Here is a 71494-nt window from a genome sequence, read left to right on the forward strand (position 1 = left end):
CCTGGAGAGGGCGTTCTGTGACCTGGAAGAATGTCAACATAGATCCCGTGATGGAATCACGCGCGATAACAAAGCACTAGCGTGCACATTCTGCTCTTCGTCTTTTCTCAAAAGGTGACCATAAGTTATCCAAAAGTGCAATGTGGTCAAGCGAACTTGTACGTGTATTGGGGGAAAGTGTCAAAAGCCGAGGTAAATTTGTTACCCAAGATAAAGAGTCATGTTCGCTATCACGGCCAATAGTTAGGCCAATAGCAACTCCTACAGTCCTACTACTAGTCGGGATGCACAACACCATCCTAGAGCTAGTGGAAATCCGCCTTTGCAACCAAATCTAATGCCTTCAATGGACAAGGCGCGGGTGCCTCATTTTGTCCCCGCTGGAATACCAAACACCAAGCATAACTGCACTTGGGACCAGTTGGTTATACATTGTCTTGGATAAACGCACTGTTATGCACAGGGACGAAACACGTGCACCCCACAGAGCGCAAACAGTTGCTAGTTCACGCTCTCTGTTCTGTGTGCTTCGTCCAGGTTTCTCCCTGCGCATAACAGCGTGCTTATCCTAGACAAATACCGAGAAAACCCCAATAAGGAGAAAGGAAACTGCTTGATTCGAACACCCGCACTAAAAAGTAAAGTGGCCCCATTTTCCGCAATATGAACCCTGAACGTCATAAAGGCCAGAGTAAGGCCGGAGCACCAGCGCTGGCCCGAATTTCTGGTGATGGCACATTGCACACACCTGTCCTATACACCGATGTTGTCCGGTACCCAAAGACGTGCTATGTGTCAACTCGTACTAGATAACACGGACACTTTGCGGACTTTGGGCACACTAAACACTGTGGACGGACATGGCGGAGGAGGCTGCTATCGCCCTTGCCATCATCCACGACTGAACCATACCGACATCGAACGGACCAATCAAAGTAGTCACTGATTCACGAACTGCCTGACGGACATTGGCAAAAGAAGCGATGACACCGCACACTACACAAGGCGTTTTCTCTCATCATTACCCTCCACTGCGCTACACAGAGCATGTAATGTCTGAACGCTACGCATTTCTTCATTGTAATGAACGCGCTAATGCTAACAGAGAGTTCACTGACGGAGCGCCATTGCAATATCTGTCCAGCCCATGCGACGCACCGACAAAACCACTTTAAGTTCAGTGGAATGCACTTCACTTCATCTGGGAATACCCGTACATTCTGGTCTACACCCACACTTCACCTACCCACAATTTCCTCATGAGCATCATCTTAAACCTGCTGGAGCAGCCACGCTGAACTACGGTGTAGCGTGAGCCAATGGAGCCTTCCACAAAAGGCTCCAACCTACGAGGAAAATATCCCACTTAATACATATAGCTGGGTACAAATATAGTGAATTTCTTGCTATATTGGTCGACATCAAGTGCGGATGCAGAGTCCCATCAAGTAAGGCGGAGAGAGGCGAGCTCTATACACGCTCAATATGTGAGACAAGAAATAGATTAGGTGTCCCCAATGTTACGAGTAAAGACAATTATTGTTACACGTTACACTCGTTTATGCATACTTCCACCGAATAAAGACAAATCCACACTGTTTACCAAATGCTCGGCTTGTACAAAGTATATTTCGTCAAATAACAAACAACCGAATACATACGTACACGCGGGAAAACCGTAGTTTATTAATTTTTCCTGTAAAATAACATGTCCAAACGCTGTACACAGTCGACGACAGTCGAGAATTGGCACAAGAAAGAAACATCCCGGATCTCTCACGGATGTCTCACGGAGCTCATAAACAAGACCACGTCGGACTTGCTCCTCAAAATGAACAACATGAACGGATGGTCAACCATGAACTCTGTTGTTTGCGTCACTCCTGGGCCGCTAGACCCGCACCCCATAGCAGCCGTGGCCGCTGCAGCCTCCGTGCCTTCTTCATCAACCTGCAGGTACACCTTGTGGACTATGTCGGACACGGAGGGATTTCCGGTCTTGAACATGCCCGAGAGATCGCACTTGGCCGAGAACAGGTCGCTGACTCCCATGGCCAGGAAGGTGTCTTTCAGAGAAAAACTCTGCTGGAGCAAGAGCTTGGGCATGCTCAACTGGACGTTCGGTGTCTCCTTGAAGTCCGCCAGGATCGCAGACAGCTTGGAATGCGACAGGTGATGCTCTAGATGCGACAGCCCATCGACTGCGTCGGGCAGTAGTATGACCATGGACGCTCTGCCGCCTTTGTAAGGCATCTCGATGGCCCTGGCCGAAAGCTCATCACTGTGAGCGATCGCAAAATCTTGCTTCTGGGACATCATGTCCACCTGCACTTTGGTATTGGCGTTGAAGTTGAAATCGCGGCGCGACGTGTTAGTGGCCGGAAACGGTGACTCCCAGAACCCGCGGAAGTAGATGGCGTTGACTAAGATCACGCTGGTCGAAGGGCCGACGGTTCCTGGAGCCAGGAGATCCGTTATCTTAGACTCCGTGACTTCCTTCACCCAGTCGTTGATCTGGGCTCTAATGTTTTCGCTGTTGTTCTGGAAGTCAACGGACACGATGGTGGAGGAGTACGTAGAGTTCAGGAAGGCCGCGCACTCATCAATGACTGGAAACTTCAGGTCACTGTAGATTCTGTTGGCGGCGTGGAACTGCAGCTTGTGGGAGTGGCTCGACAACTTCGGCAAGAACGACGCGAACTGATCGTGAACTTTTTCATCCCTTGCGTGTAGCACACTCAAGAGCTCTTCAGCGGTGTTGCCACGCGCTCCGAAGAGCATCATGGAGAGGCTTGTCGCAATGCTGTACGGCGAAGAGACGATGTTCTCGAGTTTGTCATGCCTAGACTTCAGCAGCTCCCGGTGCAGGTCCATCGAGAAGTGCACAATCATGCGACTAAGGTGCTTTGGCATGGCTGTGTAGTTCAAGTCCTGTGAAGAAGCCAAATACACAAAAACAAAAATGAGATGTAACACTAGCCCCAGCTCTGGAAAGCCGACGAGCGGAACGAAAGCTCGCATCCTCACAAGAGAATTTGCGGGCTTTATAGGGGGCAATGGGCAAACCGGGAGTTATGCATACGCGCTGAGAAATTGTAAACAAAATAAGTGGACCAATGGCGCGTTTTTTTCGGTGTGCGCGACTATACTAGAAGTGAGCAACTGCGAACACCATGCATGGATGGAGCTGTATCAAGGCATAACACAATCAAATGACGAGGATGTTAAATCCCTAGCTTCCGTTACTAAGTGAGCAATAAATCAATCAGCTGGTTATGATATCGCTCACCTATTCAAGCTGGCTGTAGTCCGCTGCTGTTGATCCGTTAATCAGGATGATTTTGATTTGCTATAGGGTTTTGATTATTGTGATGATGATGGTCCTTTAAAACTTGGAAAGTAGCCACATTGGGTGATGGGCGAGAAATCGGGTAGTTGTACACTCAATTATTAATTTAAAAAAAATAGAACATAGTAAGGTGCAACTTCGAATAAAAAGACTATGACATTCACTTCGTTTGCCTCGTTTTTCTGCACGTGCGCTAACACGCATGCTTTGTTGTTGTTGCCTCAAACATGGTTTTTTGTGCTTAATCGAGCATGTTCAAACTAATCATCTAATCCATATCGTGTAAGCCCATATTTAATAGCTGCATTATATTTAAACCACACACAGCACAACTGTTTCTGTGATTCGTGTAACAATTTGTCAATCCATCAGGGCAATATAGGTTCAAGACAGCAGAGCTTTGGGCTAGTTCGTCTAATTCTTTTATGGGGACCATATAGCGTGTATCCAACGAAGACAAGTACGGTCCTTTTCTTCGCGTCATTAAAGTGCTACGGTCCTGATATCAGCATATCAACCTATCAGCGATATTATAATGTGCTCAATTTCCAAACCAAGGTGGCGCCTCTTGATTGACGCTCGCCTGAGTTGAGCAAGCACGACTTGTCCACAGAAATTTTGCTACATTGAGGGAGATTGCAAAGCCCCTCCCCCGTCACTCACAGAAACTACAAAGATACTTATCGAACACTCAAGAAAATATCATTTCGCTCTTCTGCCAGTAAAAACAGGCTTCTCTTTCGAGGAGAGCGCTTACTTTGTCAACGAAGTCAGGAGCGAAGTGACGGTGCGAAGGATGTGGCGCCACGTCATGAGTGCATAAAATGAGCGCGTTGATGTAGTTCCGAGTTCTACAAACGGTATAATGCTTTCGCATTACCATACGCATTGACGTCACTGTCGGAACGGCGGCGACGGTTGTCGGCGGCGAGCGATGAAGGAGCGTGCGCGCTCTTGCGGTTCGCGAGGACGGCCGCGCAAGTACGCTACTACGGAAGAAGCGCGCGCCGTTACGGGGAGGTCACCTTAGTGCCACATGTGTACTTCCCATTGCGGCTCGCTGTGTCTTGCAAGAAGTCTAGCCCCGATTGTGTTACTTAATGCGTTACCAATATGTCTTACAAAGAAGTCTAATCCCGATTGTATAACTTCATGTATTACCAAATGTGCGGCAGGCTTTCGCCTTCTTGTGTTACGCCTACCGAACTTTTTTTTTTTTTACCACTCGAGTAGACGCCGCGTTTTTTTTTTTTTTTTTCAACGCCATCGCCCAACGAGTAACTTAAGGCTTTCGCCTTTGTAAAGGGAAGGATTGCATTGTATAGTAGAGTGAAAAGTGCGTGGCGTCGATGTTCCAGGTGCAGGTGCTTCATAAATGGTCGTCCATTGGGCTTCCGGGTCATCATGGTGGTGGCGATGGTGGTATACAACGGTAGCTGTTATCCTGATGTTCTTCTACAGTCACAACCCGTGGCGCGCCAAGAATGTACGACACCAGGTGTAATCACTCGACGGAGAGCATTCGCTCACTGTGTCACGGGATGGTAGCTGCAAGCTTCTGACTTTCGACGTGGTCCATTGCGCGAACTTACGTGCAATCATGGTGGGATGGGAAATTCGTTTGCTGCAGTGTTGCATAAGCGTTCGGGCTTGAGTGCATTCGCCTGCTGCACTGTTGCTGCAGGCATTTCTCAAAGCCGTCTTCGACGCGCTTTCACTGTTCTCTCAGTGTAGCCGACTGTTTTGCGTGGAGCTTTTTAATCGAAGCTGCGCTTTGAGATTCTAGATTTTGAGGCCAGACAATGGCATCTAGCAGGCGCATTTTCACTTCTGTTAAAAAAAGAACAATTACGCACTTCCTATCGCCCATGCATACGTCCCAATTTAAAGGGATGGTTGTTTGTTGGTGATGTGCCTAAAGTCAAGTGAGCAAACAATAAACAACAAACTAGTCGACCCTCTAAATTGTGACCTCTGGGCGATATGACTTCTTTGCCTGCTTTGGACAGCTACAAAACATAGACGCACGCGGACAATAAAATCAATTTCGCAACATAGTATGAGAAACGAGCTCTGGTGGAATCTCTACAGCCTAGTTGAAAAAGATCAGTGGATCCAGCTGCATTACTTTCTTTAATATAGGCGAGGTAGGGGGAGAGGGATAGGGGTTAATATAAAATTGGCATGAACTGGTTCCGATTGAGGCCCTCTCGGTTTGAACTGACTCCCATCAGAATTTCGCAATGCGGTGGAAGAAGTGGACCCACAAACTCTTTTTTTTTTTTTTTTCGTTTCTCGTTGCGAACGAGTCGTTGCCAAACTCTCTGTTTCAAGGAAAGTTCTTAGTCATTTGTAAATGTCCCGCATCACGGCCATTCCAGTGGCAATGATGCATCTCATCAGTTCGCAATTTACCCAGCATTTCAAGCTCCACACTCAAAAATTGGTTCATCCATCTTTCAGAGGAATTGGTCTTAACACAAAAGTGAAACGTGCATGCATTCTAAGAAGCAGTGGTAGCTTTGTTGCATATTCACAAATACAAGTCCATAATGTGCATAGTAATTAGTGCATTAATTAGTTTCCCTCGAAGAGTGAACCAAACACAGCGATAACAAGCACGTTAGGTATGTGCTACCGCGCAGCGTAAATAGTTCTCCGGAGGCTACCAGGTGTCATAGATACATCCGACGCGACGGTGAGTGCATGTGTGTCGAAACGGCACGTCGTTATAGCTCCGGCGGCATCGCGCGCACGCGCGCCCATACACTTGTTCAATGATGAGCAGATGAGCGTTCGGCAAGCGCGCTTATCGAATGGCATATCTGAGCTGTAGGCGAGCATGCGGTGAAAATGTGAAGAGTGAGCGACCTCGACGGGCGGGCGCGCCGTTTCTCTCCGCCCTCCCCTGTCGAACCACTCCTCCCGACCTCCCACCCTTGATGATGATGATGATGATGATGTTTATTGGCGTCCCCTTTGAAACGGAGCGGAGACAAATAGTCACCTAGCCTGTTTGATTTATTCAGCTATGTTTTATTACATCTATCACTATCTAGCCTTTTCCCTATCAGATCTCGATCTTAATTTTCGTTTTATTGCGATAGCAATTATATGGACACTCCAAAGCGGATTTCTGCCATCGGCGTCGCCGTCGTCATCGCCGTCGTCGTCGCCGTCGCCGTGAGGTTCCATATGTCGCCAACGGTGATGAAATCGTCGCTGCGCTCCGGACGCTGTTTAAAACATTTGTCACTATATTTCATTTCATTTTTCTCTCAAGGCCGATGCATTACAGAGAGGAGTGGGTGGTATCAACACAAAAGAAAAAGACGAAACACATTTCAGCGGCGTAGTAAGGTTACAAAAAGTGGTTAACAAGGGCTTGTTTAAATTCGTGCATATTTACAAGGGAAACAATGGAAGCGGGGAGGCGGTTCCCGTCGCTCCTTGTTGTGGGAATGAATGAATCGAAGGGGGTTATCGCGCGGCAACATGGCATGTCAACCTTAAACTGATGATCGTTTCTGGAAGAAATGTACAATGGTGGTGACAAAAGAGAGCCTCTTAAAGTAGGATTACAATGATAGATTTTATGAAATAAACATAAACGCGCAATTTTACGACGAAGTGACAGTTTAGGCAAATCGAGATTGTATTTCATTGAAGTGACACTTGCTGTACGTGAGTAGTTACATAAAATAAAACGTGCTGCCCGGTTCTGAATCGCTTCTATGCTGAGATTAAGTGAGCTGACATGGGTATCCCAAATGGAAGATGCATATTCAAGCTTGGGCCTACTAATGTTTTAAAAAGCCAAAGCTTTAAGTTGGTGGGAACTAGATTAAAATTACGTTTTATATAAACAAGAGTACGGCCAGCAATACTTGTTATATGGTTCAGATGAGTTGCCAGGAAAGGTTCGCAGAAATATAAATGCCAAGGTATTTGTAAGTGTAAACCTGAGTTAGGGGAACGCTATTAAGAGAATATGTACATGATCTGTCGTGAGAAGTACGTCGAATAACTCTCATTGCCTTACATTTATAAGTATTCAGTTTCATTAACCAGGCCTCACACCATGCATCTGCATTACTGAGGTCCGATTGAAGCGTTAGATGGTCGGCAACAGTTAATATTTCACGATAAATAACACAATCATCCGCGAACAGCTTTATGGACGAACAAATCTTGTTAGGCAGGTCATTAATGTATACAAGGAAGAGCAAGGGTCCTAGTACTGACCCATGTGGTACTACGGATGTCACAGGACAAGGGGCAGAGTTATGGTCATTAACTGTAACGAATTGCGTGCGTCCTGACAAGAAACACTCTATCCATTTAAGTACATTAGGGTCTAAATTCCGCGCGCGTAGTTTAAATAGTAGCAATTTATGACATACCGAATCGAATGCTTTCGCAAAATCTATGAAGATGCAGTCTATGAAAGAGGAACGATCCAGAGCGGAGAATAAGTCGTTAGTGAATAACAACAGTTGTGTCTCGCAGGAATAGTTTTTTCCTAAACCCGTGTTGCTGTGCAGTGAAGAAAGAGCTTGTTTCCAAGAATTCTACGAGGTGACAATAAATGGCATGCTCCATGAGTTTGCAAGGTATACTTGCCAATGAAATGAGTCTATAACTATCAGGATCATGTTTGCTACCGGTTTTGTGCAAGGGAACCACCTTCCCAATCTTCCAGTCGTTCGGGAGCACACCATGTTCGAGGGACTGCAAAAAAATCATAGATAGTATGATGGATGAGTAGGTTTCAGTATTCTTGTGAAACATTGAGTTTATATTGTCTGCACCAGGTGAAGAAAGCTTTATGTTAATGGATTAGGTGGCTTATTCCATCAAAATCTATAATCAGAGGGTCCATAGGAAAGAAATTATGTGTAGTAATTTCAGGAAATGAAATTGGTTCAGTATTAACAAATGACATCGAGAATACAGCGTTAAGTACAGAGCAACACTCATCCCTGGAGAAAGCAACATCGCTGGCAGTGGTTAATTCGACTGTTTGTTTAGCATCACTGTTTACCACTTGCCAGAATTTTCGTGGATTTTACATTAACAAAGACGGAAGCGTTGTTTGAAAAAAGTTAAGCTTGGCATATGACAGAGCATGCGTATACTCGCTCTCTGGGGCATGATATGCTGTCCAGCGTGCGGGCGCAGCTGATAACCTGCATGGCTTTTCTTACGAGACGCTGCTTCTTATTGCGCAAACGTTTCAGCGATGGTGTGAACCAAGGTGCGCGATTGTTTACCTTGATTCTGCGAAGCGGTACGTAGCGGTTAGTAAGCTCGAATACTTTTGATTTGTAAAGAAGCCAGTTCTCGTGTACAGACCTATCTGGAAAGCATGATACGAACTCATGCAGAAAAATTTCAAGCTCAGTATTTATCATACTGAAGTTTCCTCTCGCATAATCTCTGATAGATTCTACAGCTTTGTGCCCAATTGGTGAAGTGTTCAATAAATCGAACTGTATGGCAGCATGATCGCTTACACCTGGCAAAAGTGACACTGATTGCACCATTGACGGGTGAGAAGTTAATAATAAATCTAGGATAGCTGCACTTGAAGACGTCGTACGGGTAGGTTGCTTGACTAGTTGCGTAAGATTGAAATCAGCACAGGTGTTAATACAGGCTTCACATTCTGAGGAACCGCTATTCATTACAGGGTTAGGGTCATTCCATGATATAGTATAGAAATTGAAGTCTCCTACAAGGAAAGTGGGCGCTGCATGGTACCTTATTTGTAACTTGCGCAAAACAACGTAAAGCTCAAGGGAAAAGCCTGGTGGGGTGCTCGGAGGGCGATAGCAGGCACACAATATGACGTCTTTGTGGTTGACATGGATGCCCACACAGACCAATTCTAATGGTGATCACTGATGAAACGGCGGGAACATTGAAAGAAGTGAAGTCATCACTCACTGCAATTAATACACCGCCGCCTGCACGTGTACCGCGGTCACATCTGTAAAAATTGTACTTTTTTTTCGCAGTTTAAAAGTTCTGAGCTATCTATTTTTGCCGAGAGCCATGTTTCCGTTAAAATAACGATATCTGCTGAGCAGGTGTCAACCAGCGACGATAGCGCGTCACGTTTATTGATTATGCTACGTACATTGCATGACAAGACGGAAGTATTTCGAGAGGAAGCAATCTTTAGCTATTTCTGTGAAGGGCCAACCTGCGGCTCAGAAAGAGCACGGTTGGTCAAAGCCGCGTTGCCTGCCTCACGTTCGCAAATTCTGTCCGTAACGGGGCAATAGGTGTAAGTCGTTTTGTTTACAATCAACCTGTTGTGGTGCACCGTATATGGCCACCCACTTGCTTTCGCAAAGTCTAGCAGTTTTTTTCTTGTTGTGCGGGTGGCTTTTGAAAAATCCTCTCCAACAGATACGCCTGTGCCTCGAAGCTTTGATTTCTGGGACAAAATGTTTTCTTTAACTTTACACGAGGAAAACCGCACGATTATGGGCCTACACCTGTTTGGGATAAACCCAAACGAGCGATTCCCTTATCTGACTCCTGCATATTGAGCGTCTCAGAAAGCAGCTTGAGAATATTTACTTCCGCACTTGCCCACGTCTCTGCAGCTGAGTCTTTGATGCCGTAAAATATAAGATTGTCCCCTCGAGCGCGGTCTTCGTGATCGTCTAACCGAGCTTGTAGGGATGCATTCTCGTTCCTAACTGCTGTAGTCACCAACTGCACTAAATTTGAGTCAATATTGTAGCGGTAATGCGCGGAGGTTAGAAGAAGACAAAGAGGTGGCGTGGAGCGCGCGCTTGAACTGGGCGGTTGATCGTACCGGACTGGTTTTCGCCTTCGGCTGCTCCCTTCATGTGTTCTCATCTATCATCACCTGCAAATAAACCCATACCTTCGTAACAATTTGGTGGAGGTGCTGGGTACATCGCCCTGGACGGCCACGCAGCTCTACCAACTTCGCGACGGAGCAGACGCTTGGCTGGCTTGCCACCACAGGCAGCAGACATGGAAGATTCGAGAGAAGGCGCCATCGGCGGTGAGCCCCAAGACCATCACACAGGCCAGGCTGGCTGCGCGGCACCGGAGCGACATCCAAGCACCTTTTCGGGGAAGCCGGATGAAGACGTGGAAGACTGGTTGAAGCACTACCAAAGAGTAAGTCGCCACAACCGCTGGAGTACTACGAAGCAGCTCGAGAACGTGGTATTCTTTCTTGCCGGGACCACACTTCTCTGGTTCGATAACCATGAGAGCGTGTTGACAACCTGGGACGATTTCGTCGACGAATTTAAGAAGCGCTTTGGTGACTCGATGTCTAAAAAAAAAAAGGCTGAGCAGTCGCTTTCACGCAGGGCTCAATTACCTGGCGAGACATGCACAACTTACATTGAGGCTGTTTTAAAATTATGCGGAATAGTGAGTGCGACAATGTCTGATGAGGATAAAGTGGGGCATCTCCTGAAAGGAATCGCAGAAGATGTTTATAATTTTATGATAACGAAAGAAGACCTCAGAACTCCTTCCGATCTAAAGGCAGCACTTTCGGACGGTTGAAGCCCTTAAAATGCGGAGACTTTTACCAAAATTTGGGCGCTTAGACAATGTCACTACCGTTGAAAGTTTGACAGCCCCATCTGATGACGACATTTCCTCGGTAATACGGCAAGTAGTCAAAGAAGAGCTTGCTCTGCTTCGAGTTGCCAACAGCTCATGAGTGTCATCAATGCGCCTTTGACCAGCGACCTCATGCACCACAACCATCTTGGTCTCGCCAGAGTTATGCGGAACCTCGTGTGACCTATACCGAGTGGTTTGTAAGCCGGAACATGCGCCCTCTCGGAAATCAGGGACGTAGGCCACATCCCCCCCCCCCCTAAAGATTTCCTACTCGGGCTCCTTCTCCCGTCTACAACCAACCAGGCAGCCCGTTCTCATCAGGGACGACAAATCGCGACTCCCGCACTTGCTACCACTGTGGTCTACCTGAACACATCGCTAGGTACTGCCCTCACCGCCAGCAGCGAGCTCCGCGATTTAATGCCTACACCCCTCCTACGTCCGCAGTCGAGCCGTGGTCGTTCCCCAATTCCTTCCAACGACGGCAACAGGAACGCGCGACACGAGCTGACTCCCCGATGTCCGACCGCCCCCACCACCGACGCGACAACGGCGATCTCCGTCCCCGCGTCGTCGCTCTCGGTCGCCGCCACCGCTGGGAAACTAGCTGGTGCGACCGATGGGGGCGAGGCCGCAGTACGATCACCTTCATCAAGACCCCCTTGTGCAGTGATGTTAAAGAACAAAGTGTGTGCTTATGTAGACAATGTGAGTACGGTAGCGTTAGTTTATACCGGGACAGCAGTCTCGATAATGAGTCTGGCTTTCAAAAATCGTCTTGGACAAAAAGTATTGTTTCCTTGGCGGTATTGGTGGAGAAATGTTGCGTCCAATTGGTGTTTGTTGCGTATCGATCACCATAGGTATTCAAAAGTTTAGGACTGAACTTACTGTGCTCGCACGCGCTACCCATGACGTTATCCTAGGTATTGATTTCTTGCGTGAATGTGGGGCGACTTTGGATTGTGGTAGTGGCGCCATTTCTCTGCGCAGCGCCGTGCGTACTCCCGTGGCCGAATTAATTAATGATACCTCGGACGTTTTCTCGGTGTCGAAAGATGTTTGTGTGCCCCCACGGACAGCAATGTTCGTACCCGTACACTCTTCTAGTCCTCGTACGGGATCCTGCTATCGTTTAGTCGAGCCTAATTTCAACAACGCGCTCAACAAAAATGTGAAAGTGCCTCGTTGCCTCGTGCTCGCCGTCGACGGCTCTACCCACTTGTGGACCGTAAATGTCTCGACCGAACCGATATCTCTGCCGGCAGGACTTAAACCGGCAAGCTTTGACGAAGAAACTACGATGACTGTCCAAACCGTGGAACTGTCGTCTGCCGGAGCGAAATCCCATCCTGATTCCCACCCTGATTATTCCCTTGACTTTGAGCGCATGATCAACAAGTCACTGTCTTCTGCTGAGCGGCGCCTCCTTCAAGAGGTGCTGGCAAGTTACGCTTCAGTGTTTGATTTTGCGCAAGACCAAAAATCAACCAATACGCTGCCGCCGTCTCGTACGCAACATCGAATCAATACCGGGCAAGCGTCGCCAATTCGTCAGAAGCCTTACCACCCGCAAACTAATGGTCTCACTGAGCGGACGAATCGCACCCTTACCAACATGCTGTCCATGTATGTCGACGCTGACCACAAAAACTGGGACGCCGTCTTGCCTTTTGTTACGTACGCGTACAACACTGCCAAGCATGAAGTTACTGGATATGCGCCGTTCTTTTTGCTTTACGTACGCAATCCACGGAGCTTTCTGGACACTATCCTACCCTTCCAGCATCATGAAGACCTGTCCATCGCTCAGACTTTCTGTCGTGCAGAAGAATCCCGGCGACTCGCACGTCTGAGAACATTGTCCTCACAGGGCCACAGCAAGAGCCTCTACGATGCCCGGCATATTCCCGTGAGCTTTTCGCCCGGTGACTATGTTTGGCTGTGGACACCAGTTCGCAAAAAAGGGCTGTACCGCAAGTTTCTCGCCACCTACTCTGGACCCTTCGTCATTCTCGCTCGTCTAAGTGACGTAAGCTACGTTGTCGCCCAAGTGACTGCAAATAACCGGCGTTCGCGCGTGACACAAGTTGTTCATGTCGCTCGCCTCAAGCAGTATTATCACCGACCCATTTAACTCGCTCGGTGAGCTTCGTCTGCCCCCGGGGAAAATGTAGCGGTAATGCGCGGAGGTTAGAAGAAGACAAAGAGGTGGCGTGGAGCGCGCGCTTCAACTGGGCGGTTGATCGTACCGGACTGGTTTTCGCCTTCGGCTGCTCCCTTCATGTGTTCTCATCTATCATCACCTGTAAATAAACCCATACCTTCGTAACAATTTTGTGACATAACCTAAGCTTCAATGAGTCCGCTTCTATCAAACTCTTCCCTGCCTTGTTTCCACCAATACTCTAATCGTCTCTTACTTATCTAGACTGTTGACCAGTTAATTCCTCAATCTTTTTTTAATCCCAACGCTTCTGGAAGGTGGACACTCCCTAGAGGCCTGGGTGGGTGAGTATCTTGCCATTCCATTACGATGTGTCGAGTCGTTTCAGAGCTTTTCTTTTATTTTCAAGCGAAGCTTGTACTGCCTGACTCGTGCCGTCGGTGTGGCTGTCGTCGTACGCGAAAAACCTTCTCACCCACAGCTGGCGGCCGGAAACCCTCCACTCCCGCAAGTGGCACGCCGGATCACGGCACTCTCCCAGGCAAGCGCTCCCTCCGTCCGGAGAAGGGAAAGGAGGGTTCGCTCGCTCTCGCCAGTTCAAGGCCAGCTGCGCTATGGGTAGACCGCGCTTGGTCCGCTCCGCTTAAGAGACAGCCTTCAAAGAACGACAACGGTAGCGGGCCCGTTAACGAGCGCGTGCTCGCCGGGCGAATCCGCCGCTTCTCATCCACCAACAACCACGTCTCCTTTATGCTTCTCAAACGCTAAAAAAACTAACCAACCCCTCCCCAAGGGTAGGACAAGCTTCGCGTTTACCCCTGTTCCCGGTAGGGGAGGGGCTTTAAGTTCTTTTTTTTTCAGCACACACATGCCCTCATTTTGTGGCGCATATTTTCTCCGGTATGATTTTGTACTTAGGCAGCCAGCTCGGGCCTCAAATAGCAAGACACCCCCTTTCCGTTATCATACAGATTTTTCTCTACGGTTTTTTTACAGCGAAGCTGGTAAGGGCTCAGTCTTCGAGAGACACGTCCGGATGTAGAGAAAAAACTCTCATTGGCCGAGTGAAAGCGCACGAGGGACGCGCGCTTTCACGGGGAGCAAACGCATGGCGGAGAGCAAACGCGAACGCACGGCAGAGAGCAAAGGCCGTGGGGGGACCTGAGGGAGGGAGGGGAGGCGACGTTTAGCTGTGGCACCAAATGCGCATCTTGCGACCGGGTGCAAGGGGAACTGGCGACTCAATCTCCTACGCGAAAGGAGGACAGCGGGAAGGCAGCGCGGGAGGGAGGGGTTGCGGCTGCTGCTCTGCGAGCAACTTGTACTTTGCGCGGCGCCGGGCGGTCGCGCGCACCGTATCTTGAAAGCGATCTGCAACATGACTCCTACCTTTGTATGCACTGTGCTTTCGCCGCTCAGTTTCCGTTGAAACGATAGACCTCATGAACCTTCGCTCGGTGCTGCTGGCGCGCTTACTCACGCCAGCGTTTTGACATCGGTTGTGTGCGGTCACACAAACAATGCGCAGAACTGTTGTCGGCGGCGGCGGCGTTTTGCCCGCGTTCGCATCGAACGCGCGCGGCGTTGGTGACGTGTTTACGAAGAACGTGTCAACCTTTGCCGTACACTCTATGGCAGTGTGCCGTAGCGACCATAAGGCCATGGTCCCTATGGTCACTAAATAAATGAAAACCACTGGATCATATATATTTCGCATTTTTAATAGTTCAAATAACCAATTACACCATCACCTCTTAATACTCATAATTGGAAATACATAATTCCCACCATAGTACAGATTCGCTGCTTCCATCTCCACCCCAGTGGAAGGGCTGACAGTTTTTTCTTGCTGTTTTTGTAAATCATCATGGTATATTCTTTGTTTACACCCTTTGCATCCAATTTACCGTCTCCGTTTCTCTCACTTTCTTTTCACGATTCCTAGTTGTATATTTACATTTTCAATTACCCTGTAGCTGGTAACAACTTTCTTGTCCCCTTCCATTCCATTTCCACGCTTTTGAGGTACAGGTATTTCTGCATTTTAGCTGGCCATTTCTTTTCATCCATGTTCTTTAGTCCTTCCTCAAAACTAATCTTGCTCTGCGCTTCTCTAACTTCAAAAGAAGCCCAACCCATGTCACATTGCACTGCCTCATTTGTGGTTTTACCGTGGGTCCCCAAAGTCAAACGGGCCGCTGCCCTCTAGTTATTCTGCAATCCCGACAAGATTTCCTGATTCATAGCACAGAATTGCACAAAACGGCAAAGTGGCGCCATCTCGCGGGAATGCCTGGAAATGTGTGGGATGGTGATTGCGTGGCGTGCGTACGTAACATAGGACCGATTTACGCTGGAGCTCCGCAGAGAAAATACTTTTTCGCGTGACGGACAGATTTTGCTGGTGCACTTGGTGTACTCGTCAAAGAATGCTCACGCATTAAAACAACCCGGCAAAACCCATCTCGCAGTGGATGGCGACGTTTCATTCGATTAGCATTGAAGCAATGTAGCGGCGCACTGCATTGCCACCGCTGAAACGCGTCATATATGGCGTGTACTCAGCCGGGCTCCTCTCTCGCGCATTTCATCGGACACGCTGAGCCATCTGGCGACGCTGCCGCGAAGTCCGCGCGTGGCGCGTGTCTGAATATACTATATGACGCGGGTTCGATTCCAGCCAGCACCGACGAACTTTTAAAGGATCTTGTTTGTCATTGAAGAGCGGCTCATACCCAGTGTCACATACTCAGTGGCCCAAGTTGGCCGAACGGTTGGTTTCGGACACGGTTCCTCCAGCGAAGTGGTTCAACGCTCTACCCAGTAACCCTCTTTGGCGGGAAAACTGTTAGAACATTCAAACAAACAAACATAGGTACCGGAAAGTGCGTGAAGTATTCCAAGAATGCTAATCGCATTAAAAAGGTGCAGAACACTAAATGATACGATTGAGGCACTGCGTCATGCTGCACAAGAACATATGAGCCGCTTCTCTGTCCGAATTGAGCAGCTCCTGGAAAGGCGCGGAGTGCCGGGTCCTGCTCTGCTGAACGAGCTGCTCCGAAACAGTGTCTGAGATTGAATAAACTTTATTACGGAGACCAAGCAGCTAACGCCCGAAGGTAGGCGGCAACCCTATTCCAGGCAATTACCTCCACGGTACTCCACTACAGGCGATGTACACCCCTCAACATACACAAGAGACTGCCAATTCTGCAATACGCTAAACACCCTTTGCCACATGGTCTGGCATGCAAAAAGAACCCGCGGACAATGCCCACCCAAGCACCAACAGAAGACCAAATGGGAAGCCAATATGACAAACCAAAGACCTGAGGACCAGCCACGGGTGGTTAACAGGGCTTGGCTATCAGCACAGGGCCACGGCTACCTGGAATAGGGTGTCCGCATTGAGAAAAGAATGAAAAAAAAAAAAAAATAGCGTATATAGCTTGCACTGGAAGCGCAATGCTTAAAGTGACAGCGGAGCTGATGGGCACCTAGATAATCTTGGCTTTTGGCCTAACCCGGCTAGGCTAAGCACTACCAAGTCATCTCCAGCATTTACCGGAAATTTATTATTGATCGAGTATCGATTAGCTATTGATTTCCTATCAACTGGCAATTGCAAGGTATTGGCCACATATTTGGGCTAGGCTAAGCACTACCAAGTTATCCCCAGCATTTTCCGGTATTTTTTATTATTGATCGATTATCAATTGGCTATTGATTGGCTATCGCCAGGCATTGGCCACGTATTTGGGCTAGGGTAAGCACTACCAAGTCATCCCCAGGATTTTCAGGAATTTCTTGATTATTGATCGATTATCGATTAGCTATTGATTTGCTATCGCAAGGTATTGGCCACGTATTTGGGCTAGGCTAAGCACTACCAAGTCATCCCCAGCATTTTCCAGAATTTCTAGATTATTGATTGATTATCGATTAGCTATTGATTGGCTATCGATTGCCTGTCGATGATTGACTAAGCTGAAGTAGTCCCAACCATGCTTAGCTAGGCTTACCCAGGCTCAGCTTCGCTAGTTCACAGGGGTATGTGCCATTGCGCTTGGACCCTTTCTGCACTACCGCCAGGGTCGGCCCACATTTTCTGTTCGCGCGTCACGGACTTACGGCCGGCTTAAACAGCTCCGCTGTTAAAAATCATGCATTCGCTGCGAAAGACTACATTATCGACTATAGCAGCAACGCTGTCGTGAGGTCAATTAACGTCAGTCACCGAGCCCCCGAATATTCAGCCGCCGCATAATAAACCTCGTCGATGCACCGTTTGCCAACTGCGCGCCGCCCGCTCTCTTTACTGCGTGTGGGGAAGTGAAGGAGAAGGGACACGGGGAAGCGCGGGAGGAAAGGCGCTGCATCGAACGCGAAGAGGAGAGAAAAGGGAAAGCCAGGCGTGCTGCGCTGCTGCGGCGGCGCTTTCGGCGGCCACACTCCTCTTGGTCGAGAAGCCGCGGCTGCCGCTGCTGCCGGGCGTGAAAGCTGCTGCGACGGCGAGGTTGGGCGGCGGTGGCCGATGGGGCTGCATGGCGTTGGGCGGCACATGGACCGACTTCCAGAGACTGATTGCCGAGCCCCTGCAGGTGCGCCTCTCGCCGCGCCTCGACTCGCAGGTGGGTCCACGAAAGATCGATTCCTACGCTTCACGCGCAGCCGCCATCATCACCTGGAAGAGCGATCATATGCATGTGCGACCGCGAGGAAGTTGCCTTCGTTTTCCGCCAATCACTCTGCCGTCTTTGAGTAGGGCGATACAGCACCTTGGCCGGCCGTACGTGCACTTTCGGACGCGTCCCTGCGATCTGCGATCGAAGCACTACATGAGTGTTTTCGCGTGGCGCTGAGCACCGTTCCACGTTCAGATTCTCTATAGTCTGTGCTTATAGAGGCGCGATTGGTAATTCATGGAACAAAATATAATTCACTCCTACTTTTGACAGTGTGTATAGTTTCACGACGGAGGTTCCATTTTATTCGTGCGAGAGCAGTCGTTGCGGTCATAGTCAATATGCACATAGTCTTTTCGTAGCCGCATTGCCGCGAGACGCGCTTGTCCGACTGCTGTTCGCGCGCTCTGATCGTCCATGCGCTTCGTGACCGATCTACATATCATAGTGCGCTTGAGCGGACTGCTCTTGTGCGAGAAAAAGCCAGGGGACGACATCGCGCATTCGCAATCGGCTAAGTTGTTGCGCGTTCCCGCCACGTACCCGTGCCGCTGGCGGCCTCCCCATTGGCTGGAAAGTGAGTATCGCCCTTACGAGGAGAGAGCACCGAGAGAGTTCCGGCTGTGTGCGTCTGTCAGTACGCAACCAGCGAACGGCGGCGCGCGTATTCGAACGCCTCGCGCGTGAAATTCTTGAGGTGAACGCCGGTAGCTGCGTAGCTCGCCAATCTAGGGGGCAGCAATCTCGCTGGAGGACTGAGATTTTCGTGACGAAAGAGGCTTCGTTTCGGGGACGACTTGCAGAACATAACGTCGTATTCAGGCCTGGGCCCTCCGGACTCCGGCATGGTATGTAATACTTTGCTAACATGGCCGCTGACTGACGCGTCTCGTAAGCGATTTTAATGTCCCTATCGTCGTTGTGGTCTTTGTCGATGCTGTGTGTAGCATTAGAGCTGTTACGATATGCAGTTATCACGGATTGCCTTAAGTGTACGTTGGACCCTGTTCTCTAAAATGTATTCTAGCCTCTGTAACTCAAAGATTTAAACAGGTGTCGGCCGGTGACGCTGCGCTCGCCGGTTTATTTCGAATAACCGTTATCTTTTACTTCTGGCGCGCGTTATTCCAGCACGTCCAAACGGCTCCTGAACGGCGCCACTGTTACTTTATCGTCGCGTATGCAACGTTTATAGATACTTTTTCTATAAACGTTGCGCGTGTGGTCTTGAAGTGCGCCATAGCTAGTGCGAGATTAAGGGGGCGACAGCTGGAATGTGATGCCAAGTGTTTTTCTTTTCTTTTAAATGCGATTGATTGATAGCAAGGTGGCAGCACATTTCTTATATTTGCGAGGACATTGCTGCATTGGTATTGGTCGTTGCGCGCCTTTTTTCTTCGTGTGCGCACTTGTGTGAATTTGTGTGTGAAAGTTTCTGCCATGCTCATGCTTAGTACACTTGGTCTCCCTCGCCGCGTTAGGGCGCATTCATACTTGCGACCAGACGACGTCCCGCGATAGATTGTGACTGGCGACCAGAAAGCTACTCAAGACGAACGATGTTCACACCGGCCAATGCGATCGACGAGTTGCTAAGCCGAAATGTCTCGCGATATGCCGTTCACGTCTGCTTGCAATGTCATCGCCGCGTAAAACAAGCGTCAGCGTATACGGGCGCTCTGTTCCTTCGCATATGATTGGTTCAGCTGTTCTGCGACTGCGGTCGCGCGACTGAAAAATTGAGCAGCGAGTGACTGGCTCGAAACGGTCGCCTGTCGAGAAAAGCGGCCATTTGTGACTACTTGCGACTGGTCGCTTTGCGACTAAACCTCGCCTATTCGCAAGTGTGAATGGGCCCTTATTCCTAGGTATTCAAAAAACGTTCACGATTATGCATTCTGAGAACATACGTAATATTATATGTTGCATAAGTCGCCTTGCAAAAAAAAAAAAAAAAGTGCGGCTTATTTCTGATATACTTAAAACCTATTCTCATCTTTGTTTCACTATTTAAATATTTTTGTGGAAGTACATCTGAATTCAAAGAACACCAGGGGGCCTGACAATTGTCTTTCAGAGACAATGTTGTTTATGACCTCCTTTGTCTAGCAGCATGTCTGCTCTGCTTATGTGAAGCTTACAGAAGAGAACTATTCCAGAGGGAACACCTGATGTACATTCAAACTGCTCAACTGTCCTTGTTTTTGCACAAGAACTGAGCAAGTGCATTTAGACAGATTCTTTAGTCAAAGGGTGCCATGGCAACTATTAACAAGTAAGGTCTCTCATCACACTTGTGCTGTAATTGTTGGTTGACCTGGCAATACTGACCTGAAGTTCTTTTTTATGTAGAACTATCCTGTACTTAAAACAAGTAACAAGATGCAGCAGCAATGCACCTTCAGAGCATAATGTAGTATCCTCTTAGTTCCTGCAGCACCTATATATAGATATGGAGTACCTATGGTGGTATGCATGAAAGGAGCTGGCTGTGATATTTAGTTGTGGTTTAAAGGAGAGCATGCTAATGAAATCTGTGCAGTATACAAAAGAATAGATAACTACGGGAGGTATTGCGAATTCATTTTTTAAAGTTCCATGGGTCAAAAATGAAGAAAGAAATTATGTGTCTTCTCTTTTGACCTTCTTTTGGTTTGCACAGCTTCAGAAAATGCTAAACATATTAATGTTAATGTTATGTAATTACAGTGCTTGAAAAGTCAAGTAATTATAACTATTGTTGCATCCTCAAGCGTTCGCAAAAAAAAAAAAAAGGAGTATTCAGCTGACACGTGTATGCCCTTTGTACCTCAGTACTGCAGTGCACAAGGACTTGCCACTATGGCACTATGACCGATAGTACCATTTGCCACATTTTCATATTTTTTTTTTTAAGGTGTACATCTCATATTCAGACATGTGACCAAAACTTCATAAACGTACACTAATGCTAAAATAATGTTGTTTCTACTCCGACAGCTTTAAATATTCCTTTTTTCCACTTGCGATGATGGAATGGAATAATCTGCCTTTATCTTTAGATGAATTTCTGTAAATTTTCATCTTTACTTGAAAACCTTCGTCACCTTTGGTCACACAATGCATTCCTGTTTCTTTAGCGTGATAATTAGTGTTCATACTTTTTTTGTGTGCTGGATACCATCTATTGTGATAGAAAACATGTACTGCTATCATGTATGTGTTAAACAAATACTTTTTTTTTTTAACTTGTACAATATCGCCTTATCAACTTCTGTGTGTTGAAATATTGTTAGATTGGTTGGTCACAGTATTTCATTATAGACTCATAAGTTGGTGGACTACTACATACTACCTTGTAAGTTATGTTGTGCTCCTGGCATTTATTCGTTAGGCTAGTACTGCTTTTCTGCTCACTTGTACTACACTCATACTACTCCGCATTGTACTGTCTTTTATTGGTTTTGTTGTAACTTGTTCAATAATTCTTGTGCTCTTCCTGCAAAAATCCCGTATGCTATTGGCAGCTTGTTGAAATAATAAATAAAAAATATATTATTTTGACATCCTATGTACTGTGTACGTATAGGGATGTTTTATATTTTAGTTAATGTAACCATTAATTTTGAAGTTGCACGTTTTACAGTTTATGGTGAACATGCTAAACACTTCTTTGTGCTCTTTTCATGCCATGCTGACATACATTTAGCCACATATTGCGTACCCACTGAACCCTAGAGAAGCCAAAGCCGTGCAACACCTCTCTAGCATATTCTTCTCCATCCTGTCTCCTCTTCTAAAGGTAAAACAAACTTCACATCACTTACCTTATGATAAAGTTATGTCAGCAAAAGGTAGACGCACACTTCATACTAGTAGTGTGTTCTCTGTTCCTTCCTTTATTTCCATATAATGAACCTCTGATGATGGGGATAGTGGTCATGCCCTTTGCAACGGGTCGCCGAGTTTGTCCATGTGCCTTAACCAGTCTGACCACAAAAAAAGTAATAGAGAAAGAAAGAAAACAAACAAACAAAAGACTTGCTGTTATTTAAGCAAACTTTTTATTGGATTGTGGATGCTCATGCAGGTGTAATGCGTATTCACTGCTTATTGCATACGTAGGTCAGGGCAAAGGGATGCAGTGGTCACTTTACACCAGGCCAGTAAATTTGGGAACATGTGGTTGAGCTGCACATTGCCGAAATACCTGTACTGGTAAAGTGAAACACTATATTTTTCCTTGATACCTACAGGGTGATGAATGGTGCTCTGATGCCAAGCACTCCACAACGAGCTGGACTGAAACTTCAACATGCCGTAAGGGCTTCTCATCTCCGGTGGAGCCACTGCACTCACTCTCTTCCTACAATGCCTCGTTGGGGTGCCACCAGAGGGTTCCACTCAATCAAGTGAGTCACAGATGCAGAACAATGTCTCAAAACTTGATTTTGCTGCAGAGTCACTTTTTGCTTGTTTGTTTGTTTGTTCACTTGCTTGCTTGTGTGTATGTTTGCTTGTCTGGCCATCCATCAATCTTCTTTAACCCTCAGGATCAAAGGCATTTCATAGGCAAGTGGTTTATAAGATTACAAATAACAAAAAGTGCAGTTAAGGATCAGGAACAAAAAAACAACAACAAAGAATTAGAGCTCGAGTAGGTGCCAGAATATATGATGCTGGTTTACAAAAAACATCTCTCAGAGCTGCTGTGTTTGTGAAAAAAATGGCTCCACTCAATTGACGTACAAGCAAAGGAAAGAAAATGTCTTGTGTGACAGGGACACAATGTATTGATTGCAGTAGATTCAAATTGAATCTACAGTTTCTAAAATTCACCCTGTATTCAAACATTGTCCTATATCTGCCAAATTTTGCAATATTATAATAAATTGCCCGATTTTTAGAGCTCGTTTACGATTGTCATATAAAAATTAATTTTGCTTATTAGTATTTGCAGCAAGGTAAGTGCAAGACTGATTTCAAAAGAATACAGGCACAGTCACCAACAAATTTAGAGGGCCTGATTTTTTTGCTTACCTGCTCAATTATTCGCCACCTCCCTGTAGCACCATCACCTATACTCCAAGAACCATTGGATAATGGCTACCGAAAGTTTGGCCACCTCTACATGAACATTTCCTGAATGGTATTTTCTTGTTTGTGGCGCTCATCATTGTGACAGTAGAGCAAAGTGCCTGTTCACAATGCCCCTACGTAACAGAAACTGTGAATTGGTTCAATAAATATTTACTAATAAAACACTTTTAGTTGTTTTCAGTTGTCTCTCTCTCTTTTTTTTTTTTTTTTTTACCAGTATCTTACAGTTTTTGAAGTTGGCACGTCTGGCGTTAGCACCTTTCACTGAGCTCTCTTCATTGCCGTCCCGCTGTGGTGACAGGCGCAGCAGCAAAGTGAAGTTGGTGGCGGCCCGTGGTGGCTGTCGGAGCCAAATACAGGGCTGCTACCACCTCCCGACAGCCACCACTACACTCCACCAGGTGCTAACAACAATTCTGGCAGTGGCGATCAATTCTACTCTCCCTGGAACCTGCCCAGTCCATGCCAGCGCCCAAGCCACATGACCACGACTAATGGCATCACTCAGGTGAGTACTTCAGGCCCTTAAAGGAGTACTGCCACATATTCTCTAAGGTGAAGAAACTTTACCACTAGCTTCTCACACATAAAAGGATCACACTTAGCAAGTCTGAAGGCAGAGGAACAACGATAAGGTATTTTCATTTCATACTCAGTTTGGTCTCGAAATGCCGGACCTGGCATCGTCAACATTGCTTTGACATCGTGACAAGGAGCAAACTTTGCTGACTTCGTGTTGAAATGAGACTAGGTATAATGACGCTGCCCATTAAAAAAAATACATAATCTGCATACAAACAAGCATAATCTGCCTGGTCTGCTTATCGCTGTCATGAATCGCTGCAAGGCAAGCATGTCACTGGTGTAAATTGCACAGCCGTTGCCTGCATTGCTGCCCTGTCGCATATTAAGCGGCGGCACACATATCAAAGTGTGCTGTTTGTCCACACGTGACTCATTCGAGAGCACTGCAATTATTTCACGCAAGCAAACCCATCACAGGCGTTTTTTTTTTTTTTTTTTTTTTTTTTTTTTCAAGTTTCGCGAGCTTTTCTTACGACGCAGATAAAAAATCATTGCATAACAAGTAAAAAGTTAGAAGTTGCTGAATTAGATGTTTCCTAGAACGCTCTACGACTTTGTCATTGAAGTTTTTTTCCCTAAGTTAATACTTGCGAAGTTGGGGAATTAATCTTGACTAATTGTGCAATTAAGCAGAATACAAAAACTGGTCTGACTTGGCCCACAACATGCATTTGGTGGCATTTTCTTAGAGTGCTTTGGCATATGAATAAACCTTGGCTAAAGTTAACTAGGACACCCTGTATACGGTTGTCTTGTAATACAATATTGTTGTCTCTATGAGAGAAGGAAACTATAATGGGTGCTGAAATGTTTGCCTCGCCATATGGCTAGCATGCTACTCCAAGTGACGATAGTGACATGCTACTCCAAGTGACGACGGTGACATACAATGACGCAATCATAGATACATATTCATTGATGTAGTGCACACACGCACACACAGTAACAAGTAACTAAGGTGTCACTCGCTACTCCAAGTACATGGTGCAACTGTGAAGAGGTGCCACATAAATTTAATTCAGATTTTAGGAGTACTTGAGGCTGCATACCACATACAGATGCATAATTATATGTTCCATGTGTGCGATGACTTGACTGTTGTCTGCATATATAAGTACTGCTGTTCAACTTATTTTAGTATAATCCTTATGTATCTTATGTGTTCACTTTCTTTTTTAAAGACTATAGATAAGTGTATTATTAGTATGTGTATTGTCCAATGCTTTTCTCATTTGTTTTCCTCTGTATGCATTGTACCACTGCTCACGCTTCATATTTTTCCCTTCCTGCTTGGGTCAGTAAGGCTGTAGTATCCACAAAAACAATATTCCAGCCTAGTATTTGCAGAATGTTCACCGTGGTTGCAGCTGCAAAGAGCCAGCCATTCTTTGGCAGATACTAGTCGAACCTTGTTATAAGCATAGGTTTATTAGACTCGAACATCAGCAATATTTTTTTTTTATTATTTACTACTTTGTTGTGTTGTGTGATGCACCTAAGTCAAACCTCAAGGTTTGACTTAGGTGCATTTTGGCTATTTTCTGTGCTGTTACAGTTTGGGCGACAGCTGTCGGCGGGCGACAGCATGTCGTGCGTGGGAAGGCCACCCTCTGAAGGGGTTGTGGCACTCGACGACATGGTGGCACGCCTGGTGGATGATGACCAGGTGATGCCTCAGCATCAGCAGCAGATGGCGCGGGGCCTGCTCACCACAAGACATAGCAGTGGTGGTGGTGGAGGAGGACACTATGGAGCCTCCCCCGGACACGGATTCTCTTTGGCCGGCCTTGGCAATGGCAGCCTGTGAGTCGATTATTTCGTTGGTTATCGGATTGGTTTAGTTTACTGACGCACTAAAGAGGACAATAATTTGACTTCTGTTAGTAGATTTACACTTGAAGCTTTCTATAAGGCCAAAAAGAAAAATCTACTCTTACTGTGAGAAGAGGCTTGATGGCCCTGAAAGGGTGCAGAATGAAAGACAGGTGGTGGCAACGTCTGGAAGTTCACACACCAACTCCCCCCTGACTTCATGGATTTTGACAGCGCCTGCTTTGGGCCTTGTTAATTTTTTATCTGTAAAGGAGAACTGAACTGGGCATTCTAAAAGACCAAGAAACTGAACATGGCAAGTTTCAAGAACCTTTCCTGAGCCAAATTGGCCATGATACGAGAAAAGCTTTGAAATCCATGATGCCACACTGGCGTACTGGCTCTGGGATTCCAGTGTGAAATTCAGACACTCGTGTACCTTGCTTTGGGTGCGGATATAGCAACCCCAGGGGATCAGAATTATTCCGGAACCCTCCATTACAGCCCGCCTCCTAACCGACTCTGCAGTTACAGGTTATCAAACCCCCTAATTCGAAGTTCTTTTTTCCAGCCAAAGTACAGTTAAGAGGAAGCTTTAGCTTGGGCCCGATGTGGCCTATTCAAATACATGTAAAACACAAAAATGCTTTTCTGAGATAAAAACTGGACCAATATTAATGAAATTTGTTGCATTTGAGAGAGAAAGTTAAGTTCTAGTGACTGTTGGAAGCTTAATTTTGATTTAGAGCCTGAATTTATAAAAAAATTCAGAAGTTCGAAAAAAATAGAAGCACGAAGTTTGCAACTTAATAACTCTGAATCAAGAACAGCTATCGCGGTTCTGTAAACGGCATCCATTAGATCATTGAAAGCGGACAAATTCAATATGTCAATTTATATCTTGAGCAGCTTCGTTACATTGTGTACAAGGGTTCTGCAAAAGCTATATTTCCAAAATACTAAATTTTTTGAGATTCATGTGTAATATATCAATTTTGTCGGCTTTAGATGTACCATTAGATGCAATGCATAGAATTGTGATATAATTTTTCATTGCTGAGTTACAGAGTTGTAAACTTGATAGTTTCGTTTTCTGAAAATTTGCTATTTTTCCCATATTTAATAGAAAATTGATGACCTAACTCAAAAATACAAAACCAGCTGTCACCAGATTTTAAGTTTTTCTTTTAAATGCAGCATACCTCAGTGGTTGCCAAGAAAAACAAATTATCCTTTTACATGTATTTAGATAGGAGCACTCGAGCTAAAGCTTCCTCTTAAACCGCAATATAGCAAAGTCGGTAAAATCTGTCATTTGCTTCATTATATTGAAATGGGACCTTTCATGCAAATAAGTACAGTTCCCAATAGATTTTGCTTACACAGAAGGGGCTGCAGTATTTTCCGAATTATCAGACAATCGGAAAAAGCTAATTTTAAAGAAAAAAAAGGTTTAGATTGTTGAATTTGAGAGTCGGCGATAAAAGGTATGGTTTCATGCCGTGTCGACAATATCGTCATTAAGTGGCATGAAGCGAAGCCAGCCACGCCTTCACTTCTACTCCGCCCTTGCGGCTGATAGTGTCACCCGCAGTGGTACGATGCTATCATGAAAAGTGCCGGCAGCGGGGAGTGAATGCTTTGTCTGCCTCTCACCTCAACGCGTCTATGAAACAGGGTGCGTACAGGTCCTTGAAATCCTTGAAAACACTTGAAATTTAAGAGTGCTTTTTCAAGGCCCTTGAAAGTCCTGGAATTTTTTTCCTTCCTTGAAAATCCTTGAATTTCGTGAGCAGTGCACTCTGATATCGACATTGCGACCTCCTTTCTGTGGTAGATTGGCGTCGATCTGACAAACTCCCCATTTCAGAAACAATACACCACGCGAGCGCACATGGTTTTGCAGAACTGCGCGGAAAAAATAAAAGGCTTCACCGCGTCAAACCGTGAACAGAGCGAGAAACACAGGCCACTCTTCGGTGCTGGCATCTATTTGTTATAATACAATGGATGTGTAGCAAGACTTCACTGAATGTGTTGGAAATGTTCAGTAAACTTGCCCAGTTAACACTGGAGAAGTCAGATTTGCTGTTAGGAGCATTCATTGTGTTTTGTGAACTTTTTTCTCGGTATTGTGAACTTGCAAAGTGGTCAAGGCTAGACATTATTAACATCATTGTGATATACACTTATTTATGTTTATATTAGTGCAATAAGACTATACTGAATGTTTTGAATATGTTTGGCGAACTTTACCCAGCCTATACTGGAGCAATCGCAGTCGCTGTTGTAAGCATTCATTTTGTGTTGTGATCTTGAGAAGTTATCAAGACTAGACTTCTTTATTATAATTGTGATATACATTTATTTATTATAAGTGCAATGAAACTAGTCATTTTTGGAAATGTTAGTTGAAAAATCCTACTTTAGATGCTGCTTTGAGTCCTTGAAAAACCTGTGACAGGTCCTGGAAAGTTATTGAATATCCTTGAATTTTTGCCTTGTAAACCTGTACGAACCCTGATGAAAGTACAACAGCCAGTACAACAACATACAACAGCCAGTACTAAGCGCACAGGAAAACAGCGCGCATGATGTCACACCATCTTGACACGGCTGCGTATGCACTAAACCGCGCAGCCACGGCTGTGCTTGAAAAGGAGACATGCACCAAGTTGCCCTGCCACACCCCGCCATCCCTCGCATACTCTTGCTCATGTTATGGCGAGCTTGCTCCACTCCCAGCCTTTACCCTTGTTCGCAGAGGAAGAAAGCACTCATCAAATTGCCATCCTTCTCGGCTCACCCTCGCACGCTTTCACTCGCACCTAAAGCATACAGTGCGCAGGGGGCAATAGGATCTAATCGCATTTGTACTTTTATGTGGAACATGATGCTACATCACTTCGACTCTTGGTCACGCAGCGTGATTTGAGAGATGCGTTCGCAAGTAGCCGCTTGTAATTCGACCATCAGACAATCTGCGTCCGTGGAAGTTGCCATTATTTTCTCGGTATTCCCTTCCAGCAACAGTGAAATTTCGTTGTACAGTACACTTTCGTTAATTTGACTCCGGTTAACTTGAATTTTCAGTTAATTTGATCCCGACCAAAGGTCCTGGCTGGTGCCTATGCATTTCTATAGGCCCATGCTTGTGTTCTTTCAATCATAAAATTGAGCTTCGCCAGATAATTCAAACTTGACCAGTCAGCATCCATGTGCCTGACCCCTATGGGGACCCCATTAGCGACCTCTTTCACTGGCAGTGTCTGTCTCGGCAGGGCTTATGGAAACACACGTCATATGCCGTCGAAAACGCCCATTTCCAACCTGCCATAAGAGTATTTTAAAACAATAACGGTAGCGCACAATGTCTGATTGCGATATTTAATCGATTACAGCGCTCGCCTTTTTTTTTTTTTTTCAGGAAAATTGAACCAACCATGTTTATGGGATTCGTATGCTTTGCCGCACAACACATCTGTATTGCGGCGAAGCTAGCTCTTAAGAAAACTGCAGCAAAGCTGACATTAAGAAACCAGCCCCCATTGTGCACGATAGACTTGCTTAATTATATTGCGAGAACATCGGGTGCGCGATAGATTTCTACTTTGTTTAGAAGCATTAGTACTATCGAGTAGGGCCACTGTCTAATGTACATAGGCACTCGCCACTATTCTTGTCATCATCATCCATCCCAGTACTTTCACTCCCCTTCCCCAGTGCAAAGTAGCAGACTAGAGCACACTAGCTCAGGTCGACCTCTCTGTCTTTCCTATCAATAAAATCGATCTATCTAAGTACTATCTTTATGTGAATTTTCTACTTTGTACATATAGAAATGGGGCACGCATTTGATTCGGAGGTGTTAGAAATACTGCCAAATGAATCAGTGGTATGTTCTGACGTTTTTTTTTTTTTTCTGCGTCTCGCTTAATTCGACCCACCGAACAATGCGGTCACTTTTGTGAGTCCCGTCAGAGTCAAATTAACGGAAGTTTACTGTATTGAAATTGTGTATAACTACAGTTCGTTATATTGAGGTTTTGTATTGAGGTTTTAAATACACGGTGTTCTATGGGCAAGGAGTTATAAAAAGTTAAATACTTCGGTATATCGAGAATTTTGTTATATTGAAGTTTGTTACATCAAGGTTTGACTGCAGAATGCAATGCACCAATTCAGTTGTGAGGTCAGCATGTGTATCACATAAGTTGTCTTTGTATCCAAGGAAAAACAAAAACTGATCCACTTGATTCATATTCCCCTTCCAGTGCACAAAAAAAAACAGAAGGGCAGTACAAAAGAGACAGACTGTCCTTGTGTGTGTGTTTTGTTTTTTTGTTTTTTTTCTTTTTTGTGCACTAGCAGGTTAATATGGTATACTGACAAGCCCAAACATGCATTTGTTTCAAATTACTATAATTCATTGGCCCTTGCAGCTCCTGCAGCAGAGAAGGTAGCAACAGCGGAAGCAACGCAGACTTCAGCTCTCTGGCCCTGGCGTGTGCGTCAGAAGCATTTGCCCAAGATGCCCTGGGCTATCTCAGCAGCCTTGGAACAGGAGGGCACCATTCCAGTGGCAGCATTAGCAATACGAGCCAGCATCAGGTGCGCCTTCCGAACTTCGATTTACAGAAACACTAAAGAGAAAAACAAGATTAGTTTCACTAGGATAGTAAAACTGCCTAAAAAGCCACTCTTGCCATGCGAAGAGGCTCTGTTAATGAGAAAAGATGCAAGAACAAAAGACAGTAGGTGACACTGCCTTAGAATTCTCGTGCCAGCTCGCTGTGTTGTAATGGACTTTCATAGCATCTGTTCAGGCTTAGGTAATTTCTTTTTCTTTTTTTCTATTGGTAAAGAAGAGATGGACTGCGTTGCTTTCTAAAGAACTCCAAGACTGAAGTTAGCAAGTTCTAAGAACATTTACTGTGCCACAACATCTGAAACATTAAAAAAAAAAATTACGTTTGTGTGAATATTCTACCAATATTATGCTGTTCGATATTTGCTTCAGCTTGAATTTCAGTTTTCAAAATGAACAAAATATGTATTTTTCCACATGTAAGCTTCACCCCCAATCACAGCATACCGAAAAGAAAACAAACATCCGCGCGTATAACCCGTAGGAATAACTGCATACAGCACCTAAATGTTTGCAAAAAGTCTCAATTCACAGATGCACCAATTGTCCATGTCGTATCTTAGGCAAGCAGCTCTATTTCTCATCTCTGTGGTGACAGTGTTGGCGGAAAACTTTGCCCCTAAAGGTGGTTTCACGGCAGTGTAGGCAGCACCGCCATGAAACCGCACCTCAAGCTGAAATTCCCATATAACATGAATCGCAATCTTACTGTTGAATATTTATCATTTTTGGTGCGTGTTATACAAGCAAAAGTGTGGTAAATTTTAAAACATGTAAAATCGACAGCTTTGGTTTTGGTGAGCAAATCGCATCTGATAGCCAAGACAAGGCAAAGACGAATTCGTTTACCATCCCCTACGGATTTCTGCTCGATTATTCAAACATATTATTTACAGCAGCTCTACAGCTGCCTGAAAGCCGTACAGCCCCTGTGAATAGATTGTCGGCCACCATAACTGTGGTGGCCGACATCTGAGGAAACAGCGCTGGTTAGGCCTAACAGTCAAAGCAGGCACAACAGTGGACAGGAAATTGTTGCGGAAAGTTTGCCACGCATCGGGGATCGGGCCCGCCCTGTCAAAAAAAGCAATTGACTCCAATGGGGAAATTTCCAATCGTAAATTAGTACATAAATGGACCAATTGAACCAACTGGAACGTGACCAATTGGTTTTTGTTGGAGTGACCAATTGTACCCAATCATTACCAATTGTTTTTAAACCAATTGGTTGGAATGACCAATTGCACCAATGGGCAATACCTTGATACACATATATACCTAACAAAGCAAACTTAAATAGCAGTAGCGCACCCAGGATCTCTGCTAGGGGGGGGGGGGGGGGGGGTTGACAGTTTGCCAATACCATCTAAACAGCACTAATTTCGATTTCTTCACGGGAAATTGTCAAAAAAGTGCGCTTTTTGCGAGTGTGCAGACGATTGCGCGTCTTACATCTTAGTTGCAGCACTCAAATGCGTAAGGAAAGAAAATGGGTTAAACAAAAGGGGGGGTTAAGTCGGCCTCAGCGGGGGGAAGGGGGGGGGTTACAACCCCCGAATCCCCCCCCCCCCCCCCCCCCCCGTCGGTGCGCCACTGTTAAATAGGATTCCAGCTGTCAAGAACGGGTTTGCTATAGCCTTAGTAGTGCATGCATAGCTATAACTCATTCCAGTTTCCTTGAATGGGTTCATAAACTGAAAGTATGGTTTCCCAGTTGCTTACGTTCTAGCTAGTTTGTTCCTATTGGTAGTCCAATTAGACTCAGTTGGGAATGTAAGGTCGGCCTAGCTGGTTCAAACTGGCAAGTCCAATTGGACTCAATTGGTTGCAACCCTGACTCAATCGTAACGAATTGGAGGTAAGGATTTTCCAATGGGCCCAGTTGATTCCAATTGGCAAGTCCAATCGGACTCCATTGCTTTCACTTTGACACAATCATAACCAATTGGAACTAGGGATTTTCCAATCAGTTCCAATTGGGTGCAGTTCATTTCAATTGGCAACTCCAATTGGTTTCTCCTCTGATCCAATCGTAACTGGTTGGAAGTAAGTATTCTCCTATTGGTGCCTATTGGCCCCAGTTGATTCCTATTGGAAAAGCTAATTGGAGTCAATTGGTTTTTTTTTTTGACTGGGGCAGATTATGCGCACCACCTGACTGAGGACCACAAAAGCAGCGAGCGTGCCTACCAAATTCGTATGGGTGGTTGCAGAATAGAAAGGGTTAAGCTTGCGTGTAGACGGAAAGCATCTAGCTGAATTAGTGCAACACAGCATAAACTGCCAGCCTAGTGCAGTCAAGATCGCACTTCGCAGCGTCGCGACAGCTCACGACAGCTCACGACAAGCAAACCCAAAACGCTCCCGCGGCCTCAACCTCCACAAAATTTTAAGTAGACTGAAGCACAACAGTGAGCAAAAGTCAGTAAACAAATTTTATCCGCTGCTTGAGTTGTAAGAAATTTTGATCTACCAATTTTGCATGCAAATATCCGAATAACGGCATTTTCAAAATAAAGTGATATCAGAGATGAACGTGATTCCTTTTTATATATATATATATATATTTGTCAACATCTGGCTCTTATGTCAAGGTTCTATGCAAATCCCACAACTATTCGAACTATTCGCTTCGAAATTATTTGGCACTAATTACTGTTCTCTTTAACTTCACTTCAAACCAAAAAATTGATATTCGCAATGGGCTAAACAACTGTCTGTGATGTTGCACTGACATACCCTTGCTCAGTTTCCAATGCAAAATTCAAATAATGAAAGTTATGCTGTCATTTTCTTTTCTAGTAGTGAACCTCTTACCACGAAATTAACAAAAATAGACTTTTGGAAGAATGCCTTGTCAGTCTAGAACTGATTTAGTGCTTTTCTTTAGTGCTCCTCAGATGATCATGTTATGATGCACTTGCAGCAGGCATCCCTGCTAAACTCCGAGGAGTGCCAGCCTCTGCAAAGCAGTGATTCTCTGGGGCCTGCTTGGTCAACAGCTGCGGCTGGTGCTGGTGCGAAGCTGCCACTGCCTCCACTCAACCACCAAGGCATGCAGAGCTCAGAACTCGAGCCACCTTGTGGAAGCTATGGCCACGCGCAGTCATTGCAGCAGGTGAGGTGAAATTTCGTTAACAGTGCTTTTTGGAAGTAAAACTTGTGTGGGGGGGTAAAACAAGTGTTATAGTAAATTATTTAGGGCGCTGTGATGAAGCGTGTCGTTTGTACTTTGTTAAAAAGTGTCTTCCCCGATAGTGCCTTGCATGAGGCCCTTGTCTGGAGGTAAAAATGAACTGGCAGCACTTGCCAATTCCTTTCACCGTGTTGCTTCATGATGCATACCAACTAAGGCAAAACAAGTTAAATGATACTAGCAGCTGTTGGCTTTCAACAATTTGTCCCTGCTAAGAGTTCCAAAGATCTGGAAAAAAAAATTTTTCATACTGTAGACTTCCATTAATTAGACTCCAGTTAATTAGATCCCGACAAAGGTTCCAGCTGGCACCCATGCATTTCTGTGGGCTCAAACTCGTTATTTTGATCCTTAAATTGGCTTTTTCCGCATAATTTGAACTTGACCAGTCAGCATGCATGTGCCTGACCTCTATGGTGACCTCAATAGTGACCCCTTTGCTGGCAGCGTCTGTCTCGGCAGAGCTTTGGGGACAGTGAATGTGTTGAAAATATGTCGTCTCCCGTTGAAAAACCTTTTTTTGTTTTGGCCTGGCCCTAGGAAAATTTGCAAGCAATAACTGTAGCTGACATTGTTTCCATATGGTATTTACTCGATTGTAAAGCACACTTTTGTTTTTTTTTAAAGAAAATTCGCACAAAAACCACATTCACAGTGTATGCTTTGCCGCATAACACGGCTGTATTGCGGCGCACCTGATTTTAGAAAACCTTCTGCCACTGTACAACACATATTAGACCCTTGCCCATCTATATTATATAAAAAATGGGTGCGCGTTACATTAATACACTGTTTAGGGGCTTTAATCTTATCTTAACGTGAGTTTGCTGTGTTGCACACATAGAAAGCAGGCATGCAACGGATTCAGGCATGTGCTAGAATCCGGCAAATACTGCTAAATAAATCCGCGGTGTGTGTGATGTTCTTTCTTTCTTTTTTTTTTTTTTTTTTTTTGCATCTTGCTTAATTTGGCCCACCAGATAACTAGAGCTTTCGTCGGTCTCGTCGGGGTCGAATCGTTGGAAGTCGACTCTGCCAATAACTGCGCAGAAGCGTAGTTATCGACAGTCAAACATCCCCTACACAGTGCTTCCGCACCTTCTGCATTGACTTGCACTGCGAAAACTACGGTGGAGCGGGGCTGGCCCACAGCGCTGCACCTACTGAATGTCACCATGGCGTGCAGTTGAAGTTCGATTTTGAATGTTAACGCAGATGCCACTACTTCCGATTTTGTTGCCTATGACGTGCCAAACGCGCTTGTCCTCAGCGAGACGCAGTGCGCTCAGCCAGTGCACTCGTCCTGACACCTCGTGGTATCTACGCTGTGTAGCAGATCACAGCTACATGCAACTGTAGTGCATATGCGCAGCGTTTGCTTCATGCACAACAGGGCTTGAGTGCGCTCTCTCGCTCATATGCTCCAGTCTGGCCGTTCTACGTGATGGGAACCGGCTTTGTCCTTCACCAGCTTGACCGACGGACAGTAGCCACATCCAACTTGCACATTTTGAAGCACTGTCAATAGCTCAATACGAAGCTAAGTCTGCCAAGGCGTCTAATTGGGAGTGGCCAGGAGTGAGCGTGCACTGGCAAGCATGCGTGTGGTCTGACCTTAAATATTGCGTGGTTCGAGGCTAGTTGAGTGTTCAAAACTAGTCAAAATTTGTTAGACCCGACGGCTACGACACTAATAAACAGGGCGGCCAAAATTTAATTCCTACAAGGGTGGCCGCGGCCAAGTCAGAGCAGACGATAGTCGGCTTCTTTCGGAAGTACGTAGTTATTATCGAAATTCGAAAGCAGATTTTCGCTTACTTCAGCCTGTTTAATAGAGTGTCAATAAATATACGCAGTAACGGTATGAAAAAGCGCACTGATCTAAACATGTTTCTTCATTTATGTCATCTATTGGCCAATCGCATCCACGTATGGGAATCTGCTATATTATGAAACATAATTGTTATAAAGCATACTGCAGCACAGTTCTTTAAGCTCTTCACACATGATTGCCCTGGATAAGTAGGTCTTACAGGTAATTGCACAAGATGTAGGCAGCTTTACATTGTGCGCAACTCTGGAAACACTACAGCACCTGCAAGTCTTTTTTTTTTTTTTCCTCCTCTGACTGCTGCCTGCTTTTGCTGGATGTGCAGCACAATGTGCCACTAGACCTGAGCCCACGGGGGATGGGAGGTGGCACTGGCAACTGCAGCGGCCTGACAACAGCTGCAGTCCATGAGATGCGGCAACGGCAGCAGCTCCTGCAACACCTGCTAGCCACGGGAGGCTACCCCACCCTGCAGCAGCACATGGCTGCCATGGCAGCTGCGGCCAGGGAGCAGCAGTTTGCCTACTCCCCACCGGCTACCACTGACTCTCGGTAAGGCACATCCAGAGCTGTGAACCTCTAAACTTGAAGTGTACTACACTCGAAACCAAAAAAATATTAAATTTTCATAAAGATACCCAGAATGTTACCTGTAGTCTTTATTAAAATGAGCACGATATCTCGGGATCGAATCCCGGACGCGGCGGCCACATTTCGATGGAGGCGAAATGCAAAAACGCCCGTGTCCTTGCGTCGTAGTGCACGTTAAAGAACCCCAGGTGGTCAATATTAATCCGGAGCCCTCCACAACGGTGTGCCTCATAATCAGAACTGGTTTTGGCACGTAAAACCCCAGAAAGAAGAAGAAGTCTTTATTAAAAAAAGTGAAATTGGTTTTGCTGTAAACTTGACAAAAATAAAGAATCGTAAAGTTGTGAGTGTGTATATGACTGTCTTTAACAAGCTCTCCAAGTGTGTTTATACACGATTTCAATTCAATGAAATTTCACTGCCACTGCGAAGGAATACCGAGACAATAAATGGAAACTTCCACATACACAGATGGTCATATGGTCGAATTGCGAGTTGCTCTTGCGAACGCACCTCGCAAAGGGTGTGTTCGAAGATGAGCTGAGAAGGGTAGTGGTATGATTTGTACCGTGTTCATCATCATCAGCCTATATTTATGTCCACTGCAGGACGAAGGCCTCTCCCAGTGATGCTACCGCTGCACCAATTGCGCCAAACTGCGCCGAGAGGCTAACTCTGCTACATCCGGCTACATTTCAGCAAAATATGAGAAATCTGCGCCCACTTTGCACCGAAAGGGTTGCTCGGGCTTTCAAGAATGGAACTATGCCCTCAAGCGCCGTTTTACCCCACCATCTGAAGTGTCATTGCGTAGACCAGCGGCTGCATTAGCTCCGTGGTGTCAAGAGATCGTACTGCTGTTTCTTCCGTGGGTTGCTGTCTATATTCAGTACCTTCCACCCCGACGTGAGCCTGAGCAGCGAGCGATCGCGCTGGCGCCGAACCAGACCTCGCACTCCTGTAAGACCAATGTAAAACGCTGACCGAAGTTTCGGACGCTGTATAGCGTCAGAAATTTTCCGAACATAACGCGCACATTGACGCGGACATGGCGGTCGCAAACAATTTTTCGCAATCAATTTGTCACCCCCACTTTTCTTGGCGTGGCAATTTCACGCCGTAAGAATGGCACACGGCCAAGCTTTTGGTCAACTCGGCTACTTTCACTGCTGGATACTGAGGAAGCGCCGCTGGTTAAGCCTTGCTGCATGATACGCGTCCGTGACAAAAATTCGCTGCCAGCTGACCCAGTGGCGGGCATGGTCGTCGCGGCGAGATGGCCTCCAATATGTTCAGACCAATAAACCACTTCGGTGATAGGGCGTGAGTTCACGGGCCAGATTGATGGCTGGAAGCAGAGATTCGGTCCACGGGTGACATGCCGGCAACTACCGCGAACGCTTTCGCAAAGTTTGTTTTTGAACTTACTGGACGGAATGGTGAAAGCGCACGTGTAGGCAGAACGCTCCAAACTGCATTCGCTGATCACAGCCTAATCCGACAGCGCTACATGTACACAGTCAGAGGTCCCGTCCGTATATCTGCATTTTGTGACGGTGTGAGGCTCACATCGAGCTGCGAGATGAGGGAAAGCGAACTGCTACGGCAGTGTCGACCATCGCAGCATTTCAAGAACAGTCAACGAATGATTTTCCGGACGCCTTTGCGGCACTGCCACGTTCCCCATATAGTCCATGTATAAGAACGTCTAAAATTTCAGATGCAAAAACTCTTCGCCGTCCGATTTTCCTGACTTTTTTCCGTGACCGTGGGTCCAAAACGACTTTATCGAAGCCACCACTACCGCCATTTTCATTATCTAGCCGCCTCGAACAGGCGCTCTTGCACGCAGATCTGCTGGCAGCCGCAGCCACCACCACAGCAATGCTAGGCCTACCTGCTTCGATGTTCGCTACCAAAGCTCTTCCTTTTCGGTGCCGTGTTTTTTATTAAAAGAATTCGCCGCTGCCAGCAACGGTACCAACTCCACCTTTGTAATCATCGCCAGTGGCTTCCAAGTTCGGAAAGCATAACGCATTGTACAGTGCCTTGTCCCGAAAGTCAGCTTCGCCTCAATACAGTAGTGTTACGCGGTGAAGCATACCAAAAGTGGGTAAGGACAATTGTTACGGGACACAGTATGTATTCTTTAATTATACATGCGTGCATCTGCCGTCTCCTATCACAGTACCTGCACACCGATACGCCTTCAGAGCTATTTCCGATGCATCTGTGGTGATTTGAGCCCCTGAGGGCAGTAAAAGGCATACATTCATTTTTTTCGGGCTGCCTGATTTTTCTGATGTTTTCGCAGCCCCTAGAGTCCGAAAAATTGGACTTTGACTGTAGATGGTTATCATTGAATTGCAGTACAGGAAAAACTACTTAAGCTTTTCATACCGCTGGCAGTAACGTTTTACAACTTTTTACAAAGGAGTGCTCTATCTTAGAGGATATATTTGCGCGAGCAAAATCACGCTGACGGTTGCCAAACGCTTCCGAATTCTGCACGTAGCTCGTCTAAGTGCTTCTGTGCTTTTCATGCTTTTCAAGCACATCTTGGGATACCACCGCTTTGTCGCAGTCCACACTAAGGACTGCGATAAAGGGGGGGGGGGGGGTTATTTTAGTGTTTGGATTGAATTTATGAACCAGCGACCACTTACTGCTTTCACGTGCATTGCCCACTGTAAAAGCCCCATATAATAGTTTGCAGTCGCTTTCATAAACCTGCTCCGAAAGGGGATGGGCCAGTAGCATCACTCCTCTCACTGTGATCTCCAATTACCTCTGTCTTGCGCTAGCTGATTCCAACTCGCTCCTGCAAATTTCCTCATTTTATCACCCCACCTAGTTTTCTGCCGTCCTCGACTGTGCTTCCCTTCTCTCGGTATCCATTCTGTAACTCTAATGGTCCACCAGTTATCCATCCTACGCATTACATGGCCTGCCCAGCTCCATTTCTTCCGGTTAATGTCATTTAGAATATCGGCTATCCCTGTTTGTTCTCTGATCCACACCACTCTCTTCCTGTCTCTTAATGTTACCTAGTCAAAAAAAGCAATTGACTCCAATTGGGATATTTCCAATTGGAATATTTCCAATCGTAAATTAGTACATAACTGGACCAATTGAACCAACTGGAACGTGACCAATTGTACCCAATGGGTGCCAATTGGTTTGAAACCAATTGGTTGGAATGGCCAATTGCACCAGTGGGCAATACCAATACACATATATATACCCCACAAAGAAAACCTAAATAAGATTCCAGCTGTCAAAAATCAGATTTGCTATAGCCTTAGTACTGCATGCATATGTAGCTATAACTCATTCCAGTTTCCTTGAATGGGTTCATAAACTGAAAGTATGATTTCCCAGTTGGTTAGATTCTAGCTAGTTTGTTCCTATTGGTATAGTCCGATTAGACTCAGTTGGGGATGTAAGGTGGGCCTAGCTGGTTCAAACTGGCAAGTCCAATTAGACTCGATTGGTTCCATCCCTGACTCAGTCGTAACCAAGTGGAGGTAAGGATTTCCCAATGGGCCCAGTTGATTCCAATTGGCAAGTCTAATCAGACTTAAATGGTTTCACTTTGACTCAATTGTAACCAGTTGGAACTAGGGAATTTCCAATCGGTTCTAATTTGGTCCAGTTCATTTCAATTGGCAACTCCAATTGGTTTCTCCTCTGATCCAATCGTAACCGGTTGGAAGTAAGCATTTTTCAATTGGTTCATATTGGTCCCAGTTGATTCCTATTGGAAAAGCTAATTGGAGTCAGTTGATTTTTTTTTTTTTTTTTGGCTGGGGTAGGCCTAACATTTTTGGTTCTATCGCTCTTTGTCAGCCTCTAGAGTCTGTAAAGGAGTACATTTACCTAGGTCAACTACTCACAGGGGACCCTGATTGTGAGAAAGAAATTTACAGCAGAATAAAATTGGGCTGGACTGCATACGGCAGGCATTGCCAAATCCTGACTGGGAGCTTACCACTGACGTTAATTGAAAAGAAAAGTGTACAATCATTGCATTCTACTGGTGCTAACATATGGGGCAGAAACTTGGAGGTTAACAAAGAAGCTCGAGAACAAGTACCGTGTTCACGTGCAGTCAAATGGAAAGGGAGGGAGGGAAGGGGGGTGGAGCGAGCTCACGGTAATGCTTTGAAGTGAGGGTGAGGGGGTGATGCACATGGCCAGGCTGGCATGCGTCTCCTTTTCTAGTGTGGACATAGCTGCACATGGCTGTCAGTGCAGCTGAGAGCATACACAGCCAGCACGTCCTGTTTTAAGAGGAATCTGCCATGTCTGCAAAGAGTGGGCAAGCCGAGATGGCCTGGTATCATGTGCTCTGTCTTCCGAATCCTTTAGTACTGGAGATTGTGCAATCGCGAGTTTCGGAGACACGTTGACGTGAGAGGCAGACAAAGCATATGCTCCCAGTTGCTGGCACTTTTTACGATAGTGTCTTAGTTCCCACTGCAGCTGATACTATCAGCCGCCGGGGCAGAGTGGATGCAAAAGCCTGGCTGGCCTCGCTTTGTATCGCCGATATGGAAATATCATCGACACAACATGAAACAGTATATTTCGTTGCCAATTCTCAAATTCAACAAAATGAAATTTTTTCTCATTCAAATTTGCTTTTCCCGACTGCCCAATGATTTGGAAAATCTCGTGGCCCCTTGCACATAAAGAAAATCCATTGGTGACTGTACTTATTTGCATAAAATGTCGACTTTCAATATAACGAAATTTCGTTATAAGGAAGCAAATTGACGATTTTACCAACATTGTTGTATCGAGGTACTATAACTGTTGTACTGAAGGCGATTGACCGCACTTCGATGTAGCTTGTAAACGTCTCCTCCCTGTGTTGGACTCGACTGCGCAAGCGCTGTTCCGCGCGAAGCCGGCGCACGGCGGGACGACCGAAGACCTCTGCGACGGCTGCCGTGAAGGTCGACCAGTTCGTGATTTCGGTTTCATGGTTTTTGAACCAGAGGCCGGCTACATTAGTGATGTAAAAGGGAACGTTCGTGAGCTTGGCGCGGTCATCCCATTTGTTACTAGAGCTCACACAACATGAAACAGTATATTTCGTTGCCAATTCTCAAATTCAACAAAATGAAATTTTTTCTCATTCAAATTTGCTTTTCCCGACTGCCCAATGATTTGGAAAATCTCGTGGCCCCTTGCACATAAAGAAAATCCATTGGTGACTGTACTTATTTGCATAAAATGTCGACTTTCAATATAACGAAATTTCGTTATAAGGAAGCAAATTGACGATTTTACCAACATTGTTGTATCGAGGTACTATAACTGTTGTACTGAAGGCGATTGACCGCACTTCGATGTAGCTTGTAAACGTCTCCTCCCTGCGTTGGACTCGACTGCGCAAGCGCTGTTCCGCGCGAAGCCGGCGCACGGCGGGACGACCGAAGACCTCCGCGACGGCTGCCGTGAAGGTCGACCAGTTCGTGATTTCGGTTTCATGGTTTTTGAACCAGAGGCCGGCTACATTAGTGATGTAAAAGTGAACGGTCTTGAGCTTGGCGCGGTCATCCCATTTGTTAATAGAGCTCACTCGTTCGTACTCGGCGATCCAATCCTCGACGTCCTGGTCGTCGGTGCCGCTAAATACAGGTGGGTCGCGTTGTCGGGGCACGCCAGCACAGTGGATTGTCGTTGGCACGGGAGCAGCTTGCAATGGGCCAGGATCAGTCATGATGAAAGCTGATGGTAGCGTACGGCTGCGAAGTTCCAGGATGAACAGTACCCCGCTACCTCCACCACTTAAAATGGGGGTGTTGGTCTTCAAGCAGGCCTCGATGTGGCGTTACAGAAGGCTATCCGAAAGGCAGGTCTGGTTACCGGCGAGCGCGAGCTAGAGCGTCAACAACAACCACCCTCATCGTCGCCTTCTTTTCCCAGACATCGAAGCGCGGTCAATCGCCTTCAGTACCTCACACGGTATGCCGAAACTTCACCTCTTCCGTCGTCCACAGCAAAAGACGTTGCCACTTTCATTCTTCACAATCTCGTCCTTCGTCATGGAGCTCCTCGAGAGTTGCTGAGTGACCGTGGTCGTGTGTTCCTCTCCGACGTTATCGCAGAATTGCTTCGTGAATGCCGCGTCGTTCACCGCACCACCAGTGCCTATCACCCACAGACCAACGGGATGACAGAACATTTTAACCGCACCCTGGGCGACATGCTTGCTATGTACGTCTCGTCAGATCACTCCGATTGGGACCGAGTGCTACCTTTTGTTATGTACGCTTATAACACCGCCATTCAAAGCACAACTGGATTCTCCCCTTTCTTTCTCCTTCACGGACGCGAACCTTCTTGCACCATGGACACTATTCTTTTATACCGACCCGACGCCTCCGAGTCCACGACTCTATCTCAAGCAGCTACATACGCTGAAGAATGCCGCCAACTTGCACGTTCATTCACATCACAAGACCAGTGGCGCCAGAAGGAACACCATGATGCCTCCGCTACTCCTACGTGCTATGCTCCTGGCTCGCTAGTCTGGCTGCGTGTCCCGTCCACTACACCTGGCCTTTCAACGAAGCTGGTCTCCAAGTACCAGGGACCATATCGTGTACTTCAACAAACATCTCCGGTGAACTATCTCATCGAGCCATTACAACCGTCTTCTGACCATCGTCGTCGTGGCCAAGAAATTGTCCACGTGTCCAGACTCAAGTAGTGCTACGATCCCCCTGTGTTTTCTTGCCCCTAGGTCGCCAGGATGGCTCCTTATTTCGCGGGGGGTAATTGTACTGAAGGCGATTGACCGCGCTTCGATGTCTGGGAAAAGAAGGCGACGATGAGGGTGGTTGTTGTTGACGCTCTAGTTCGCGCTCGCCGGTAACCAGACCTGCCTTTCGGATAGCCTTCTGTAACGCCACATCGAGGCCTGCTTGAAGACCAACACCCCCATTTTACTGTATTTGTTACACGCTGATATCGGGAATAAACATTTCAGATTTACTTTGCTGTAGCAGGTAATTTGTTATGTTCATGTTCGTTCAACTGCAGTTTTGAAAGAGTACTCTGCCAGTCTGTGCTTATTCTGTACGTGTTGCTCTTTGATGTCTCATCAAAGTGAATTGTTTGGTGCCTGCAGTGTAGCACCTGGCTGCGGGGCTCGCTCCACGGCAGGACTACTCCGGCCTAGTGGCAGCGGCGGCAGCGGCATGTGGAATGGCTACAGCGGCAGTGGCAGCAATGGCCCATACGAGCCAGCAGGCCTCACTAACGGCCTAGCCATTGGAGGGGACCGGCTGGTCAGTGCCACCGAGTGCCGAGCGGCCTGCTGACATGTCAGCTAGCTATCACAACTTCCCGCGCAACCTGAGCAGCACGAGTGGAGCGGCTCGACACCACTCGCGCCAACCACCGCCGCCGTGCTGGCCTCCTGCTGAGCATCCCTCCTCGTTGGGATGGTCTTGTGGAAACGGCAACGTGGCGGCCTGGGAACACCTGACTGCCTCTAGGGGACGCCTCCTGACGACCCTGCCTGCCGCCGCAGCCGTTGCTGCTGCTGCTCAGCAGGCCGGCTGCTTCGGACCCAGACTACTACGGTGAGGACTTCTATCTGTAGTTTTAAACTTGACGCACCACCAGGTTGTGCCCATAGGGTTTCAAACAAATATTACCAACTAGAAGGAAACTCGCACTGCGATCATTCAGTTACCGACGCGGGAATGATATTGGGAATGTTTGTCGCTTCATGCATTCTTGTGACATTATACTTATTGTGCTTTATTTTTTTTAATGTCCACTCAATCGGATTATCCTGAACGCACCAAGGCAAGAAGTCTCTGTGCAACTGCGTAGTAATAGCTAATTATTGCACTTGTAATGCAATATTTGTTTGGAAATTATAACGTCTAATGTCACAGAGCCACGGAGCCAATAGGATGAAGTTTAGGTAACTTCGTGGATTACTAACCATCATTCCCATGCTTGTTGAACCATCATACTTTCAGCTCCCATAAGCAGTAGTGCCAGAGTTCGCTCTAGTAATTTTGGTAGGGAACTCTGTGATAGTCACCTCCTACCATGTTGTCATTGTCGGTAACATTTTTCGGGACAAATTTGCCAGGTTGTGGCCGAAAACGCTCAATTTTTAAGCAAAAAGTGATGATGATAACCTGTTCAGAATTTTGTCTTTTGTTGTCTACCGTTCGAATGTGAAAAGGGAAACAAAATATTTTTTAATGGGATCGTCTCTCGTGTCTTTAACCTGGAAAAACAGCTCCTACGCACCCAGATGGCTCACTAATAAGCTCTTCAGTTATGTCTTCAGAAGTTTTGCAGCACCAGCAATGAAAGTGCATAGTACATTTCCCTCGAGATAAAATGGGAGTGAGGCATAGAATTTGGCCGAAGCCCCTTGAGGAATTTTACCAGGGCAATTTTCTGGCCGTTCACACGACTAAGAAAGTCGCCAAAAGACTTCAAAAAGGCCAAGTTGGCTAAAAGCTTGCTAAATTTAGAAATTTTCTTGCTAAGTTATCAACACTGCAAATTGTACAGTACATGAGGACTTGTACTGTCGCTGACAAATGAAATGCAGAAAGTGTGAAGTGTAGAACATATCTTACAAGCATTGACTCTAGAGTATAAATTTGCACTGTTACATATCTGATCACAAGGATTTAGCTAGGTCCAGATCTAAGAGTGTAAACCAAAATCATGCCATTTTTGCACAAAGTGGGCAGAGGGGACATGAAAGGAGGAGTAAAAATACAGGAAAAGACAGGGAGGTTAGCTATTGTAAATACTGGCTGGCTACTCTGTGCTGATGAAAGGGGTGAAGGGAATAAAAGGTAATACAAGATCAAAAAAAGAGAGAGATAAAAAGGCGTGTACACAAACACTATCAATGTGCTACAACTATTTGAGTCGGTCACGCAGTCCGCATGTCCTTGAGTTCTGGAGCAATGTGTTTAAAGTAGCAGTGTTCGAATATTCGAAAAGTTTGAATGTTATTGAATATTCGAACCCACTTATAACAGTACCGGTTTTAACAATATATTGGTTATAACAATGAGAAGCTGCTGCACCGTCAGCTTTTTATGTTTTCTATGGTAAAATCACCCGCTTACTACAATGCCCCCATGCCGCATTATCCGTTATAACGATGAAGTCTGACTGCTGGGTGTCCGTGCCGAGAGGGAATGGAATCCGAACTCCTTGAAAAGATAAAAGAAAAAAAGAAATTCGAGCCGTGCTCAACGGCTTCATCCTTCTCTGCATCGCCAGCCTCGCATGTCTCTCTCCTGTCACCCTTCCACCCCTCCGAACACGAATGGGCTGCGCCCATAGCTCTACGCCGCGCCAGCCTCCAAAACAGATGGACTGCACCAACTGCGCTGGGCTGGCTGAAGCGCCGAAAATATGCGACGCAATAGAGCCTCTATCGCGTCATAGCTTCTATCGAAACAAAGTGACGGAGTTCGCAACGCCGTAGTCATCATTGAAAATCGTACTGCAATGACAGCAACGCCGGAACGCTTCGTGACTATTTGTGCCTTTAATGCCTTTATTGTTGCGTTTACTGCCGCGCATAGCACCGCGTTGGCCGCGTGCCTTTATGACTGCGTAGTCGCCATCCATGATTGTGTCGATAGCAGCCGCGATTTAGTTTGCAGCGGTTGCGGCAAACAGTAGTTTCTTTTTCACTCCGTACGCGCGTTGGCCGCGTGCCTTCATAGCTGAGTAGACGCCATCCATGATCGCATCGATAGTGGCCGCGGATTCGTCCGCAGTTGCAGCAAGAGAGAGAGAGAGAATAAACTTTAATAAAAAGAGCACGCGAGCGCAGTTGCAGCAAACAGTAGTTTCGTTTTGACTCAGTGCGTGCGTCGGCCGTGCCCCTTCAGAACTGCGAGGTCGCCGTTCATGATCGCACCGACAGCGGTCGCAGTAAACAATAGTTTCGTTTTTACTAAGTGGGCACCAAAACTGTCGAGGAGGAAGAGCACCGTCTACATCGTGATGGGTGGCGACCTGGCGAAAAAATTATCGGGTTGTGCGCACAGTAGTGAAAAGCATGTCTCAGATGAAGACGCGTGCCGCGGCCGTGCTTTGAAAGAAGTCGCGAGGCCTTCGCCGCTGCGAGCGCCAATCAGTCACGAGATGACGAGAATTGCAGCTTCCGCACTGCCTTTGTGCAACATAGAAACAGAATTCTGCTGATTCATTTAGTAAATAAAAGTGTGTTGACGTAGAAAGCATTTGTTTATTGTTTTCTTCATACCCGCGATAATTCAACATTCAATTAATTCGCTCCCGCGAAATCTGAATTAACAAGGTTTTACTACAGCAGTGCCATTCTTGAACGCCGACAGCCACTGACTTTTTACACGCGATCAGAGTGTGCAGCAAGCAGAGTTAAACAGTTAAATGAGTCAACACAATCAGCGGCAGCCAGGTGGAGGAAGGTGGTGTGGAGCCTCCCCGCCATTATAGTTTTCTCACAACAGCTCTGCCATCCCCCTTGTTTTGACTTTCTTTTTATGCAATACGGTTATAACAATGGAATTTCCCTGCCACTTGAATATTGTTATAAGTGGGTTCAACGGTATTTTTAATATTTGTATTGAATTAAAAAAATAAATATTCGAATCAAATCGAATGTATTGCTGGCTGTGTTGGAGCAAACACAGTTCTTAACATTTGTTTCTATCTAATCCAAGAATATTGGGGCGATTTTGTGCTGAATTTTGTGATGATATTGTGCTGCTAGCGGAATTTTGCCTGTTAAGCACACTTAGCTACTAAACGTCTAAACTTTGCGGGAAAGCCAGCCTCTCACTAGCAAGGGGCATGGGTTTGTGGACAGCGAGGGTGCACTTTTTTATTTTTTTTTGCAGCGCCACCCCCAATTCTGAGCTTATCACTTGACAGCAAGTGCAGTGAGTGACGACTGCACAGGGTCGAATGCCTCTGAGTTTGCGGACAGTTGAGGCAGTATAATAAGGCATAGGATACAGAGGCTCCCTCTATAACTAGCGATGAAGTTAGAAAGGCCTTGCAAAACATGACCAGGGAAAAAGCGGCTGGAGAAGATGGAATAACAGTCAATTTAATCAAAGACGGAGGAGATATCATGCTTGAAAAGCTTGTGTCCTTTTATACGCAATGCCTCACATCTTCAAGTGTACCAGAGAACTGGAAGAATGCCAACATCATATGTACTAATCCATAAGAAGGGAGCCGTTAAAGAAGTGAAAAATTATAGGCCCATTAGCTTGCTTTCAGTATTGTACAAAATATTCACCATGATAATTTCCTATAGAAGCAGGGCAACACTTGACTTCAATTAACCAAGAGAACCACCGGCTGGCTTCAGAAAGGGATATGCTATGATGGATCACATTCATGTCATCAATCAGGTAATCGAGAAATCTGCGGAGTACAATAAACCTCTCTATATGGCTTTCATAGATTATGAAAAGGCATTCGATTCAGTAGAGATACCAGCAGTCATAGAGGCTTTGCATAATCAAGCGGTACAGGAGGCATACGTGAATATCAAATCAAACATGTTTATTTTGCAGGAAGAATACAAAATTTATCTGTGGGAGGCGAAGACTAAAGGCGAGAAAGCCTGACGAGGTCTTGGCCCCCTGATCAACAACACAGTCTGCTGTCCTTAACTTGCTCTCGAGCTTCTTTGTTAAATTCCAAGTTTCTGCCCCATATGTTAGCACCAGTAGAATGCAATGATTGTACACTTTTCTTTTCAACGACAGTGGTAAGCTGTCGCTGAAATTGTCATCAGGATTTGGCAGTGCCTGCTGTATGCACTCCAACTCAATTTTATTTTTCTGTAAATTTCCTTCTCATGATCAGGGTTCTTTGTGAGTAATTGACCTAGATAAACTTACTGCTTTACAGACTGTAGAGGCTGACTGGCGATTTTGAATTCTTGTTTCCTTGCCAGGCTATTGAACATTATCTTTGTCTTCTGCATATTAATCATCAACCCCACTGTTATACTTTCTTTGTTAAGGTCCTCAATCATTTGTTGTAATTTGTCCCCATTTTTGCTGAACAGGACAATGTCATCTGCAAAACCAAAGGTTGCTGAGATATTCGCCATTGATCCTCACTCCTAAGCCTTCTTAGTCTAATAGCTTGAATACTTCTTCTAAGCATGCAGTTAACAGCATTGGAGAGATTGTGTCTCCTTGCCTGACCCCTTTCTTGATAGGTAACTTCCTGCTTTTCTTGTGGAGAACCAAGGTAGCTGTTGAATCTTTGTAAATATTTGCCAAGATATTCACGTATGCCTCCTGTACTCCTTGATTACGCAATGCCTCTATGACTGCTGGAGGGCTTGGCCCTTCGTTTAACATCGGGAAATGACAAACTAAAAATATCATTTCAGTACTTATTCAACATATGTTGTCTGTAGTTTTTTTAATGAATGACTGCAAAAAAAGAACTGGCACTCCCGCTAGGAATCTTAAGGGGATTTACTACTCAGGATTGACAGAAATGTGTCACCTTGAAGTAGCATGATCTGGAACCGCTTTGACTGGGACTGGTCATGTGACTGGGACTGGAAAGATGTTTTTTGCTGTTGGCACAGGCGCAGCGGCCCTTCCAACGAGCTACACCTGCATCTGGAGATGTGCTACGACCAGTTTCACAGCCTCGAGAAGGAGCGCAAAAAAGTGAGTAGTGAAATTACTGTACTTGGGGCTAGAATTTCCCTCCATTAAAGTGCCACAGTAGTAAAATGCAGCCGACTTCTATTTATTCTGAATTGTAGACACCACAGTTTCTATATAGCATTATCCTATGCTTGTATAAAATGTCGAGTGTCTCAATTATATATTCAGTTAGAAGTAAACCCGCTTAGTGGCTATGGTGTTGAGCTGCTGAGATCGAGGTCGCTGTTTCAATCCCAACTGCGGCAGGCCACATTTCGATGGAAGCAAAATGCTAAAACAGTTGTGTACTTAGAGTTATGGGTATGTGAAAGAACCCCGGGTGATCACAATTAATCTCGAGTCCCCCACTATGGCATGCCTCATAATCGGATTGTGGTTATGGCACGTAAGACACCAGAATGTAATTATTTTTTTAATTAGAAGCAATCAACAGTGGCTCAGCAGTGGATGTATGGACCCGTTTTGAAAAGGGGACATTTGTCTTCGTCAGGGCAACAACTGACAAAGACAAAACTCCTGCAAAAACTGATTCCCTTATTGAAATGCTTATTTAACCACTATCGATCGCTTCTAATTAAAGGCATAATTGGAGTCATTGAGATGAGGCCCATACAGAGATAATGCCTTGTTTTTTTTTTTTTTGTTTTTTTCTGGGGTAATTTTGTTGATCTTATATATGCAATCGCTACCCTGCAACTTCGTTAGAGCTTGTTATAGAGCACCTTTTGAGACACCTAACAAAGGTCATATGTCACACAACTTGCTTGCCTTTTTTGGCGCCTGACTTTGTGATCCAGACGGAAGCAGAGCTGGCCCGGCAAAATCCCGGAAAACGTGTGTCGAGTGCCAACAACATCCCCGTGCCGCGGCTGCCCCCGAATCCGTCCCGTGTGGATCGCCTGATTGTCGACCAGCTTCGAGAACATGCTAAGGTGAGCAGGACCTTGCCGTGCACTTCTCGCAACAGCCATTTTTAACCTAAAGGGTCCCTGAACCACTTTTTATGAAAAGTCGAGAAATGCATTTGAAGTTAAAATAGACTATTTCAGAAATACTTTGCCACAACAAGTACTTTAATGCTTTCAGCAGAAGCAGAGTTATTGGCATTCAAAGGTCACCTATGATCTCCTTCACAGTGCTCCTGCGCCTTCTTCAATGCCTTGCACTGCAAAAGCTACAGCAGATCGAGGCATGCCCACAACGCTTCGCCTACTAAACTTCACGGTGGCACGCCGTTCAAATTTGATTTTGGATATTCACGTAGACACCACTGGTACCGATCTTGGCGCTTATGGCGCGCTAAACACGATTGTCCTCAGCGAGCCGCAGTGCGCTCAATGAGCATACTCGTCGTGGCCGAAATATCTACACTACGTAGAAGACCACAGCTACATGCAACTGCAGCGTGCGCTTTGTGCACGACAGGGCTAGAGTGCATGCTCGCGCTCATATGCTCCTGTCTTGCTGTGCTACGTGGTGCGAACCAGCTTTGTCCTGAACCAGCTTGAGCGATAGATAGTAGCCACTTCCAACTTGTGCATCTTGAAAAGCATCAATAGCTCAATATGAAACGAAGTCTGCCAAGGCGACTAGCCAGGAGCGGTCAGGAGTGAGCACGCACTGGCAAGCATGCGTGTGGTCTGACCTTTAAGTTTCGCATGGTTCGAGACTAGTTGAGTGCTCAGAACTAACCGAAATTAGCAAGACAGTTTACTTCCTACGCTGGTGGCCACGGCCGTAGCGTGAGCAGATGATACTCGGCTTCTTTTGGAAATACGTAATTTTCATCGAAATTTGAAAGCAAATTTTTGCTTACTTCAGCTTGTTTATTAAATTGCATCAATAAATATAGGCAGGAACAGTAGGAAGAAGCGCGTTGATCCAAACACCCTTCTTGATTGGTGTCAGCTATTGGCCAATAGCAGCTGCACATGGGAATATGCTATATGACGAAATGTAGTGCCTGAAAACAGTGAAGAGTAGGCTTCTGTTGAAAAGATAGTGTTTGAGGAAAAGGTGACTTTGCACTCCGCTTGCGAGCTCCATGCGCTGCGCATGATTGCAATATTTGGTTGGGATGTTCACAGCAGCGTATGCTACCTGTGGACTGTGTTTTTTCACCACGCTCAAGGGGTAGTTCAGGACCCTTTTAAGCTGCTGAATAGAATTCTCGTAAGAAAAACATGTCACCACTGAATGGAGCACAGTCGAACAACGTTACAACAAAATCGCAAGCAAATTTGGCAAACCAAACAAATATTCACACATTGTTCTTCATATCAGAAAATTCTGTTTAACTGTGTTCATCTTAAAGGCCAACTGCAAAAAAATTTTGGGTTATGTAAGAAATCCCAGTTTCAGATTATGTAGGTATAGAGCAGAGCCTCCTTGCAAAAGCTTACGTTTAAAACACAAGTGAATGTGCCGCAAAAGGCTTTAAAAGATAGACGTTTTTGATGCCGAAACCGAACAAAAAAAAGAAAAAAGCCACCTTTACCGCTCGCTGAAAGTGGCACATTACTTGAAATACGGGACTCCTCGGCATGACCTTTGAGGTTAGGACACCGCCCATGATTGCTTGCAGCGCGCAGAGAAATCTTGGAGATGATTTGCTTACCACAAGGTGCACATGGTCTGCTTAGGTGCTGCTAATAGGCTGCTAATAAGAAAATTAAATTTGTATTTAAACTTGGAGTGTAAGTAGCGCTTTGTGTGTCCTGTACCTCCTTTATATGTCCTTGTCTGCTAATGTGAAAACCATTTCGCAATGCCTTACCAACTCACACAAATCAACACATTGACTGGTTAAACTGCTAGCTCTGCCAAGATTGCTTCTGTAGTACTATATACTGCTCATCTATTACCAATTTAGGCAAAGTGAATTTTCGTAGCGGTTAGCCTTTGTTACTAGTCTATTGCATATACAGTTCATGCAAGCTGTTACATTACCTGACACAAGCAAGTCTCATGTGGTAGAGGACGCTCTTCCATATCGCACATGCAGGTGCTGACACTGGTGGCCAAGATGGAGCAGTTGCGAGGTGCAGAAGTGCACCCTGATGTGCATGTCAGCATGGAGCAATGGCTAGAGGCTCTACGAGGTGTGCAGACCTGTAGGCGTGAAGAGATGTTGCATCAGGCGCACCGACACCACCGCCACCTGCTCAACCCGCCTACCCGCTTCCAAGAAGAGGCTGGTGAGTCTGCACCGTAGCAGTTCAATTTGATTGTAGGTAGGCCTGACGGAAAAGTTTTTTGAGCATGTGATTTATGAAAAGAGCCAAATGATGACACTTATCGTTGTGATAACAATTGTACGGACACTTTCGTGCTGTCACGGTATGAATGGCGCATGCGTGGCATGTGCATGACGGGTTAGAATTGTCTCAGGAGACTTGAAATACGTACAGTGTGCTTGGCTGCAAAAATGACAAAGCCTAACGGGTGCACCGTCACGCTCCACTCAACTGGCTTTGTAGCAGAGCCAGGGCAGCATTCTGCCTTCCACTGCTGGCTTGAGCATTGCGCAGACAAGCACTGGCATTCCTGCTGAGCGGCTGTGTGGCAGCAGTGGTAGCCTTGTGTGCTATGACCACGAAGCGATCAAGCTGGCACTGAGACTCTCCGTCTTAGATGGCAAACAGTTCCTCATGGACATGGGATGCCACAACACTGTCACCAAAGTCATTGTCATCTACTGCAATATTCAGGAGCTATGCCTGCAACAAACAGAACAACATCGCAACATCTTATGTATTGAACGGCTGCAATCATTTGCAATGGCCCCTACAGATACACTGTCACCCTCTCCGCAAGCTACCGTATTTTCGCACGTATAGCCCACACCAAAAAGTCAAAAAAGTTAGTGGTAAAGTTGGGGTGCAGGTTATATGCGAATTTTACTTGGAGGTGTGGCTTCACGGCACCGTGGTGCGCACTGCCGTGTAGCCACACCTTGAGGCAAAGTTCTCTGCCATTTAGTTTCGTTATCTCTTGAGGAATCCTACCCTCTCCCCACCACTGCGTGTTGAAGATCCCTTCTCCCCTCCATCATGGTCGTCCATTTCCCTCCTTTTTACAGATCGGCATTTTGCGTATAGCGAATAACGCACGCGGCGCCGGCGAACTCGTACGTCACCCATTCCCGCGGCGCTCCCTCGGTTGACGCGAAGCGCTTTGCGATACGGCTGATAGCCAAATCACCGTTGCCCATGCGAGTGCTGCTCCGTCCACACTATCATCCTCTGTCGCATGAATGCTAGCTGCGCCTGCGAAGTGATCCGATTTGCGGCAGATGTCACGTGACTGATTTGTTCGCGATGGCGTCCGTCGTGTAAATCTAGCTTTATCAGCATTGCCGAAGGGAGGGGGAAAAAGCCGCTGGCCGATAATACGATGATGTGGACGAGTCATGTATCCGTGAATGGACTGTTTTTGCAAAGATTTGAGCGTTGTTGCATGCAGTTATTACCGCAGGTTATACGCGCGGATATTTTTTTTTTTTTCTTTCCCGGCTGTCGTAATTGGGGGTGCGGGTTATACGCGGTGGCGGGTTATATGCGGAAAAATACGGTATATCCCTACTACAGACAGCACTTCTTTCATGACATATGAGCCCGGAAAATAAGAATGAACGTTGGCAAGAAGCTTAATTAGCATACTGCACCAGGCACACCGCTTATAACCCCCATGGCACATACAGTATACTTCTGTTAATTCAACTCCGGATAATTGTGATTGTTCGGTTAGTTTGTCCTCAGCCAAAAGTCCTGGCTGGTGCCCATACATTTCTATGGGCCCCTACTTTTGTTATTTCAATCTTAAGATTACCCTTCGCCAGTTAATTCGAACTTGAACAGCCAGCACAGCACGTGCCCTGACCCCTATGGTGACCCTAATAGCGACCTCTTTAGTGGCAGTATCTGTCTGGGTGGAGCTCAAGAGACAATGCATTGTACACACGTCATCTTCCGTCGAAAATTCCTATTTTCGGCCTGCCCTAGAAAGATTTTCGAGCAATAACTGTAGCTCACAATGTCTGGGTACAGTACTTACCTGATCCTAACGCTTTTTTTTTTTTTTTAGGAGAATTGGGCCAAAATTTGCCGGCGGGTGCAATCGAATACGAAAACAAAACCGCCTTCACAGTGTTCGCTTGCTTTTCTGCTTAACACGAATATATTGCGGCGAAGCTGACTTTATAAACCGTGCGGAAAAGCTGACTTTACAAAACCAGCCGCCATTATGCAACACATATTATGCCATTGCCCATTTTTCTTGTTAAAAAATCAGGTGCATGTCAGATTTCTACTTTGTTTACGAGCTTTAGTGTCCTTTCTACACTAGTTTTCTACTTTGGACACATTTCTACTTCAAGCTGGTTGAGGAATGGCTGAGAGTTGAAATGTTTGACTGGCACACTGTGAGTCTGGAGATCAACTCCTTGCTGAGCACTGTGGCTTTCTTTCTTTCTTTCTTTCTTTTTTTTTTCGTTACTTCTGTATATTCTCGCAAAGCACTTTATGATTCCTGCAAAGCTCATTGGCAGACATCAAATGACTAGGTGTGTTTGCCTTAACAGCTATCACAGTAATAATTCTATAGTAGTTGGAAGTCAGCGTTTTGTGCATGTCCATCTTTGTCTCAAGTTGCACTGTTCAATGCTAAAGTTCACTGAACCTTTTTTTTTTTTTTTTCTGAGTCTCACATGTCAATCTCAAAATTTGCTGCTTTGACTGGACGCAGATGTGCTTGCCCTGGCACACAGCATCCGACAACTGAGCCAAGCATCGCGGCGTGCCCGCACAGCCCTGTGGTGCGCCCTTATCACTACGCTGCTCGTTCCCCCAAATTCAACACCACTGCCTGCGACCGTTCCTTCCTCTTCCACCTAGTCGGCTTGCCTACTTCGTCTTTTCTCCTTTCATCATGTGGAAAAGGCCGCGGTTGATGCTGTTGCGGTTATGTCGGGTGTTGTTCGTCAAGATGTAGCCGGTTTTCTTGTGGTTTTCTGGGGGAAGTATGCGCCATGGTTAGAGTGAGTGGAAGAAAAATTGGAACCAACCTGGCAGGCTTGTTTGCAAGCTAACCAAAGGTTGGATGCAACTGAGCCTGAAGGCAAATGTTGGCATGATCAGGAGAAGCATACGCTTAAGGCAAAAAGGAGTGCTTGTTTCTGTACATTACGGCTCACTCGTGCATGCCTACAAGCCAAAATGAAGTCTTCCTAAAGGCATGTAATGGCAATACAAAATAATTATAAAAAAAATAATACAGAAAACAAACTATTTGGCACGTTCAGTTCTAAACACGCTAGCAGTGTGTTGCTGCAAAGACCATTAAGATAACTTTGTTTCCCGATTCTGTACTTCTTAGAAATTTACGCTGCTCTTTGTTAAACATGACACATTTTTAGGCACTTGTTATTGTTTGAACGTTGGCAAAATTTAAGAGTGGAAGCTGACCAAGTTGCCAAGAAAGCAAAGGAATGTAAAGCACTAAGGGTGAGCAGACTTAGCTCGGTTGACTGCTTTGCGAGACTTTTCCTGTGCTCACCCTTTGTTCTCTGCCAACACTGAGCGATGCTGTTGCCACTATTGGCTGTAGCAGTCGAAAATTGATGTAAATTTCTTCTGGATGGGAAAGAGCAATGCTGGTTTAAGTGAAAGTAGAGAGGTGCTGGCTACTTTTGAAACACCTGATGCCAGTTAGCGAGCTCAGTAGTGCATTTAGTGTGATGTGGTGCAGCTTGTTTTGCTGACAAAATGAATTCTTCCACTGACTCATGCAGCTGCTGCTTTCCCCCATCAAGTTGTCTGCTCAGTGCCTACAAGATGCCTGTCGTTGATTTCCAGCACTAATATCCCTGCTGCCAAAAGTAAAAAAGGTTAAAGGAAGTTTAGTTTCCTTTCAGTACAACTATTTTTCTTCACTTCTGCCACCGTGATAATTACTCGACTTGTGTTTGTCGGTCAAAGAGTGTTTGGACAGCTGTGGCTAACACTTTGTCACTCTTTCAAAGCACTTCGTGTCACCATTTTTTTATCTCTGTACAAAGTGCGCTGTCAAATTGTCCTGAATTCGTGGCTGCTGGCTTCCAAAGGCATTTGTGAGCCAGTTTCAAGTTGAGCAAAAAAAAAAATTCTCACCCTACTTAGGTGGGCAAAAGCGTTCACAGTTTCTCTTGAAGTGCAGTACACCTGGGCATCTTGTAGGCATTTGAGCAGGAAGCATTTTATTGACTGTGCCTCTCTATGTGAGCACGTTTGTATGTGTGCTTGTGGGACTGTTGTGTGGTTGCGCGTGAGCGCTCTGCTAGGGGCCCAATGTTTGAAGTTTACCTTTTGTTGTTACTTTTTTTGACACAAGCAGAGGCAGGCTGTTCAGTCTGCCGAAACGCTTACGAAGACAGAGCACTCTGTGCGGCCCTTGTTTGTGACAGCAACCACATTACTGGTTGAGCTACCTTGTTTTTGACTGCATTGGGAAGCCAGCTGCTAAGTTACTGTGAACAACAGCGAATGGCAGGCTACTTTTTGCTACTTAAGATATTGTTTCCTTTTTTGTTTGTTTGTTTGGTGCAGTGCAACATTTTGCATGCTTGGCTTGTTTGAGGGTGTGTTTTGGGAACCATAGGGATTTCTCGTCTTCCTTCTTTTTTACTTTTATGACAGAAACTGGAAAATGAAATTTAAGCACAGTGCTTTTAACTTTTGCATGCCGTGCGGACGGTGGAAATTAATTTAGCTGTGGAATCTTCACTCTGTGAGCCTGAGAGTGAGTTGATTGCCAGAAGAATGATTGCGCGACCAGTGCATCGCATTGGGTTCTCTGCGAAGCCTCTATTTTTGAGTGGTTGATGGGACTCTGGTTGTGAATGTAGCAGCCCTGCCGGTTGCTCCTTTGACCCACACCCAATGGCGGCACTGTTTTAATGTCAGCTTGTAAGCAGCACTCAGTGCAGCGGGCTAGCTGTAGCAGATGCTCAACATAAGTCGGAATCTTTCAGCTTGGTTCGAGCAGCAGAAGTTTCCTAATGTCAGGGCACTATTTCTCTTCGGTGGCTGTCAGGGCTTTGGTGACTCAGTTTTGCAAACCTTTCTAGTTATTGGAAATTTCTGCTGTATTATCAGTGGTCTTCAATCTGTACAGTTGAGAATATGGGCTGAACCTTCAAGCTTGTGAGCATGGTTTCATTAGCACTGGGACTATGTTCAAAGAGAATTTCCTGCCGACAGCAGCACGGAGTAAAAGTAACGATTCATTAACATTCAAGTTTGATTCATGGCATAAATTTTTGTGGCCAACTGCCAGCATGCGCTTAGTTGAAATCCTCAAGGAAAATAATTAGCTGAGCTTTTTAATTTTTAACAATAGTCCTGCAATGTCTACACTGAAGATGCAACTTGGCATTCCAGCTACAAGCAGCTGCTGCATTTAAGCTGACCCAAAACAGTAGCCAACTGAACGATACTCATGTTGACAAATTTTGGGTAGACCGGCACGGTGTCGTAGCTTTTTTGTTCCGTGTCAAGCCTACATGTGTTAGCACATTGGTAGTCCTCACTAGACGCATTCTAGTCAACTCCACGAGGAGCTTCCCTCTTTTAATATGCCAACTGTACACATTGCTGCTCCTTGTTGTCACCTTGTGCATCTGTCTGTTAGGCCGTAGGTCATCAGGCCTAGTGGCTTTGCCTGTTGAAGTTTTTTTGGTGTTTGCCTAATGATATCCTGAAGCTGTTTAGCTTCGTGTTGTTTGTTTGCCTTCCTGGTGGTTGTGTACTTTGCGCCCTACAGCTCGGGCCTAGATTTTTTAGTATTTCTCTTCCTGTTATTGTAGCACGAGTTTTGTGTCCACACCACGTATATTCCAAACATTTGCCTCTGCATATTTCCACGGGGATGCCTGGGGTACCTAATTGCTCTCTCTCTCTCTCTCTCTTTTTTTTTTTTTTGGTCCCTGGTTCGGGGTTGCGCTGTTCAAGGAGGCGCAGTCACTAACCAGTCAACGAAGTGGCACTTTGCCGCAAGAAACTTAGCTTGAATTTAGAACAAGAAATATATGACGAAAGCATCTATACTAGATGCTGATACTCAGTCTGCTGCTTAAAGTAATGTGGCAAACTTGTTTTTGATTATTTGTTTGTCTGTTTGCTAGTTTGTTTGTTTGTTTTTTCGCAGATTTTGGGTTTGACTAGTCTTATTTGTTGGGCAATCTTTTTTTGACTTCATCACATGTGATGCAAAGTAATTTTGCTGGTTGTTTCCCTGTTTTGTAATATTTAACTGTTATGTCCTGACATCAATGCCCTTGAGCTTGGATGAGACACGGAGACTTTCTTTTTTTTTTTTTTTTGGTACTGAGTAATGAAAACAAAAGATGCTGTCAACAGCATATTAGCTTTGTGTGTGTTTCACTAGTTTGTTTGCGTTTTTTTTTTTTTTTCAGTATATTTTGGGTTTGAGTAGTCTTATTTGTTGAGCACTTCTTTTTTGACTTCATCACATGCAATGCAAAATAATTTCGGTGGCTGTTTCCTGTTTTGAAATATGTAACTGTTTATGTGCAGAAATCAATGCCCTTAAGCTTGGTTGAGACACTGAGACTTTCTTTGACATTTGGTACTGAGTAATGAAATACAAAAGATGCTGTCAACAGCATATTAGCTTTGGGTGTGCCTTTTAGCTTTTAATTCCTTACAGCTTGCGCCACAAGCAACAGGGATTGACCTTTGAAAAGCCTCGTTATCTGCTTCAAAATGTGGCCGAAATGGTTTCGTAGTCTTATAGGGCCGGAGATATTTTGCACGAAAGCTTAGATTTTCTTATCAGTGTCCTAGTGCCACATTGCGGCCCAATCTCAACAAATGCAGAGCACAGAGCCTTGGCTGTACGTATAAGTGAGGTTTTCATAGTGCAGAAATCAGTCTGCCAAGTATTCTAGTTAGAACTAGTCAGAGCAATAGAGGGATGTGGGAAGTTGTTCATTCTGCAAGGTCACATAGATGCAAGAAGTACACCTAGCTGTTGTGATAAATGTCTCTGGGTGTGCATGTTTTCCGCAAGCTTGTCGCCGTTATTGTTCCTATTCACTTTTACTTATTTTTTTTCACTCTAGATGCGTGCAATAAGCTGTGTAAGTGTCGTCTGTAGAAGCTTGGTTGGTGTTAAGTGCAGGTTGTTGTTGTCTTCTACCGCTGTCCAAAGGTGCTGGTATGCGTCTGCTAGATGGATGGCGCACACATCAAATGGCATTTAGCGCAAACCGTGTGAGGATCACTTTTTCTATGGTGAACCATTTGCCGTAATAATATTGCTTCACTGTTTGTAACTGTGTTGGACAATGATGGGTATAATGCATGTTTCACTTCAGGAGACAAACTGATATTGGAATGGCAGGCTGGTTCATTTTTCATGCAGTGCAGTTCCATGCAGGTGATCCGTGCATTTCCACTTTAAATTCTGAAATGTATTGCCTGGTTTTGCAGACGTGACTATCAAGTAAAGAATGGCAAAACAGGAAAGTAATGAAATCCCACGCTCTTAATATATAAATGTTCATACTATCGGTACCATAAATTTGGAGCATATATACACAACAGGCATCAAAATGAGCACACTTGTCTCCAGTTCTAGCAGAATATAAAAATTGTATTCTATGTACCGCGGAACACTGCCAGGGCATCAAAACAGCATAGGCAGCGCCTATCGGGAGAGTTGAAGCATGGGCAGCAATCTTCTTTCTGCATTTCAAGGGAAACAAGTCCAAAGGGACTCATGCCTAGCTGCTGGTGGGTTAGAGTGACCATAGCCATACACCATCGCCAGCTCAGCATGAATCTCTTTGGACTTGTGTCCCTTGAAATGCAGAAAGAGGATCACTGCCCATGCTTCAGCAAACACTCCCAATGGACACAGCCTATATTTTTGTCAACTGTGGATACATAGAAGACAATTTTTATATTCCGCTAAAACCAGACAGACATACGCTCATTTTGATGGCTATCATGTACGCGTGCTCCAAATTTATGGTACCGATAGTACGGACTTAAAGAAAGCCCCTCATAGTAGGCAAGATGGCCTACAAAATGTTTTGGCCACCTGTATGATCCACAGTTCAAGTGCCACATCTTAAGTTGATGGTTGTTATGCATTGATACTCACTGGCATATGCCAGTCCTTTTCGCATTTCGTTGATGAGCATGAAATAGAGGTCTCTTAGGATGTCGTGTTTCTGTCATTGGAGTTGTATGTTGAAAGGCACTAGCACTTGCTAAACAGAAATACATTTGAAGCGCTGTCACAGAAACCTTGTGAGGGACCTTTTTTAAGGATGGCCATCCATTTCCCACCAACAGCAACACTGGGAAAAAGCTTAAGCATTTGAACTCATTTTGTAACAGCCTCTCTTGGCCGTGCTTTCCACTCTTGAGAGATGTCATGTCATACCCCACCACTTTTCTTCTTTCTTCTTTCTTTCTTTCTTTCTTTCTTTCTTTCTTTCTTTCTTTCTTTCTTTCTTTGCAGAGTTATCACATTTGTGGGTTGTGTTGGTTTACTGACGTGGGGCTTTATTGCAGCTTCCTTCCATGTATTTTTTGCAACTCTTAAATCCTTTACATCTACTTCGGCGAGCTGTGTTCTGGACTCTCGAATGTCTGTGCTTATTTTTGTAACTACAAAGGGTTAAACGACTATGCTTGCTTCTGAAGAGCTAATCTTCTTTTCTACTCACACTCACCAAGTAGTGTTAGACTCCCGTTTGCACCTCTTGCACAAAACTGCTGAGCCGATTCATCTGACAGTGTGTTAGAGCAATGGGTACGGTTAAAACAGTGAGTGTTTTATTTTTATAGCCACCATATCTAACGAATGGGTGTACTAACGATAAAGCAGGGATAGGTTTCTTAATCCAATATGTTCAAACATAGTGTAAGATTATGGGAAAAAAAAGAATATGTCTTAGAGCATGCATTCCTATGTGGTACTTCGCAGCGCAACGGCATCGCAAGATTTCACAATACAGTTCAGAATACTCTCTAGTATTACTTCTAACAGTGCTGTTTTTCTGGTGTTAATAACCTGCTTTTAGTCCCTGGCATGACAGTTCTGTCAGTTCACTCGCTCCTGCCTGTATCTTATTTGCTTTTTCCCCCCTCAGATGTTGCTAGTGAAAACAGCCGTAATATTTTTTTTTTTCTTTTTGTCATTGTCCTGCGCTATTCCGGTCACTACTGATGCTCATGAGACGACCACATGTTTACTACCACAGCTGTTTCATCGTTCATCCCGGACTTCTTGCAGATACGGATGGCACGCCTCCACTCTGCATCTGTAACGCTCGTCTTTACTTGTCCGTAGTTTCGAGTCCTCCTGAAGGAAAATGTGAGCTTAGCTAAGTGTGCTAGCGCGATCTCTTAGGTGTTGTGTTGCTGCAACTTGTGGGTCTAGTCTCTTTGTCGATGGTTATAAGCTAGTTTTCATTGGCTGCAGTCTGACATTAGCCTGGCTAGACTTGCGTATTTGTTGTGACAAATGGTCGAGTCTCCAGAGTAACCATGCATGAAAGATATGGAAGAAGAAGACAGACATGCAAGATTGTACCTACAGTCGCGCAGCCAGATGTCTAGAGGGCAAGGGGGAATTGCTTTGTAATGCATGTTTATCCTGCCATCAAAACGACTCGGTGGTAGACCACTTTCCTAGATGTAAACCAAGTATTTTCGGTGTTTTGACTCTACATACTGCTACTGGCCCGTTTAATAAGAACATGATGATGATACTAATAACAATAAGATATATATTATATATATACAATATATATATATTGCCGTATACACATTCAGGCGTACTATTACTTGATAGTGGAATTCAGTCAGTGAAAGTGCCTCAATAATTTTATAGCTTTTACAAGGAGAGCTCGACAGTACTGCATAGTGACGGCAGAGCTGGTCTGGGTGTCTCTGCCAACCCCTTGCATGGTCGCTAGATGTCTCCGCTAGAGCTGCTTCATTGTTGTCGTTGTTGTCTGAAGGTCTCCACACTGGCGGGTTATAGTTTGGACAAACCGCTGATGTCTGGTGCTGTTTTTCTCAAACTCTTATCTGTACCCTGTTGGCTACTGCACTGAATAAGGTTTCTTTGTTGCCTTTGCAAGCTGTTTCAGATAGTGGCAAGTCGGTCTCAAAGGTCCTAAATGGAGCTGTGTGGCCTTCTCCAGAGCTTGCAGTCTTTTGCTGTTGCATGCATGGATAAATTCTTGCAGTGGTGTAACTAAAGATGGAATTTATCCTTATGTGCATATATGTTTGTGCACTGGCCTTCAGCATTTAATTGATTTGGAAGCAAGTTTGGCTTTACGTAGTTTGGTGATCCAGGATTTTTTTTTTTTTTTAATTTGGGGAAATTCAAATGCGAGAACCTGAAAAGCTATAAAGCTATGTCGATGAGTAATGCTTCACAGAGGTAGATGCTGGGCATCTTGGATATGGTTCACAATGTCTACATGGTAGAGAAGATTAAGTATGCATAAATACAAAGCAGAGTGTCACGGCATCTGTCTGGTCTTTGCCAATCTATTTCCTTTCCTATGTTTGTTGCACTGTGTCACTATCATCTCACAATGAGGACTTTACGACTGAGCCACGTCATTTACTCTTAGCACTGGAGCTTCATTGTAAAGCATGGACACTTTGACACACTGAACCAAGGCGTGTCGGATGGGACTATAATTAAAGAAAGCTTAAGGGAAGCGTGTTTCAGTTGTCAATGGCTCCCATATGTCGACACAATCATTTGCCATATCACTAAGCAAATCCTGTGGACCATAACTGCTAACGTCAAAACCCAGCAGTTTTGACCACCAGACTGGAGAGCAGTAGCACCCAGTGCAGGCTCTGTAAGCAACCTACCTGAACAGATGACACAAAATGGTTGGAAAAGTGGCATTCCTGTTTAGCTATCTTGTCTGCTGAAAAGACTACATTTGGCTTTGCTGCCAGTGGTGTGCATCCATTGAAGAATGCAGCAGGTATAACACTTTGCTTTGCTTTTTTCAGTTTGCCATCATGATTTTATATGGCGGTCACTGAGCAAAAAGTTGAGGGACTGTATGTAAATGCTAATACAGGTGGGAAGTGTGGGATCTTTAATGTTGCTTATAATGTAAAAAAATTAAATAGACTCTGGTTCAATTGCAGAGAAAATAACTGCTGTCACTTCTGGCAGCACCTACCTTTATTGTGCCTGAGGGTTTGTGTAACATATTTTCTGTTCCTCCGTGCACCAGGTTCTTCCAAAACAATTCTTGGCCGGCCACCACAGTTCTGTTTTTCAAAGCCATCTTGGCAACAATACTCAGGGAGAATGTCTTCTGAAACCAAGCATATGAAAAATGATGCTGTGCTTTACAACGAACTCCACAGCAGGCAGCTGTCTAAAAGGCGCCTGAATTCAGAGAGAAGCTATTCTTTATTTCTCTATCAAGCTTTGGCAAAGCACATCACCTGTTGAACATATGCACGTGCAAGTACCACTGCACATAGCAAATTTTTTATTAGTTATGCAGTTACTTCCCAAGGTGGAGCAAACACTGCAAAGCATTGAGAGCTTTGACACAGTGCAGTAGCCAACAAACAGCCCATGACTACAAGTCTATTTTGTCTCTGTGTGCACTCAGAACTGGTGCACTGTCTTCTTCAAACAGTTGCCGTTTGTTGGCAGCATGCCGCTCTGAACGAGGTTGCACTATTTGGCACACACAGTTCCGTTGGCCCTACATGGCACGTTGGCTCTTGCAGTGCCCTTAGAAGGTTCACATCAAGTAACTCGGTGATTAGTAATGTTAAGTAAGGCCTGTTAAATGTGACTCTGTACTTGGTATTTCGTAATTGTTTTGTAATGGCAGTATTTGGTGAGTGCTGATGGCAAGGTGCAGCTTTGTAGTTCCAGCTTTGACGTGTATCCCGCACCTCCACCAAATAATAAGGGCGTTTATTTACACGGTGCTGCAAGGCCACAGAAAAACAGTTCAAGCGCACGAACGTGACCTGATGTCTCACGCCAGCCGGACTTGCGGCGCAGAGCTGCTAACTTTGTCTTCTTCAGCACCCATCAAATATTGTCTCTGTTCCCTATTACAGTTTTAAAATCTTATGGGTTTGTTTGCACTCGGAAATGTCATGCATAATTGTGGTGTATTCTGCCCATGAGCTGCAACGCTTGCCTGGTTCATTCTGCAGGTGCGTTCAAGGGCTTTATAAGCAGACAAGGATTCAGGTAGCAGAAGCAGCAGCAACAATGTGACCACTGCTTGAGAATTGCACAGTTGAGGCAACTTTGAGGATGTTCTGTGCACTGCTGTCTGTTTTCTGTGGACACTATTAAATGTTTATTAGGTAAATCAAGCAAACGTTGTGGCTTATGCTGCTTAGCAAAATGTACTATGGGACAATTGTTTCATATTTGAATGTAGATGTGGTGTCAGCTCAAACATTTTATTTCGCTGGTGATAATTACATGTTTTGCAGTGTACTCTGCCTCATTGACATGTAACGCGTAGTTACAAACTTCTTGAAATGGTATTTACTTTGAAGTGTAGTTTCAACCCATGACAGTTGCATAGCACTGTATTTTTAGAAAAGATTTGGTCTTTTGACAGGTGATATGTCGCCATGGTTGTGAGTTACTGGAGCCTTTACAATAGGTCTTTGGAAGTATTTGCAGAGTGCACTAGCATACAGTGCTGGCAGAACTAACTTTAGTTTGATTTTTGATGTCTTTATGTGTGAGCTATGAAGTAATTAACAATATGTGCTATCATTAAAGCTGGTTGCCATGTTAGTACAGTGGGCAGCCTCAGTCATAAGGCCGCAGACATGTACGAATGAGAGTAATTCTCAAAACTGTCACACCTTACTGATCCTCTTTTATGCTGAAAGCAAAAATGTAGCTTCTATTTGGGTTCTTGTGTTATGTTGCTTAAAAATATGTGCCGGCATTAGGCCTCTGCTCTGAGGAAAAGAGGTTGCTTATCAGCGTTGGCATTTTCAGATGTTTTTGTCGGAATGCATGCAACTGCATTAAAATGTGTCCCAGTGAACTGCAAAATGAAGTGTACGAACTCTACCACCAGTCGAACTCTGTCATGCTTGATAAGCTAAGAGTGAAACACATGCAAACTTTCAGCACAATGCCAAGACATGGTGAAGAAGTCCAAACAAAATAAGGTCCCGACCTCGCGTATGCCAGTGGCCAGACATATCAGAGCGGGGTGCTCATGTATGTGCTATCGATATTGTGATACTTACATCTCGCTGTGGTGCCAGTATGTGTTTTCGTGTTTGTATGTGAACGAAGTGTGCTTGTCTCGTGTGCCCCCTACACTTGCAGCGCAACGTATAAGCTACGTTGTGCATAACTGTGTCACGCGTTGCATGAGGAGCGCAGCAGTGCACATGAGAAGTCGTACAGTGATTGCCGCGAAGACACGTAGATATCTTGGAAGCACAGAAGAGAAAGTGTAAGTGAATGCTGTCCAAAAGTAGCAGCATTGTCAGTTGCTTCTATAGATCAGAAACTAGAAAGTTCTATCAAAATCAAATGTGAAACTTGTCATATACTGTCATCTATACTCTCACCTTCTTTCCCATGGTTCAGCCTTTAGCAAAACAGCAGGAAAAGAAGAGAATTTGGTTGATCTGATGTGTACAACCTTTGTCAAATGTATGCAGGCCAGTTGGCATGTGATAACTGCTGCTGGGCCCTGTGCCATCCATGCCTTTAACTCCAAAGTGTGAATAGTGAAGATGGGGAGAATTGTCCTTTCACTAGAGCGCTGGAGCACAGGCATGTGGCAGGAAACCTAGTCAATTTTGTAGAAAGCGGCCTGTGCACATTTGTAAAAGCTGTTGCTATCTAGCAGGGCAAGCTGTTGGTATCGGCACCACTCAAATCTGTGAACAAGTGCTTGTTCCACTCTCGAAACGCTGTCTCAGGCATCATGAATCTTGCCTAGGTTACCCAAATTCTGAAGCCCACACATACATTGGTAAACATTACCCAGCATATCCTATTAAAAAATAAAATTGTGCTGTGTAGAAGAGAAGAATGGGGGTTCTACACCATGGAGCTGTCATTTTTATTCCAACCGAGACGACCTTTTGCGTACACTGCTGTGTTGCTCAGATGTTCCGTGGATCGCAACACAGTAGCCAACGGCAGCATGCATTTTATAGGAAGGTCTACACCTTCCTGCCAAGGACTGGTGTCTGGGTCACAAACATGCAATACAATCAGCACCGCCTTCGTGCGCCGCACTTGCTATGTGTGCAAGTCACTCCTCCTCTGTGAACCATACTTGCATCGATCAACGTTGTCTGTTCGCTCTCTCATCGCCGTTGTTTCTGCAGTGTTTCCTCTTTGCTGTGCACGTGCTCTGGGCCCAACATCAGGGGTGGGATCTTGTTTGTGTTTTCTCGGTGTGGCATACCGTGTTTGTTGTTCGTGGACATGACGAGAGAGGCTGTGCTCTTGACATTGTCTTTTTTTTTCCTTTCCTTTTACCGGCCAGAGTCACATGTCTGTAGTTGCTCAACGTTACATCACTCTCAATGTGACATCTTGGCAGTGGTTGCTTAGCTAGTCGTTTTTTCGAAGTGCGTTTTTCTATTTACAATAAAGCACTGTTTCAGACTGTACAAAATGTGCCTGTCTAACTGTGCATGCTTGAAATGCAGCAATCTGCTATGATGATGTAAATGTGAGCGCCCCTGCTGTGCTCTTACATTGACTGTCTCGTGTATTAGAGTGATTGTGTCAGAGTGGCTCTAAATTTCAACATGAAGCCAGTTTAAAACTAAAATAATGTTTTTTCTTTTTTTTTTTTTCTTCAGAACTCTGTTTTCATTTATTGATTGAAAAGAGGCCGATTCCCAGTGAAAAAAAAAAAAAAAAACGCCGAGCTTCTCTTTGCCAGTGAGATATGACGGATATTTATGTGTATTCTTGCATATATGAGCTGTCTTTGTGCTGAAACGTTCTCATCTTGGTAGGATATTTTAGCTTTATTTATCATTCCAATGAACGTTTCAACAAGCAACCAACTAGTATTGAGTAGACATTGTCAAAGTTCATGATATGATAGCACGTATCTGAATATATGAGAGCATATTCATCAGCCCCTGTTTCCAGTCTATTCACATCTAATAATGAGTGTGTCCCTAACATTGCAAATGATTTAACTATATGTGCCATACTTTAATCAATGAGACAATCAGGGCTATTACAATTCCTCGAAACATTCCTGTTTTAGAACTAGTTCGTGTTATTGCACATTATTTATTGAAGCACCACAAAAGCTATAACCATTTCTAAGAAGGGCCAGTGGCTATGCACATATCTTAATAATGGCCGTGAGACACAATTTTATTTACGTGCTTTTATTCAGCGATTACACAGGAAGTATTAGCCCAGTCTGCCTACCTCGCCTGTTCATGTAAACTAGGTAAGTACAGAGCAATCAAACAGGAATGCAACAATTTATGAGCATGGTATAGCAGTTGTGCAAATCCATGTAAGAATGAGAGTAATTAATGCATTATAACATTTGTTAAATTAAACCATTTTGTTAAAGGGGCCCTGAAACGCCTTTTGAACAGAATAAAAAAACATTGCCAATTTGCTAATGAGGCTCCTGTGAACATGTTCAGTTCAGTTCAGTTTTATTTCCTTAAAGGACCCCTTTGCTAGGGGTATTACATAAGGGGTGGGTTAGTTGATAATGCAATAGAAACACAGGTATTCAGAAAACTACAAGAAAGCTACACTTCGCAAGTGCATAAAAACAGAAGGAAAAAAATTACACATGAAAAAAAGCTGATTATTTTTCAGCCAACAAAGACACATTTTCGAAGAGCGATGTCGGGCAAGTGATTTCAGCGACGTGGTGGGGAAGGGCGTTCCAGTCTGATGCTGTGCAGAAAAAAAAAGACGAAAAAGTAGTTGTATGGGAGCCTGGCCGTAAGACTTGTAATGGGTGCCCAGTTCGTGCGGGTGGTGTGATATATGGCTCGTGAATTAGGGAACTGTAAAAAAAACTTAGGAAAGAGGCAAAGGCTGGCTGTAGCGCGGCGACGTGCAAGGGGCTGTAGATCAGATTTTGCTCTTAAGGATGATACGCTTACGTCATGTGAGCCATGTATTACTGCATGCAGCAGGTAATTCACAATCGTGTGTCAAAAGTAGGGAACAGTCACTCTCTCTTGCATCTGCAGTGTCATCATCGAAAGCATTCGGCCCACCAATGCTATTGGCTGATTGCATGATCGCGAGAACATTCTCAGAAATACATAATTGCTAATTATGAGTTATATGAAAAATATGTGTCTGCAAGCTCAAAGAGACAGAAAAGTTATTTCATCTGCACTGCACGCAGCTGTCTGCTGCACGTGGCCTCTGATATGGCAGTGGCATTCCATGTAGTGTAGTCTACCGCGGCTGCCACGGGAAGCCATGACGAGCCCTTTTGCCACCGCGACAGTCAACTTTTGGCCGGGGCTTTGCCCTCTTATCTTGTCCAATGTGTAGCTTCCAGCGCGCTAGCGTAGATGAAAAGAGAGAGAAAGCCGAATACCGGTACGTGTGATAACTCTACTTATTGTTGAAGGATTCGAAAACTTTTTGCAGCATGAGATTCGTGGTACGACATTCTTTAATAGTGAGGCCATTCTATGATTAGTTAGAAAAGTGTTTCAAGGCCCTTTCAAGTTTACAGCAATATGTGGTGTCAAGTATACCCCTCTAATAAACTACACTATTCAAATTAGGCTATGTTATTGATGCTGATCTTCATCTGTTTTTATTTCCAGCTTTATGCAAGCAATGAGTACATTGCCAGTACTATACAACAATATGCAGGCACTTTTCAGTAAAACTAAATGTAATGTGGTGAGAGACAGCATTTTAAGACATTGATCTGAAGACGAACTCGGTATACCTGAAGTTCCTGATCTTAACAGGGTCATGAATCACATTGAAGTTACCATTGAAAATATTACCTTCGTTATCATTCACTATATTATCATTACCAGCAGGATAGAAAACCTTAGGACATCTTATTTTGGTATTGATAATATTAACTCCAAAATTTAAAAAAAAACACACTGCTCCCGTCTCAAGCCGCATCCTGTTTCACATCTTTCGACGATCACTAATGACTAAACAGTTGCCTGCTGACTGAAAAGTACGTAGCAAAGGTAATTAATACCTGTTCATACAAGTTGAAATAAAAATTTGCCAGTAACTATAACCGCCCTATTTCCTTGACATGTATTTGTTGCAAGGTGCTGGAACATACAATCACCTCTCAAATTTACTCTCATCTAGAGTCCAACATTTTCTTTTTGCTAATCAACATAAATTTAGGAAAGGTTTTCCTTGTGAAACACAGCTTTTTGAACTAACTACTGACCTGCATTCTAACATGAACAGTAGCTACAGACTGATTGCTTGTTTCTTGATTTCGCTAAGAGTTTCGATTGTATTTCTCACTACCACTTAATTTTAAAACTATCAGCATTATGACTGGACTTGACATTATCATGGCTTTGTAATTTTCTCACTAATCGGCAGCAGTTCACAGTGGTCAACAATTATGTATCCTCTCTTTGTCACAATGCTTCTAAGGTGCCTCAGGGCATCGTACTTGGCCCTCTGATTTTCCTCATCTATATTAACGGTTTGCCCAATAACATCATCTTGTATGTACTCGCATTTTTGCTGATGATTGCATTATACGGTATACAGCACAATTAACAATGCTAATGACCACCAAGGTCTTCAATAATACCTTGAACGTATTAGTACTATGCAAAACCTGGTTAATGACCTTGAATATAACAGAGTGCAAACTTGTCATGCTTAGTCATAAGCATGACAATTCTAACTATATCTATCAAATTGATAACAACACAGTGTCCACAGAATATAAATACCTAGGCTGTTAACCTAAGCTCTAATCTTTCTTGGTCCTCACATATAATCTCTATCTGTGCTAATGCTTCCAGGTCATTAGGCTACTTTAACCAACATAAATCTCCATCCAGTGTACGTGAACAAGCCTACATAACTTTAGTTTGTCCTCAACTTGAATTTGCTTGTGCCATCTGAGGTCCTCATCATTATCTAATCGATATGCTATGGGCTATTCAAAACAGGGCCTGTCGATTGACTTCAAGTAATTACAGCTTTCAATCAAGCATAGCACAAATTAAACTGGATCTTTCACTCCAGCCAATAGCTGTCCGTCGTGAAACTGCCCTATTATCACTATTTCACAAAATTTGTTCACAATAGTAGACCATCATCTGCTCATTTTAGACCTTCTAAGCGGCTTCGCGCGCATATACGGAAATATTGATGCTTCTAACTCGTCAGCCACAGCCTGCTCCTCGCTTTCCCTTTCCTGTCAAATGTATATGTTTTCAAATTGCCAGCGTTTTGAAAGTGAGTGCGATGTGTTCAGGTTTGTTGTGCGCGCTGACGCCATGCTTGTTAATTTAGTTAGCAAGCGAATGTTTACAAGTTGATATGGCCGATAAAAGTAATATCCTTACTTCGTACGGCTTTTTACAATTTCCAATCAATAAACTACTTCTGCTAATTTGCTTTCGCAATCGATGCTTCGCCTTTAGGATAAAACTGCGTCTATTTATTAGTATTATATTTTACGTACTTCGCAACGGGTTTCGAATTGTCGCACACTCCAACACTACGACATAACTAGCGCCAGCTGCCCCTATTCGACGCCACATTCTACGTTTCTTCACTCGTGCTTTCGACACTCGTACCCATCCACCATTTCTTTTATATTGCGTGTTTTGGGGCAGATCGCGGCAACCCGGGCACCCCGCAAAAGTAGGCGGGACGCCCCTGGGACGACCTGTGCCCCCACAAAAATTCCGACCGTATTGCGAGTACGGTAGAGCCGGGCGTCAATCCAGCTCGTTATTTTCCTTACTCATTAGTTTAAGGCACGAAGTTACGGCAGTCGAGGGAATCTGTCTGACTAGAGAAAGCCCGGTTAAATGTACAAGGTACGCACTGCATTTGTTGAATGTTTTATTCTACATATATGCCGCTTATTTATCTATTTTACGGTTTTCTTTTCATTAACCTTGGTAGCGCTATACCTTTTAATAAATATTTCATTTAGTATTTTGTTTTAACAAATGCAGTTAGAACTTTAGTGTTGAAAACGTCTTACATTACGCCTGCAGACTCTCCATTGGTCTGAAAATGTCGCTTGGCTTGGCTGCAAAAATGGCCTTCTAGAATAACTAACGCATAGAAAAATTGCAAAAACATATATATAGCGAACATAACGTATATCTGGCTCTTGCAATCATTTTACGGGAATTTTGTATACAAAAGCATAGCCTACGAAGTTTACAAATGAGCTTTTGTTGGTTCAAAAAAATAAGAGGCGATAAGAGGTGTCCAAAACCCAATGTCTATGACGTGTTTTCGGCTCCCGAAAGCGCTTCCGCCACATTCAACCTGCAAAAACATAGCCTTTAAGACTAGCATTTAAAATTTAGAGCGCGTCATTTTGTGAGGCGTAAATTTGGACACCGATCTGGTCTGTGCGTGGATGGTGCAGTATTTTCAGGCACGCATGCTCTACGGATGGGATAATTAAAGTGAAGAACTCATTCATTTAGCTTAAAAGCATGAGCCCTGCTTTGGTGTCTACATCATTGGTTCACGATGCATCTACAAATCTCAAAGGCTACGCTCCTGCGTACTGCAAGCGCCGACGCTGCTTGCCTAGATCGCTGCTGGATTCGTTAGCTGGTGCAACCAGTTCAACCAGTGGTTCAACGGGCACAACGGGTACGTCTTCTCCCATCTCTGCTAAAGCTGGCCCTGGTTCCACCACGCTCCGCCACCCTACAAGTTCGGAGGTCATCTAGCTACTACTTCACCACTGTATATATATATATATATATATATATATATATATATATATATATATATATATATATATATATATATATATATATATTATATATATATATATATATATTAACGCTGGCTTCGATACGACTAGCCCACCCTTCGCTACTAGTGTACCTTCTGCTGCGGCTGCTGCGGCAGTTTCTCGTTCGAGTCACCTGTTCGAAAAATGCGCACGTTTGAAAACGAATCC

At 45.0% G+C, this 71494-nt stretch overlaps 3 protein-coding genes and 1 non-coding gene across 4 annotated transcripts; 2 read left to right on the forward strand and 2 right to left on the reverse strand.

The window, feature by feature from the left end:
- Positions 1-1682: 1682 nt before the first annotated feature.
- Positions 1683-3011, reverse strand: LOC119455064 (serpin B3). The gene has a single exon (XM_037716568.2). The coding sequence runs from the start codon at positions 2911-2913 to the stop codon at positions 1777-1779; it is 1137 nt and encodes a 378-aa protein (XP_037572496.2). The 5' UTR covers positions 2914-3011; the 3' UTR covers positions 1683-1776.
- Positions 3012-10366: 7355 nt separating this feature from the next.
- LOC119455596 (uncharacterized) lies at positions 10367-42912 on the forward strand. The gene is made up of 9 exons (XM_037717007.2): positions 10367-10516; positions 17618-17779; positions 22069-22224; positions 23214-23420; positions 25053-25300; positions 29752-29920; positions 32884-33075; positions 35310-35536; positions 42720-42912. The coding sequence occupies exons 1-9, from the start codon at positions 10367-10369 to the stop codon at positions 42910-42912; spliced, it is 1704 nt and encodes a 567-aa protein (XP_037572935.2).
- Position 42913: 1 nt separating this feature from the next.
- On the forward strand, positions 42914-58438 carry LOC125946261 (meiosis-specific coiled-coil domain-containing protein MEIOC-like). Its single transcript, XM_049668899.1, has 5 exons — positions 42914-43176; positions 48201-48285; positions 49083-49217; positions 51290-51482; positions 54031-58438. The coding sequence occupies exons 1-5, from the start codon at positions 42914-42916 to the stop codon at positions 54177-54179; spliced, it is 825 nt and encodes a 274-aa protein (XP_049524856.1). The 3' UTR covers positions 54180-58438.
- An 11727-nt stretch (positions 58439-70165) lies between these two features.
- LOC119457145 (U12 minor spliceosomal RNA) lies at positions 70166-70320 on the reverse strand. Its single transcript, XR_005193163.1, has one exon. It is a non-coding gene; the product is annotated as a U12 minor spliceosomal RNA (small nuclear RNA).
- Between the last annotated feature and the right edge of the window lie 1174 nt (positions 70321-71494).

The sequence above is a fragment of the Dermacentor silvarum genome, chromosome 6, assembly GCF_013339745.2.
Source record: "Dermacentor silvarum isolate Dsil-2018 chromosome 6, BIME_Dsil_1.4, whole genome shotgun sequence".
In the NCBI taxonomy this organism is placed as follows: domain Eukaryota; kingdom Metazoa; phylum Arthropoda; class Arachnida; order Ixodida; family Ixodidae; genus Dermacentor; species Dermacentor silvarum.

Excerpts from the sequence above, each read along its gene's own strand:
- LOC119455064 (XM_037716568.2), bottom strand. The coding sequence starts at position 2,913 with ATGCCAAAGCACCTTAGTCGCATGATTGTGCACTTCTCGATGGACCTG.
- LOC119455596 (XM_037717007.2), top strand. The coding sequence starts at position 10,367 with ATGGAAGATTCGAGAGAAGGCGCCATCGGCGGTGAGCCCCAAGACCAT. Across the intron at positions 23,421-25,052 it reads CGACTAATGGCATCACTCAG|TTTGGGCGACAGCTGTCGGC; the intron begins GTGAGTACTTCA and ends GTGCTGTTACAG. Across the intron at positions 35,537-42,719 it reads CCGGCTACCACTGACTCTCG|TGTAGCACCTGGCTGCGGGG; the intron begins GTAAGGCACATC and ends TGGTGCCTGCAG.
- LOC125946261 (XM_049668899.1), top strand. The coding sequence starts at position 42,914 with ATGTCAGCTAGCTATCACAACTTCCCGCGCAACCTGAGCAGCACGAGT. Across the intron at positions 48,286-49,082 it reads TCGAGAAGGAGCGCAAAAAA|ACGGAAGCAGAGCTGGCCCG; the intron begins GTGAGTAGTGAA and ends TTTGTGATCCAG. Across the intron at positions 49,218-51,289 it reads AGCTTCGAGAACATGCTAAG|GTGCTGACACTGGTGGCCAA; the intron begins GTGAGCAGGACC and ends TCGCACATGCAG.